This window comes from Anopheles nili, chromosome 2 (genome assembly GCF_943737925.1).
Source record: "Anopheles nili chromosome 2, idAnoNiliSN_F5_01, whole genome shotgun sequence".
NCBI lineage: Eukaryota > Metazoa > Arthropoda > Insecta > Diptera > Culicidae > Anopheles > Anopheles nili.
This window is the reverse complement of record NC_071291.1, coordinates 71389922-71450869: the sequence shown is the minus strand read 5'-3', so window position 1 is coordinate 71450869 and position 60948 is coordinate 71389922. Positions and strand designations below refer to the sequence as shown.

Genomic DNA, 60948 nt, shown 5'->3' with positions numbered 1-60948 from the left:
GGGAGAGCCAATGGCTTGAGCAAGTCGTCGGCGGGTGTAACAAAAAGAGGCGCTTTTTTATGGTGGAAAAGCGGGTCTATTCAAATTTGGGGTGCTCTAGCACTGACGGTCAAAGACGTCCGAACACCGAAGACACGATCCACGACGTTGTTATGCAAGTAGATCAACCCGCCCCCTTGTAAACTTAGAAGACGATGGAGAGATTACGCCAAACCTTCCGTAACATCACGGACATCATATCGCGATGGTCGAGGTGGGTTACGAGAAAGTTTTACAGGTCGTGGAAATTCGCTGTGATCGTTGCGTTGTGATCCGAAGCTCAAAAGGCGCCGATTGGAAGATCCAGGATGTCCACTAAAAGCACCACTTTTTGGCTAATTAATTTCCCTGAATTACGCCTTCACGTTCCGATTTGCACGCGTTCCGTGAGGACATCAACGAGAACGAGTGGGTGGACTCTTCGTCTTCTCCATTGACGCGCGCGCTGGAATTCGTAAACGACAATTACGGAATCACCCAACCGGCGAGTGTTCCATCGAAAGACCCACTAGAACCGGAGCCGGACGTCACAATCATTTTACGCTTCATTAGCGACGTGTGGCAATTTCGCGATTTTGCCAAAGCTGGAGAAAGGCACCAAAGAGCTCTCTACGGACGCGCCGGACCACGACGGCACGCATTCGTCCGTGAAGTCCTTTTACTTGGGGATCTCATTTGCGTGGAATCCACCCGCGCCCGGTTAAAATTGCCGGTAATTTCGGCGTGGCTCGCCAGGAATTGATTGGTTTTTGCGCGGAATTCGAACAGCTCGTGTAGCCTCTGGCTGGTTCTTCGGTGAGGGGATCAATTGGGCTTGGAAGAGCCATGGAGTTGGTTTCTAACAGACCGACGCCGGCTAATTGAAGACAGCAGAGGGATGCGAGAAGCTCACCCCTTAAAGCTAATTCCTCGCAGAACCAGTTCATGTCTCTCGTTCTCTCATTCTCTCGTTCTCTCTGTCGCTCGCCAACTGAATCAACATTAACAGCTAACCTTAACCGAACAGCGAGAGTGTTGGCGGCAACAGCACCAGCAGTAGGAGGGAGTTGCATGAAGTTCCAACGTCGATTCCAACCACCCCGGGGCCGGGTTTAACCGGTCGGTCGGTTCTCCTTTTACATAACAATCGTTTATGCCTTTTTTGAGAGCCGCTGACGAAGGCGACCACGTTTGGACGCGGATTCTAGTCACCATGCGGCGAGGTTAGGTGTGTACCGTGGGTTCATTCTATTCGCCTGGCCAACGCGAGGAATCGTAGGTTTTCGAAGGCTACCTACAGAGGTGATCGTTTGCAGCAGGGACAACGGTGGTGATGCAAGTCCTCGATCTGTGGGGAGCATCGTTTAGACGAGCCTTTTTTTTGGTGTTCGTACGTTACCACAAAACGTGTGGAACAAATCTTCACCTTCTCGAGAATATACTGCCTCACCGCGTTCGATCTCGGTGGTCATTCCCAAGAGAAGGAACACGAAAAAGCGAACAGAAACGGCATAAAAAGTTCCCAACGCGCCATACACGATTCTCGGTGCGTCCCGCCAGCCGAAGACATTAAGAGAAGTAACTAGGAAGAGCGCAAAAAAAAAACACCTTTCAAACGAATACACCCAATACTACTTCGTCGGAGTGCGGATTCGGTCGATTTTTTTTTCTGCACGCCAATTCGTTTCCATTCCGTGGGCTCGCCCGTCGTCCGGAGCATGACGTCGACGGTAGGATGGTCGTTGGTACTTAACATTCTGCGTGCGCATGATATAATTGATGGCGGTATATAACTGACACCGTTCGGGCGGAACCTCAGGAGGACGCCGATTCTCGAGGGGCCTAACTTATGTTTTTTTTTCTGCTCGCCATATTGGTTATCCCAAGTGGCGTCGTGATAAAACCACATTCATACATTATTATTTCGCTTTTGGGTGGTTTTATTGGCAAACTAACATTCTAGCAAAGTTGCGAGAAAAGCAGTCCTATAACAAAACCGAAGGCATCCAAGGGACGTTAATGGCTCACTTTATTGGCCTAATGGGGAAACGTCAGATTCGTTCCATCATTCCATGCCGAGCATTCTAAACCGCCGCAATATATTACACGCAAATTCTAATGCTGTCCACGCGCCCAAGTCACCGGTAGTTTTTTGCAGAAATATGACTCTTTTTAGACATGCTTGACAAATTAGAAGCGGCTCCACAAAAGCATTCAAAAACAACTTGGGAAGAATGTCGAATAAATGGCAATTTTCATTGAAAGCTTTTGCCTTAAAGCTCGCAGTCTGTGGACTCAACCCAACCCATCCCGGAACCGAAGAACCCGAGAACGAATTCCAACCAACTAGTCGTGTGCATTCGCCACGATTGATGGTAGAAAACCACGAGAAAAAACCTCGATGCTTACAGATGAAGCCAAAAATGCAGATCCATGGTGGCGTGCAGAGGATTTAACGACAACCATTTAGTCGCCCATAAACCGTGCAACACACTCATTTACATTAGCCGTATCAGTGTCAAATTACATCCCCGCGGCCCAAGTCGCCCCGAGTTTGGCGCGATCTGTGTTTTCTTACTTCTCCGCGCAACTGGTTTGGGTGCGCGTTTCTCCAAACCCCCCAACAAAAGGGTGGCGGCTTGGCTTTTGCAACATTTTACACGTATGGAATTTCAATCGATTCTGTTCATCATATTTGCGACCGTATAAATGGCTGCGAGATGAGTTACGATGGCTGTTTTCTTCTTTTTCTCGTACGCCATTTCTCGCAATGGCTTTATTACAGCGCTTTTTCCCTGTTGCAGCAAACACACGCTTCCTCGTCTTGAGCATTGAGCCCTCTACCATCATCAACGAACCGCCTAACGAATGCCGGGTTCTGTCATACTTATATGCATCATCAATCGATCGTCCTTACGGCGTTATGTCGGAGGCAGTTTGAGCGGAACGTTCTAGACGAGCTGAGAAGTCGACTGATGTTCGAAGCACTAGGGGGAATAATGAAACGAAGGCTACAACAACGAAAAAAGACCAACTTCATGCCAACGGTTGCCAATGGTGGTTGGTGGTTTGGAGCGTGGAATAGAAGCGTAGAAGCAGTTGTAGCTGATGGATATGCAAAATGGGGTAACTATCGGCGACGGGCAAAAGCGCACCACCCGAGCACGCGATCGATAAAGTACTATTTTGGGCTTTTTGCTTCTAGCAGCAAGTGAGAAAAATGGGAGATATATGTTTATCGCACAGAGCTTTGTGTACACGACTAATCACGCTTATCAATGACTTTTTTTCGATGACAGTGCCGCAAATTGTTCATTATTTGTTTATAGCTTCACTGATGGCATGAGAGAATGGTTGCTCCTTATGCTCACACCTCGACTTTATGAGTCATAAAATAGTATGAATTATTTTGCAGTATGCATCCATAACGAAAAATCAATGTTTTTTAAATTAAAATAGACAATTACGATTCTGTCTTTACTGCAGCGTTGTATAATTTCAATTTCTATACATACGTTAGCCCATCGGCGTTGTACATTTTAAAAAACAACTACGGGGGTTGCTTGTAATGCCTGGCGGTTCCATAAAACATGAGGCAGACATATAAACCAGCGACGAGGCCTCTCCTCCTACACGCTGCGCATTTGCAACGCATTAATGGCTGCCGTAGGGCAGACAAACGCCACAGCAAATGACGAAGGGTAGAGGTTTTCCGCTTCAAAAGGAAACGCTAAAACGAGCGTCCTGTCTGTCCTGCGAAAATGACCATCTTCCTGGAGGCTTTCTGCCGTTAAGGCATTGCGGTTTCCCCGTTAGGCTTTAATTCGTCAGGGCGTGTTTACGACAGAACTGATTTCTCGCGAAAGTCATTAATTTTTGTTTAAAAATTACAGAAAAATTATACTCAACTTGAACGAAAATTAAAGCCACATTATACGAGTCGTTTATGGTTAGTAAGCTTAACGTAGTATTTCACTTACTTGTTTCAAGATGATGAAATTCTCCCGGAGGATAAAATCCGCAAACTTTCACCAGCTGCTGCTGCCGCGAACTGCTTTCTATATTTCTTTTTAATTCAATCTCAAATCACTAATCACGCACAGCTTTAATTTTCGTTAATCTCTATTTTAACGCACTCTAAACGACTCGCACTGTAAAACAAGAATTAAAAAAACACTTTAGAATATCGAATGCAGCTCATCTACTTTCTTTTCAAAAATACATAGCTCTGCTTTTTAAAGTTTCACTGTTTTCACGATGTTTCGAGTCGATTTCGGGAAGTTACTTTCTCACTTTGCACCGCTCCTTGTTAACAAATTTGGCACGATAAAAATCATATCCACAAAGCTTTCCATCTGATGCAGGTCAAACCACGGATTTCAGAAAATAAGGTCACTCACTCACGGACACATTCTAAACTACACACACCCAAAAACCCATAAACTATGCTATCTGGCGAGCATCGACCGGACGTATACGGGTTTCCTTTTTTTTGCCCTACGAACACGCTCCTGTTTCCTACTTCAAGGCGTCACTGTTCCGGGAAGGAGCTCTCATCCCTGGTTTCCTGGCTATAGAGCGAGCGATTGCGAAGGAAGCGGAAACCTCACAGTAGGGATTGTTTGTACCATCATTGTGCAATGCTCCCGCTGGAGGTTCTCTTGTTTCCAGCGGTTCGTTCGCTCTCTCTCTCTCTCTCTCTCTCTTCTCGAAACGGTTCTCTCACAGGAAGCGCTTCCTCCTTGTATGTTGACCTCAGCAGAAAGGGGAGCAGCATCGTATCAAGCAGGCACTTCCTGGAACAGGACGCCGCCGACCGCGAGCACGACACTTAATATAAAAAAACACCCAAAAACAAAACGAAAGGGAGCACAAAAAACATCAACTCGATCCGACCGGATAGGAGCATTCATTTCGCTGAACCATCAAGCAGCAGCAAACCCCAAGTGGAAAGCAATTTTACGTAAAATAAAATTCACCCTGCAGGACACCGTAGTAGAAGAAGAAAAATATGGTTCTATTTCTACAAACAAATTGCGACCGAACACGCACCTCGAACTCGGCGTGCCTGCAAAAAGCATCATATGCATTCGCACACGCCGCAACACGCCCTACAAGGACGAAGGACATATAACCTTTCCGGTTAAGAGAGGGAGAGAGAGAGAGAGAGAGAGAGAGAGAGTGAACGAGAAAACCACCCCCGATCGAAAAGGCAACAACTTCGTACACAATCGAACCGCCCAAATGAGGCACACCGCGGTATCTTATCTCGTGCAAACGTTTCTCTATCGCAACGATACGCGACAAACAGATTGGTCTCACATGAAGGCCACAATTCGCGGAGAACACACACTTTACCACACTTTTTGCTGACCAACGAAGGGCGAGTGGGCAAAAATTGCGCCACGGAGCCACACGTCACACCGAAAGGAACTGCACTGGGAACGAGATCGAGACACCGTTCGAAACCGCCTACGCCGCTATCTATTCCCGCTCCAGTGCGCCACGTTTGCAACGGAAGGAAGTTTTCACAGAACTGAGCTGAAACTAAGAGCTCGGTCTCGCGAATGTTCCGTGTTCCAACCACCCAACCACCCCCAGGGCTTCTCTCTCTCTCTCTGTCCCTCGCTTGCTATTCGCTCTCACTTTCGGTTGGCTTGCTCGCACACTATGCAGATAAGAACGCATCGAAGAGTGCGAGCGAACGCACGCTCCCGTGCCTGTCAGGATATCCGGGTGAAAATTTCTCCCCTGCACTGTGTGCAGGAGTAAAACAACAACAAAAAAGCAAGCCATTTTGCGAGGGCAACGAGCGGCGAAATTTCGATCCCTTTTCGCTCGGCAAAAATCGACAGCAAAAGGTTCGCCCTCGGTAAACGTTGCGAGAGATGCACGGTGTCAGGATTGTGCGCATGCGCCAACATTTATCCTAGCAACGGACGGTCGTCGGTTTGCTCCGTCTTGCTCAGGTGTTTCGCAATTTCGACAACCCGCGACATCCCGGCTCGTTTCGCGGCCAACGACAGCGTGACGGGTTGCTTCCCTGTTCCGGTATCCTGGCATGAGCCGTTACTCCAACGCACTCGAGAATAATAGCAAACGCGACCGGCTCCGGATCGGTCGGTGCTAGAGCATGTAAATGTCACTTGCACGACACATGACACAAGCAAAAACACTATCACTCTCGGGGTCTAACACGCGTCATGCTAAAAAAAATGCCCGCAACGCTCGACAGAACTTAGAGATTAGAATATTCCATCGCAACAGCGCGCACACATACGCCTGTTCTGAAACGGGTTTCACAAGGCCACACCGTGTGCTATGACACCAGCACACTGGTACCGGTTGCATGGAGGCATTTCTCCTGTGCACTCGTGTGTCCGAGTGTCTGCTTCTTGAGGGGTGCATAGGAAATCATCCGATCCATTGCATTTTGCTGCACCAACCATGCGGTTTTTGAGAAAATAATAAACAACGGCGAGTCGATCGAACAAGTGTCAAAAACAGCTGACAATCCAACACAATCATGACGGTCGCCGTTTCGCCTGAACGCGGTAGTATCACGAGGTGCGGGATCACAGGGTCATTGGCCGTATTCCGTGACGTTTGCCCAATATTTCACCCCGTTGGGATGTGTAAAACGTAAGGCAGAAACCATCCGAATTCTCAGCGCACACAAAATCATTCAATCACACCACACACGTTCCTGATAAGCACCGTATTGGAAGCGGGCACCACACAACGAACGATAATCGTGAATTCGGAATTCGGTCTTGGCTGGGCAGGACCTAAAAGGTGACAAAAGCGCATCACTAACTAACCCGGGAGATTGTGGGAACAAACAGCAACGGCAACACGTAACAGACTCACAACGGGCCTGGGAAGGAAGCCAGCCGGATTCGGCGATGACAGCGAAACGGACGCTGCACCAAACACACAACTCACAACCAACGTACGCGCGGGCTCGAAGTGCTGAGAAGAACTGACGCACCCTAGCGAGAGCGAGATCCGCTGACGGTCTCGTGATACGATCGCGAGGCGAACGATCCTCACCTGAGCACACGCACACACTCGAGGGCGCACGCAATGCATTCAGACAGGGGCGCACAAAGAAGTGATCGCCGTTTGGCGGCTTTTGCCCGCCAACGGGTTACGCGAGAAAGAAAACAAATTCAACCGAAAAACCAGTCGCCGGCCGCGTGTTTCTAGCAAGGCAGTAGGGAGGTTTGCGAAAAGATCGTTTTACAGGGTTTTTACCTCCAAAAAGCAATCATGTTAGGATCAGAAAGACAACGTTCTAACGACAACGCATCTATGTGCCGAGATTAGCATCAACTAAGGAGGCAACTTATGGCAATTTTTAATGCACGTTTATGATCGACAATATGGAAGAAGCCCCCACCGAAGTCGACTGAAAACCCCTGCATCGTGAGCTAGGAGCTAGAGAGGGTCGCGCCCCAAGATCTCTCACTGAACAATGCTTCTCGCCCCACTGGACCCGAAGCGGTCGATTGCAGCCACGTACACTACCGTGGCCAAGCAAACAAACGTTAACGCCGCACTGTGGGTCGGTTTGTTAACATGCGGACATGCACCAAAAGCCGGGTGTTCCGCAGTGGGTTCCCCAAAAGGGTGGTTCTGTCATAGTTCTAATTATAATGGCATTACATTGAATTAAATCAGCATAACAGAAAAAGGGTATTTTCCTTATGCTAGGCCAACATGGCCACGTGTTGACAACATGAACAACGTCGCCTTGTAGCATATTTAAATTATAATAATTCAAAAGTACGCCAATATACTTTAACATGGATGTTATACATTTTTCCCTGTAATACACAACATCACTAATCAAACAAAACGAAAAAGCGATTCAAACTGGACAGATGACCTTCACCCCTAAATGGAAACGGATGAGCAATTTATCATATATTATTTAATTACAAACAAAAAACCACGTTGTGTGATTGTGATCATGCCAAATATAGGCAAATATGCAACATCAATGTCAATCAAAAAGAAATGGCTAAATGCACCTGAAAGTTTACCAGAAAAGTGTAAAAAAGCTAATAATTGTCTATCTGGATGTACATAATTTTATCGAGTTGAAAAAATGTGTGCTTAACAAGTTTTTGCTAGAAAAATGAAATAGTTCATCCCTAGAGCATCTAAAGATAAAGATATCATCTTACCTTTCACCTGCAAAGTCCCAGATACCTTAAAGTGATAATTACCGTGGACAGATGCCGAACCGGAGGATTGGCTGCATGCTAATTAAAGCGTTTTGCTTCTCGCTGAAGCCAAAATGATTGCTACTAAAAAAACTCCCTTTTCTACGTTCCAACATTTTTTTGTGAATAAAAAAAACTCCATCTCGTTCCTTGCTGTGAAGTGAAACGCAAGTAAGAGAGCACGTCTTGGGCGTTTCTTTTTCATTTCTTTAAGATATTGATCGTTTATGCACATTCGAAGCATAATTTGCAGTTGTATCCCAAATGACAGGGCACAGCTTCGTTATGTTTGAAGCGAGAAGCACATTTGAAAAAAAAATGGAACATTATTTCGAACAAGTTAGTAACATTGTATAGCTATAATCAACACATGCATTGAACCAAGCTTTCCAAACATGTTACGGCAAATTTGTGAACCGTTTCAAATCTGCTCGTGGAGTTCCGGCTCCCTGCTATCACTTCCCAGGGTTCGATGAGCTCGTTTCCCAAAGATCACACAGGTGAGCTTCGAAACTCGTTTTCGTCGAAAGATCCAGCCCTCATCATTCGAATAGCGCGGTGCTTTATCAAGATTTACAACAGGAATGTGAACGTTTAGCATACTACCTAAAAATCGGAGTGTATCTTCTTTCACCGCACCGTTTACATGTGTGAAAAAAACGGACAAAAATATTCAATATTACCAAATTCTTCAGTAAAAATATTTCCAACTATAGCTTGACAAATGCAAACCAAGTAATTATAGTCCCATTAGGATAGACAAAAGATAAAAGTGATAAATCTAAGGAAACAACTAACACGAAGTTCTCCCAAGATACCCGTTCTCAGATACTTTAGCGGAATAAATAATCTGAAAAAAATTCTCCGTAACCCTCTCCGAACTAAGGGAAGTTACTATTTGGCATCCGATGCCTGAACTTCCTACCGTTTATCCAAGCGAACGCCTGTTAGGTTAATTATTAGCTCTCCGAAGTGATAATTAATGGATTCGATCAGAGCGAAAGCAGTTAGCAAATAATTAGCGATGGTTGCATCCGTCGAAAACGTGAAATAAAAATGGTTCAAAGCTTGTTTTAATATGACTTTCAGGAAATATATATTGGAAAAGAAGTTAAAAGTACAATTTGATGTACGCTAACTTTAAAATACTGTTCAGCAAGAGAAATAGTTTGATGAAACAGAAGTTGTTGAAGCCCTATTAGTGATTCATGTTTATAACTCTCCTTGCATCAATAAAATGTAGCCAATAAACTTTGTGACTAGCCTAATTGAGCTCATGATTCAAAGCACAATATGCGCGTAGAGTAAATGATTCAAATAAATGATGAAATAATATGTGCCGCGATAAATTTCGCCTCAAATCCCGCTTCACAAGCATGGAAACCGAACAAACTAAACTACTCGACCACTGTACAAACGTCAATACATCCGGCCTTTATTACAACCGATACGGGAAGCGTACTATTAAGCGTAACCTTCAGTCTTTCATGGGGTGATTTTTATGATTTAGGATCGTAAAAAAATCTTGGCAACCGCATAGACGAAATGTTTATTGTTGAGTTGGACGCGCTTCCGCTAATTTTCTTTAGCATGGAACCTAATGTAATTTAATTTGCTAACTGTGTTTTCCTTTTGTGAAAATAAATTAAACACTTTTTCAAGTAAGCTTTTTCTTTGTTTTGTAGACAGATTATTCACTCCTGTGAACACCAGCATCTGCATAAAGTTCCGAATGGTATTTAATTAACAAATGCATCAATTTGTTAGGCTAATCCCACGAAGCCGATGCACTCAGAGGGTGACACCGAAAATTCCAGCAATATAGAAATACGTGAGGAAAATACTGATACCATGTGCGGAAGGTGTTCGCTTTTTCCCCTCACAAAACGATGACAAATGGACAATCGTAACTTCACATTAACCATTTTGTCCATTTCCAATCGCTGGTGGCTAGTGTTGCGACGAAAAGCTTTATGCAAACAAATTCTACATCGTTTCATGCTTCATTGCACGCATAATGTGTACACGCACGGAATGCACCGATGCTCATAGCAGTTTCCATCCTGGGTGTGTTGAATTATTTGTGAGGGGCACGTAAAGTTCGTTTCCTGGCTGCCAGCTGATCCAGCTAAGGCTTTACGTAGCTGCTCAAGCGTCAACTAGAAACGTTGGGCAGTGTGTAGAAAAAAATCGAACACAGCCCTCCCTTTTTTGTCCCTTTAATAGACCGCTAATGAACGCTCCCTCGGGAACGATCATGGCCCGGGGATGATGCCTGTTTGGTATTTTAATGATACGAGACCGCGCCGTGACTTGTGTGGTTTCAGGGCGGATCTTCAGGCGGAATGGTTTAAAGTGTCTTCATACAGACGCGTACATGATTGGACTGTAAATTTTCCTGCTCACTCCAGGAGCCTATCCTGTGCTGGTTCCTCGTAGCTGGTTAAGCACCACCAGCGGAACCAAACCAGACGAGCATTTCAAATGAGCCTCTTACTCTAACTGGCAGAGTTTCTCGGTATTATCAAGACATTTGTCTAATAAAAATAAAGTAAGCAAAGCTAGCAATAACCTACTCCTAACAGACTCCGATCGATCGACCTATATATTTCTATTAATTTCTTAGACATTCACATTCGTCCGTAGTTCCTATTAAAAAGAAATCAAAACTATAGCAACTAAGTTATGCAAATTAACAAACATTTTAGTTCTGCAAACGTTTGGAAGTTTTGATTACAGAAAGCAAATAAAAGCAATAGCATATTGTTTCTATCACAAAAGAAATTATATGTTCGTGTTTTGGCTATCAAACAAAAATGTCTCACAATGCTAAGACTAAACGAAGCTGAACCCATATAGGCATATCATTACCATCGTCTGTGCATTTCGCAGCATACGGGTTAAAACTTAGCATGAAATCCCTCGATGGCGCGTAAAACAACAGCAGAGGGAAAATAATGCACGCATATCGCGATGGAAGAAAGGAAAATAAAGTATAATAATACACTTTCATCGCACACACGATGTTTGGCGGGGTTTGCGTGGGGAGAGGGAAGCAACATTTGAGCAAATCTTGAGACAACCGCGAACGAGGCTAATGTTGTCGCAACAGGCGAAAGTGTGGCCGCGTTTGTTTTATTTGCCCCTCCTCGCAGGTCATCCGAAGACATGAAAAGGCCCAATGCACCAACATAAGCAAACCATCCTGCGAGAAACATAAATATGCTTCGCCCGATGCGGCACGGATGATGAATTGCATCAATTTTGGTGAGGGTGAGTAAAGAAAAAAAACAAACTAAATACATGATCTTCTCGTTCTTAACATGCCTCTTGAGATGAATGATAGAGAGGTTCCAGGATGCGGGATTGTAATCGAATCTAATAATGTAATTCGAGCCTCCTCCTAAAGGGTAGGTTGACGAAAACAAATTTGCTTCAAATCTAGACAATATAATTGTAGGAACAAGCAAAAATGTATGCAAAGAATTCATATGAAAAAAATTTGAAATTTGTGGAACATGTTGATAATCATGACATAAGCCCTACCTTTGAGAACGTGCTGGATTTTTCTGGAACCTTCTTTTAGGCTCCCGGTCCGATCATGTTCAAAAGGACGTTTCTGTGACAACAACAGGAAACGACGAACGCGCGTTTGTTTCGGCTGTTCCTTTCGATCAAACAGTCCCCACTCACACTATTGTATGAAAGCTTCACCAAAGGACCGAAAGCAGCTGTACGCGAGATGTGAAGATGAAAAAATATCCAGCAAACCAACTACAACAAAATTCCTTTTTTTTCCAAAACGTCCAAATAGGACATCTGTCGCTATACTAGCAAATGAATGTGAAGGATAATTACTTACTGAAAAACAGGTGCAATTAGCAAGCAGCGCGTCTGAAGACAGATTTTGCTAGTACGGCTGAGGATAAAACATAAGCGTAACCACAATTTTCACTCCCGAGAACAAGTTTGCCACCAGCTTAGCGTTTTAGCGATATTTCGCGCTTTTACTCGTTGAATCGACGCGCTTGACTGCTCGTTTATCCGTTCTGTAAGTACCGTTCTTTACCCCATCGAAATCGCGCCGAATATAACGTAAAGTTCCTCAATTAGAATTGAGTAAACGATTACACATTGTTAAATGGTATGCTTCACATAACCTCACCGTATGCTCCTTGATAGTTAATCCTTTTGTTCTTTAAACTCAGCACGTTGCTGATTTTGTGTGTCTCTAACTTTTGTTTATGCCGGCTGCCCGCAGTGACACTTACGCTAATGTGATATGTCGAAAGACACAAGAGCCGTCAAAATATCGCAGCAAAATTGCAGGTGGAACAAAAAGTTTTGCATTAAAATAATAATTATTTTCATCATCAAGCAAAGTCTTGTTTATAAATACTTAACTAAGATAAATATTCAGATATATTTTTCTTTTCATTTATTCAAATATCTAACAAACAAATAAGAGCAAGCAGATAATATTCAGCTAAATATTTAGGCATAACCAATGCAACCAGCCTACCCCTGGCATAAGTAAAAACTGACAGCTAGCCCAATTTTGTTTACCTCTGCTATAATCATTACACAACCGCAGACCTAGTGTTTCTTCTGAGCAAAAACCTGTGCTGGAAAAGCCGTAAATAGTCTATAAAGAAATCGCGTATCTGTAATAGAACGTCGAGATGACTGACACCACTTTGCCGATTGCCAATACGCTGCGCCTGCGACCATTGACCAAAGAAAACATCCTTTACTACTACTTTCCACTGAAAGGTATGCTCAGCTATGCAGCGCTGTCCGTCAACGTAATGAATCCGTCGATTGCGATCAAGTAAGTTTGTTACCATAAATAACCTCACTATTCCTGTCCAAGCCCCTATTCTCACTGTTTTACTTCCACTTGCCTCAAAACAGACTTTTGCCAAAGCGAGATGTAACCAACTTCCTGTTGCTTCATACGGTGCTCGGAACGACGCTGTTTATGTACAGCAGGCCGCATCTCAAAGCTGTGCCAACGAACAAGCGTGCCGCGTATAGCATCTGCGGATCCGTGCTGTTCAGTTTCGGATCGGTGTTGGTGTGGGCCGTCATCCGATCGGCCGTTCCCCGTAATCAGGGCCTTGCCACCGCACTGGGCTTGTCCTCGGGACTTCTAATGGCCAAGCTGGGCTATGACTACATGGAAAACAACGACAGTCAAGCGGTCGTAAAGAAGAACTAGGAGATTTGAGTTTTAGGAGTTATCTTTGCCCAACAATTCGTGTCGAGTGTTTTTCAAGCGGCCTGTATGGCACAACAAATTTGCTCGAACGAATGGACCACCTGCAATTGGCAAATTATGCTGCAAAAGTAATTAGTTTGAGCATACAAAATATACCAAGATTGTTGCTATTTCTATTATCTTAAAACAATGTGGCTTTTGTTTATTATTAAACTATGATATGGTTTTGCTCGATTCTAGATAGATTTGAAAATAAAGAAAATTAAAAAAATTAACCGTAATCAAAAATATGTTTCATGCAGAACGCAGCCAAATCCAAATTGAGCTACTTTTGGGTTGCTCAGAAACAGATGGTTGGTAAGCCACTGTTGACAATAGAAAAGGAAGAACATATTATAAACAAAACAGTCGCAGTTATATTTTTGTCCAATAACTTCACCACAATCGCATCAAAATGGGTAAAAAACAACATCAGAAGGATAAAATGTAAAATAAATAGTTTAACCGATCCTTGGTAGCAAGTTATACAATGTACTATTCATTCGTTCTAGGTACCTCACGTACACCGAGTGGTCTGAATTCTACGGAGGTCACAAACCGGACTCGGTGGAAAATGAACAGATAAAGTTCAAAAGATTGCCATTCGATCACTGTTGCCTATCGATGGTTCCTTTCGAACATCCGTACTGCGATAAGGATGGCAATGTGTTTGAATTGTCTGCAATCGTGGAGTTTTTGAAGAAATTCAAGGTGAACCCGGTAACGGGCGCCCCGCTGGATGGCAAGTCGTTACTCAAGCTGAACTTTACCAAAAACCACGAAGGCTTATACCACTGTCCCACGTTGTTTAAACCCTTCACGAAAAACTCCCACATTGTGGCCAACGGAAAGACGGGCAACGTGTTCTCGTGGGAAGCCATCGAGCAGCTTAACGTAAAGGCTAAAAACTGGAAGGATCTGCTGGACGATACACCTTTCCTGAGGAAAGATCTCATCACCATCCAGGATCCGGGAAGTTTGGATAAATTTAACATTTCCAGCTTCCATCACATTAAACAGAGGCTTCGTGTACCGACAGAGGAAGAGCTTGCAGAACGGAAAGACCCACAGGGACGCCTCAAAACGATTTCGGTCGAGACGAAGGAAATTTTGACCCAACTCGAAAAGGACTACAAGGCACCAGAGGAGCAAAAAGAGGAGCGCCAAGTGGCGGATAAGTTCAATGCGGCCCATTACTCAACTGGCGCGGTGGCCGCGTCGTTTACCTCCACCGCGATGGTGCCGGTTTCGAACCACGAGGCGGCCATCATCGACGACGACATCGTGCGGTATGAGCGGGTGAAAAAGAAGGGCTACGTGCGACTGCTGACAAACTACGGAGCGCTCAACCTGGAACTGTACTGCGAGCAGGTTCCGAAGACGTGCGAAAATTTCCTCAAGCACTGCCATAGTGGATACTACAATGGATGTCTATTTCATCGGTCGATCCGCAACTTCATGATCCAGGGTGGCGATCCAACCGGTGTCGGTAACGGCGGAACGTCGGCTTGGGGCAAAAAGTTTGCCGACGAAATCAAGCCCAATCTTTCACATTCTGGCCGAGGCATCCTGTCGATGGCCAACTCGGGTCCAAACACAAATGGATCGCAATTGTAAGTGCTAGTCCCATTGGCGTAATAATCCGCAATCCCAAGCTATACGAGACTTCCAAGCCGTTTGATTTTACGGGAACCTTGGAGCCGTTCTCTTATACATTTCTAGTAAGCCCTTACGTTTATGATACCCTTTGTGTCCTTCCAAAATAGCTTCATCACGTATCGTTCCTGCAAGCATCTGGACGGAAAGCACACTATCTTTGGAAAGCTGGTCGGAGGGCTCGAAATCCTTACGGAGATGGAACGCGTGGAAGTGGACAATCGTGATCGTCCGATCGAGAACATTTTCATCCAGCGAGCGCAAGTATTCGTCGATCCATTCCAGGAAGTGGACGAGCAGCTCGCCAAAGAGCGGGCCGAAGAACTGGAACGTATCCAGCGTGAAGCGGAAGAGAAGCGCAACAAAAATGTTGGTAAAAAATCCACCCAACCGCTGAAGGTTTTTCGCGCGGGCGTGGGAAAGTATCTAGATACAAACGTGACCAAGATCCTGCCGGATGTTAATGAAAAACCGGGCCCTAGCAATGCGGCAGAACCCTCGAAAGCGAAAAAACGTAAAACGGTCGTCGGAAGCGACGGTTTCGGTAATTTTAGCTCATGGTAAAAGTAGTAATAACTAGAATTAGGTACTATAAATCAAATAAACTAATTTAATATACACTACGTCAATGTGTGTTTAGCTAGCATTGTCAGACTCGTTCCCTCCAAATTCCCGCTCTTTCCAGGCTTTTTTCTTTGCCTGCAACTTCTGTTTCCGCCGAGCCGTTTCTGACTGTTTTTTGGCATCGATTCGCTGCTGTTGGGCGTCCACCGATTGGTCACCATTGTACAGCTGGTCCAGCTTGCTGACAAGAAGCTTTCTGGCCTCCCGCCTGTTCTCGAATAACGACCGAGAGGTGTGACACTGAACTACAATACCTGTTGGTTTGTGCGTCAGCACGACCTTGTTGTTGGTTTTGGCCACCGATTGTCCTCCCGGGCCGCTTCCCCGGACGAATGATTCCTCCAGATCAGCCTCCTGCAACACCGGTACCCGGCTGTCGTCGATCATTTTCGAGAGGGCACGCCAACCGGAATAGGGCATGTCTCGAAGGACATAGCGTCGCAACAGGGAAGCCATTTTGACGGCAAATCTACACCACGCGGGCGCGATTCAGTAACGCTAGTCCTCTCTAGAAGAATATCAATAAATTAAGCGTGGACAGTATTTAACTAAATCTTAAGGTTGGCCACATACCTTGAAACAAATGTCTATTTCTTTCGGATCGGTCAGGGACGCCCCCTGACGAAATTCGCGCCTAATTCGACTTAGGAAATATTCTTGATCCGTATATTGCAGCTGCGTCCCGTAGCGCAGCAAATCACGATACAAAGAAAGTACTAACCGTTTCGAGGCGGCCGGAGCACACATTTTACTATGCTAGTGCTGCGGTAGTCCCTGAACACGCACAACAAAACGATTACGCCGCTAAGCAAATGCAGTTGCGGCGTAACACTAGTGACGTTTCGTCACATGTGCTGAACATGTCAAAATTTATGGCTGCGTACTTGCTACGGCAGAAGAGTAGCTCATTTTCGTATTCTAACGCCTGCATTGCAAGCTCATGAGGGGCAATCAAGAAGAGAAAGAGAGAGGACAAAACCGACGCCAACTATGACTAACATGAAATTTCATGAATTGGCGCGCGATTAGCAGCATTATGATGACGCATCAGCAATTCTTTTTGTAATAACAATGAGTGGTCCTGAAAAGGACCGTTTGTTTTTTGAAGAATCGCACTCGATACGTAGTCAAGTCGGGCGGGAGAATCTTAGGCACGCTCTCCTCGGATGCGGCGGGCCAGCTGAATATCCTTGGGCATGATGGTGACGCGCTTGGCGTGGATGGCGCACAAGTTCGTGTCCTCGAACAAGCCTACCAAGTACGCCTCGCTAGCTTCCTGCAGGGCTGCCACTGCGGCACTTTGGAAGCGCAGATCAGTCTTGAAATCCTGCGCAATCTCACGCACCAACCGCTGGAAGGGCAGCTTGCGGATCAGCAACTCCGTCGACTTTTGGTAACGACGGATTTCTCGCAGGGCCACCGTTCCTGGACGGTAACGGTGAGGCTTCTTCACGCCTCCGGTGGATGGTGCACTCTTACGAGCAGCCTTCGTGGCCAGCTGCTTGCGAGGGGCCTTTCCTCCGGTCGACTTACGGGCAGTTTGCTTGGTACGGGCCATTTCTTAGATGGTTGTATAACGATAACTTCACTGAGAGCAACGCGAGCGATGTGATCACTTCGAGGTTCACTGAGCAATTAAAAAAAAATGAGCCAAAACGCCTGTTTTTATAGATTTACGTCGGACATGCTTGTGTCAGAGTGTTAGTGTAAGTAAGAAATTTATTTTTTGATGCATGCGTAGGAAAAGTCATGTACTCGTCCAGTGTGTCATTTGTATCTTTATTCAAGGATACAGAATATTTTGCGAGTTTTCTTATAGACACTTGTTTACCATTAAATGACGTTTTGGTAGATCATTTAATCACCAATTTAAACAGTGAAGCAGTGTTCAAAGGGGTTTTATGGATTATTAAACATTTAGTACGTTAAAAAAAAATATAAAATCAAGCTAAAGGTTGCTTTCCCCTGATTCTGCAAATGGTTCAAACATGCGTTGGTATTTGTTTTATGGCGATCATATTTGTTAAGGATAACAAAATCTAATTATCCTGCTCAACAAAACATTATTATTATATTCTATTTTATTTTATTTTATTTTATTTAACGCCTTCCTGATATCAACGAAATTGATGCTTTCTGACTTACAACTGCAATGAATTTCAGAACGATGCAGTGAGAAAATGATTCACTGTTCACTTCAATTGTTTCGTTTTTTTTCAAGGATCGTAATTTATTAAATGACTGTCACCTACTAAAATTTATCTAAAAACAAACCCTTATACAATTCTATTAGTCTGAAATGACTATCGAATAACTGCATCCAAAGAAAATCTTATAGATCTATCCTAGTCTAGCAAGAAAATCCCACAAGCTCCTTGTTTATACTCCGCTGACGGAATTGGCGCGGGTTTTTCAGGCTTGTGGCGTCCTTTTTTTCAAAACTCGTCGAAACTTCATCAAACAGACGCGAATACAAACAAATCGACCGAATAATCAGGTTTGTTCAAATGAATTAAATCGCCACTACCTCCCACTCCCTTTTGAATGAAGAATTACAAAAACTCAAAACGCATAAATAATTCATTTTAAGAACATTTATTTGTAGTCCTGAAAAGGACCGTTTGTTTTTCGTTTCGTAATGCGTGGGATGTTTTCGACTCGAGCTCGGTTTTTTTTTTTGTTGGAGCTTAGGCACGCTCTCCTCGGATGCGGCGGGCCAGCTGAATGTCCTTGGGCATGATGGTGACGCGCTTGGCATGGATGGCGCACAAGTTCGTATCCTCGAACAAGCCTACCAAGTACGCCTCGCTAGCTTCCTGCAGGGCTGCCACTGCGGCACTTTGGAAGCGCAGATCAGTCTTGAAATCCTGCGCAATCTCACGCACCAACCGCTGGAAGGGCAGCTTGCGGATCAGCAACTCCGTCGACTTTTGGTAACGACGGATTTCTCGCAGGGCCACCGTTCCTGGACGGTAACGGTGAGGCTTCTTCACGCCTCCGGTCGAGGGTGCACTCTTACGTGCAGCCTTCGTGGCCAGCTGCTTTCGTGGAGCCTTTCCTCCGGTCGACTTACGGGCGGTTTGCTTAGTACGGGCCATCCTTACTGCTTGATCTTACCGGAATCAATCAAAAACTTCACAATTCCGTAGACAAAATCAAACTGATAGCTGGTCTAACCCTGATAGATGGTTTTATGCTGTGGGAATGAAGGGTCGTCCTTGAGCAGGATACGGGCAACAGATTACAGGCTCTAGGGTACAGATGCGCCAATCGAGAAAGGACATTCGCATCCCACGTCCTTTCTCGCTTTAGTGGCCTGCTTCGGTTGCCAAGGCAACAGCTGTCCCTTCCTCGCAAATGTTGCCAGAAGTTTCTGGATCACTGACGCCCTACCCTCTCTTGATGAAGCAAAAGAACCACCCTAAAACTAAGCGCTACGTGCAGTTGGTCATGCAAGGGCTAAACCCTTACCCGTAAGGGCCAGAAAGAGATGTGAAACGAGAAGTTGGGCTATAACCATCTACGAATGATCTCGAACAGGCCTACAAGGAACTAATACAACATTTCAAGGTATAATCTTATCGTTCTTTCTAGAACCAAAATGCATACTATATGCAGTTTTGTTTTGTTAAATCATGTAGGCAAAAAAATAGTGCAATATTTACAACGAATGTGCAGGTTTTAGGTCTCTTTTGAAGGGCTACCTATCTAATCGAACTCCCATCAAAGGGGTAGGGGGTTCAAACGGGTAAATTTATTTTCCCCTAACTTAAACAATGTTAAGTGGTCAGGGAGGCGTCGTACCCCATCCCATCTTTAAACCGAACATTCAAGGACAGCGTGTTGAAATAAAGTACAGTTCCGTAAAAAGGATCATGACTTATGCATTGCATTTTTCACAACGGTATTGTAATAGCGTTGACGTCTTTCAAAAGTGAATGTGCTAATTGTCTATGCAGCATAGCAAATGCATTCTTAAAAGTTATTTTTTTTTGCAAATTTGCTTGATGTTCCCATAATAAATTAGATGGGTGAGAGAATGATTCACTGCAATATTTTTATTTTACATTTATTAGAAGCTTTGACATGTTGACCACGTGTCCATTGGGCATGGCTTGCTTGGCATTCAGTTAAGGCAGAAATTGTGGTTGGAAAATTGGAGCTTAGGATACCAGACGTTAAGGAACGTTTTATTGATTGATTTGATATACCAATCTTAGGTTAAATATCTATCTTTACGGACAAACTAACCCGAATTTCTGTGATTGCTTTCTAACACCATAACGAATCGTGTTTTAGATGCATTTAAAAAAAGGATCGTTTTGGCTGCCATTGCACCCACGTGCACGTGCGCTATAGTATTTTTTTGTCAATGCGGTTTTTAGGTAAAAAAGTAATAAACACCATTGTGTTACATGTCCTTAATTATTAAAAAAATCAAACATTTTCATACGTCTGTCCGTTACACATTACACTGTTATTTCTGCAGCATGTTTTGACATTTCCAAAACAGCACGAGTAACCCACTCCTGCACCCGACATTGTAAACACGATGATGCATTCTGTTTGTGTCTCATCGCTTGCCAATCATCTGTTCGTCATCTCTTTGGATTGTCTCGTTCGCTTTCTAGTCATCCCTTTCGTTTCTGTCCCATTTTTGTCTAATGAACATGCTAATATTAAAAATATATTCATACATGACGAATCCATAGCTGTATATAGTTGATTATATCACAAATTATCCCCTCGCCCCCCTTAAAACCCTAAGAGAAAAGTAATGCGTAACAACATAGCGAATGCGTAATTCTTTTAAAGAAATCATTCCGTCGCCCTGACAAGGGCGTTTGTTTTTTTCGTAATCCGGTGTCGAAGGTCTGGGCATGTTCCAACGTTTGCATAAACGAGACGCCGTCCACGGGCTCACAACATCTACGCTTTCTCTTTGCTTAAGCCTTCTTTTCCGTCTTTTTCGGCAGCAGCACGGCCTGGATGTTGGGCAAGACACCACCTTGGGCGATGGTCACACCCGAGAGCAGCTTGTTCAACTCCTCGTCGTTACGGATGGCCAGCTGCAGATGGCGAGGGATGATACGCGTCTTCTTGTTATCGCGAGCGGCATTTCCGGCCAACTCTAGCACTTCAGCGGCCAGGTACTCCATGACGGCGGCCAGATACACCGGTGCTCCGGCACCGACGCGCTCGGCATAGTTACCCTTGCGAAGCAGACGATGGATACGGCCAACCGGAAACTGCAATCCGGCGCGGTTCGAACGGGACTTTGCCTTTCCCTTAACTTTTCCTCCCTTGCCACGTCCGGACATGATGATATTCGCGGTTTTGGTGAAAATTAAACGTTATTCACGAATGTTAATCGACACACGGTACGTGCTTCTCGTGCAATGGCTAAGAACGTTTTGACATATGAAAAATTTCCGATTTTTCGTTTTATGACGCGGCGTGTGTCGTTTCGCACTCAGTGGGCGTGGCTTCTGTTGGCAGTTGTTTTGTGTGCGATTGAGGCCTCGGATCCATATATAAGCAAAAAATCGAAATTTTGACTCATTCGAAAAAGTTACCTCAAAGCAGTAAGACTGTGCGTAGTGAAGTGAAAACCAAGTTGTACTAGTTACTCTGCTTAATCGTATCAAGTGAAAAGATGGCACCGAAAATGAGTGGAAAAGCGGCCAAGAAGTCGGGAAAAGCCCAGAAAAACATCTCCAAGTCCGACAAGAAGAAGAAGAAGAAGACCCGCAAGGAGAGCTACGCCATTTACATTTACAAAGTGCTCAAGCAGGTCCATCCGGACACCGGCATCTCATCGAAGGCGATGAGTATTATGAACAGCTTTGTGAACGACATCTTTGAGCGGATTGCGGCCGAAGCATCCCGGTTGGCCCATTACAACAAGCGGTCCACCATCACGTCCCGCGAGATCCAGACCGCGGTGCGATTGCTGCTGCCGGGCGAGTTGGCCAAGCACGCCGTCTCGGAAGGCACCAAGGCCGTGACGAAGTACACTAGCTCCAAGTAAACAACACAACTCCCCCCACCACAAATCCGCTGCGGAGAGGATGCTGGCAGAGGGATGCAGCACTACAACAGTATCACCCGTGAACTCACGAAATTTCGTCGCTCGGCTTTTGAGACACTTCCGTCAGCTGATGTTGTGCGCGGATTGTTCCGGTACAGGCAGCTGTTGTTGCGGATTCAGGACAAACAAGGATCGAGCGATGGATGGTATACCGGAAGGTGCAAGGAAGTCACCCGAGCACTACGAACTAAAAACACTATTAGTTAATAAGATATAGAAAATAAGCTATTTTCTCGAACTCATTTTATGCGCCAGATAACCTTATATTATATTGGAACAATTGCTAAAATGCTGGAATAAATCAAAGTGATGTATATATAAAACATAAACAATCTTATCATTTTTGCTCTACGGGGAAAGGAAATGGGATAATTCGATCTCAACGGCAGTAGAATAATGGGTAAAAGTAAGCAATCCAGTTGGAATCTTGTTAGATTATTTTCAAAATTTATTGACCGGGAATAAAGTAACCCAGCTTAGTAACCAATTTCTTTCAATAACACAAAACCACACACCTTTGCTAAACGGATGCCATTTTCTTTATCAAAAAAATACAAAAATATTTTTTCGTTTTATTTCGTGTACTCCTGCCCAGCCTGCCGCAGCTTCCTAATGCATGGGCGAAAGGACATTATGATTTGTGATCTTTCATTCACACTGTACACGGTAGGACCTCTTCGTGTTATATGCTATTCTTACGCATTATTAAATCCCTTATTCTGCCTAACACTTCCCTGTTATAACATACAAAACTCCCCGCCGAGAACGGACTCTTTTTTCTAAATTACCGTAAATGAAGCATCACTTGCGCAAAATACGCAAAAACAGCGCTCTCTAGGAGCAAGGATCGTTGTGGGATAAAAATGAGCGTGGGATGAGTCGCCTATCGCATAGCTGAGGTGGGTGAAAAAGCACGGCCTAACTAAACAGCTAGCTTACACAAGATTTCCTTATCCTAGGTTTTTGTTTGCTTCCCTTTGGGGAGTCTTTTGTCCGCCGGGTGTCAGGACACCAGCGCGCACTGTGTTTTGGTATAGCCGTAAGGATGAAACAAAACAATAACGACGCCCCGTTCCGTTAGAAGCCAACTTTCTTAAGGACATAATGGAGTCGCCGCTTGATCGTGAGGCCTTTCGATTTGCGCACCCAGTTAAGCAGCGCAAGCAGGACGAAAAGGCCCAACGCCAGGACGCCCTTAGAATCGAGAAGTCTTTGTAGGGTACCGCTGGCCACCGGACTCGTTCCGTGCGCATGGCCATCCCCTCGCCCGACCGTGTAGTAATCGGGTTCCTCGCTTGCGCCCACCAACGGGATGATTTTAACGCCAACTGCCATCGGAGTGCCAGCCGTCGGTGGTGCTCCCGAGGGTCCATTGAACCCGTTCGGTGGTGCGTTGGGTGGGATTTTGTCCGTTTTTTTGTTGCGCCACCCAGGCACGTCTAGTTCGTCGTTGGCACCAAGCGGAGCGTTACCACCTGCGGAAAATCAGTTTAATTAATCGACCATTCAAAGTGAAACGCGTCCAGAAGAGCTATACCTTTTTGACTTTCCAACCTACGTCCTCGGCTGCTGTAGACAAGATCGTTACCGATCAGGGGCAACATCGGTTGGGGAGGTCCTTGCTTCAGTTGGCGTTGCTGAACCACTGGAAGTTGCTGTTGTTGCTGCTGTTGGATGAGCAACCGTTCGTTCGGATCGATTCCGGTTCCCAACGTGGACATATTAAGCGTGATCGGATGCTCCCAGTGTAACCGTTGGCACACCGGTAGTGGCCGCTTCTCACCCGTCGTCGTGTGTGGGACGAGTACCTTCGAGTAAAGGTGCAGATTATTGTTCGGCATTCGCTGGGGCATCTTCACGAGATCTACGGAGAGAAGCAACGACATTGAGCGTAAGCAGTGACAAGATGGCAAAAAGATCCGCTTACCTTCAATTTGATCCGTTTTCCGGCTAACATTAAGCTCACGCAGCAAACTCGTGACATGCGCCGTCATCGTGTACTCGAGCAGTGAATCCAACAACCAAAAGCACGGTTTCTCCAAATGCGTCGAATCCAGGCAATTCGAATCACCGTACAGCGCGATCCTTCCACTGGGTGGTTCCTTCGAACGGGCGGTAGTGGTGTGATTTTGCACTCGACCACCTTTCGTCCTTTCCCGAAGCAGCTGCCCTAAATCATCCGCTTCCCGATCGTCTTCCGGCAATGCGTCCTCTCCAGCATCTACCCGATTTCCGGCCGGATCTACGTCACGATTAAACTCACCACCCTCGTTCGGAACTTCGTCGTCTTCGTCAACGTTTCCACCCGCACTGAGCAGGATGCGCTTGTTAAGGATCGCATCCCGATTGATCCGCCCGTCAACGGTGTCCTCTTCTTCTTCTCTCTCCTCGGCCGCCTCGTTGGGTGGTTCGTCTAGGGATGCCATCACAAGACCACCAGCGGCACCATCCGGGTTTGGTGTGGCCGGTTGTAACTTCGCGTACATCCGCCGATCCGTTTGCAGCATCCCGAGAATGGCGGTTCGTGTACGGACCTTCGATCGCGGCTCATCCGGTTGCGTGATGGCCAGTCCCTCATCCAACAGATCCCGCTCGACCAGAATCGTACCTTCTCCCGTTGGCCACCGCACAATGTTAGCCCCGGAAGCGTAATACATCCGGTGGTCCCGCATATCGAAGTACCCATCCGCGACACGATCTCCCAGTCCGATGCCGAAGCCACGCAACAGCTCATTGAGAGCCGGCACATTAGCACCTCCCGTGTCCGGCATCCACCATTGGCGGGTGTTTTCGTCGTAAAACTTAATCCTCCTCATGACGGACGTGTTGTACCAGTCAGCGAACACGATCACACCTAGCGATCGCTCAAGCACGTCATCCCTCAGTTTGGTGATTTCCGCCGGGAAGAATTCCTCCTCCGGATCGACGATAAGTAGTGTGCCGTAGTGAGACGCGTTGAAGCACGTGTACGGCGCACCGAGCACTTCCACGTAGTAACCCGCGTTCCGCAGGTGCGTGTACATGTCGCGGAAGTTCGTGTGCACGTGATCCGCCCGCCAATCAAGCGGGTCAGACTTGATCTTAAGATTATCCCTCGGAAGATATCCCGGCGGATACCTCAGACTGTGATACTGATCCCACAGGATACGTTTTTGACGTGGTGGCTGCGGGATGATGCGCACCTTGATAGCGAAGCTGACCGTTCCGTTGCGAGGTTCACGCTCGTTTCCACCACCACCGGCTGGGCTTTGTACCGTGAGGGTAATGTGACCCTGTGCGATACCTTCAAACGCGCGACCTGCCTCGTTCACGCTGATGTGAATCGCCATCCAACCGGACCAGGGCCACAACTGTTCCGAGTAGCTGATGGATACGTTCAGCAGTTCACCGTGTTCGTTGCTGTACGGATGCCAGGTTGGTCGGTTGATGACTCGCCCAATCACACCCATCCCGTTCAGGATGGTAACGTTCGCTATGACCGGCATAGCGCTGTAGTACAGACTTTGCGTCGTGTACGGCCACATGTAATCCTCGGTGAAGTCGAGATACGCCGGTGAAAGCGTCACACGTGGTCGGTACGCTGCCAGCGCCTTCATGCTACGCAGGATGTTCAGCTTTCCGTGGCCTTGCTCAAACATGTTGTTGTCCGGAAGCCGCTGTGCGCCTTCGATCAGGGCTTGCTTCATCGAAGCCGGGTTCAAATCGATGTCCGGTCGGTCGAGTATTCCACTCGCAATCAGCGTAACCGCTCCGGCCACCATCGGTGAGGCAACAGAGGTCCCCGAGAGTGACTTACAACCCCCGTTCAAGTTGCTTCCCTTCACCTGGCTGCCGTATGTGACGACGTCGGGTTTGAGACGGCCATACCCGCCCGGCAGCTCCCACGTGGTCATACCACGTGAGCTAAACTTGGCAATGTTATCCGCGTAATCCATGCCACCAACACCGATTACGTCCATCTGGTCACCCGGGTTGTTGAGCGTACCGTACAACGGTCCATCGTTCCCGATCGCCGATACCATGATGACGCGGTTCGCCGACAACTCCAGCACCTTGTCCACGAACGGCTGATCAAGGAAGTCCGGCCCACCGATGCTTAGGTTCAGCACGTTGATTTTCTTCAAAATCGCGTAGTTAAACGCGTCCAGGAACCAGGACGTGTAAGACACCTGGTTATTGGTGAACACGCGGAAGATGTGCAGCTCGGCGTCCGGTGCGAATCCGAGGCACTCCTTCGACGACGCAATGATCCCGGCCACGAATGTCCCGTGACTGACTCCGTCATCGAGCGTCTTTTCGTTCGTCCAATTAGTGCGCTCTTTGATGCGCTTAAAGTGAGGGTGTGATTTGGCCAGTCCGGTGTCGAACACGGCCACTTTTACGCCGCTTCCCGTGATGCCCATGCCCCACAGGACATCCGCTTTAAGGAGGGCAGTAATCTGTCGCGGAATCGCGCGAAGCAATCTCCGGTTGGAGTGCCGATTAGGAGATTGCGGATGTGGTGGTGGCGGTGGCGGAGAAGGCGCTGAATCGCCTGATGATGCCGGGAAACCCTCTTCCGTGGTTAAACGGCGCCGTTGGATAAACTCAACGAAATCGTTTGTTTCGGGATCGTCCCAATCGAGCTCGGATTCAGCCTCCGGCTGTTCTTCTTCCATCATCTCCTCATCGGTATCTTTATCAACGGGCAGGTCATCGTTGGTATCGTTTTGCCGCACTGGGACGTACTTTAGCGTCCGGTGAACAATCCGCTGTGGAGATATGCTTTTGATGGATGGATGCGAGCGCAGCAGCGATAGGCCATCGTCCGCGAATTCGATCGCTTCTTCGAGTGTCAGGACGTCGAAATCGCTCGGAAAATCCTGGGCCGGATTGTTCCGTGGCAATATGCGCCATTTTTGTACCTACGAAAAAAATAAAAGCAAACGATAATGTGAATTCCGTTGCAAGGGACATGAGACGGTTGCTTTTATCTAAAAGTTAACGGTCGTTATCTAACAATGCACTTTGATAAGCATACTCTAAGTATGCTTCTCGCTGTCTGCTCCGTTTTCTCACCTTCGAACCGTTCAAGGCGGATTGTATGAAGGCTTCCCGCTCTCTCGGTTTATAGTAGCCATTGAACAGTACTATGTACTCATTTTGGACGATGTTGGTGGAAAAATCGACCACCACCCGGTACCCTCGGCTCGTCGTCGATGGTCCGTGGTCGGTGCTATTACTATCACAGCATGGTTTGGCCGTGGATGCCCGCGAAGATCCGTTCGCGCGTTCCAAAGACCCATTATATCTTAACGCATCACCCGCGACATCTTCGATTGGGTTCGAAGGGCTATTTACGCCCGGTTGATTCTGGTGGGAGGTGGAGCTATTATTAGTACCAGGCGACACATTGGCACTGACGGTCAGCAGCAGAAACAGCAAGGACAATGCGAACGAGGGTGCTGGGGTTCGCTTGTCGAGGCGTATTCTCATCTTCTCGCGAAACCGCCCTGTTTGGCGGTTCGGAGTCGAATTCGGCCAGCTAGTAAACAACAACAGTCGATTTTTTGCTACTACTCGCGGCCACCATTTAACAGTGCGTGTGGGATACGTGTTTGCCACGAACGGGAATTCATTGGGGGAAATTTCGCTTCCGGAGCGGCTGGACGGTGAAACCGTGTTGGTTTACGTGCTTCTTCTCGTTTTACTATGGCCGAGAGTGACCGAGCAAATACACCAATTTGTAGATTTCCGATGAGACGGCGTTCCAGCTTATGGGACTACATTTTCCACCAACCGGAACTTTCACTTCACTCCCGGATGTATTGCGATTGCAGGTGGGTGTTATGTATCGTTGTAAAAACTCTGTTCCAACGGAATGTCTGTCTACGATCTACGGCGATAAGAATCGCGTACGTCACGGGTCCCCTAGATTTCTGAGCCGATAGGAATGGCTGTTATGTATGGTTCGCGATATGTTCGCTACGCATCAGATACAGTTTCCGCGTTCATCGTCATCGCAATCTTGCACCGTAATCTGCACCAATCACTAGGAAATAGTACGCGTCTTACTAGCACTGTCTTTTCTAGCAATTCTCTTTCACGCACATGCACTAGAGGTTAGGAAGTTTTTCCTGTATTTGGTAGTAATAACTTTATGCATTTTCTTTCTTCGCTGCGTACCACCAAAGTGCAGGTTCGATCTTTTTGCGAATATGCTGCTTTTTGTTTGTTTTTTCACGAAAACAAGTTCCCGACGACTAGGCTGTGCGAGCGAACGAGAGAAGAAACTGACAGTAGATGTCATTTCTATCACGGGACGGGAATCGGCCTAATTTGAAATCACTTTTAAAGCCCAAAGATTTATTAATGAACTGAAGAAGTAGCTCCTTAATAAAAAAATAGTTTATCTTAAATCAAGTAAGTGAGTAAATTAATTTCCGCTTTTCTTCTTTTTAAGACTCTAGTACAATTTATTTCAAACCGCTAACGTGAACAATGCTGCCAACATAACGAGCAATCAAGGTTATGTTGTCAAATGAAGCTTGTGTATTTATTGTACGTCAAAAAGTATAAAAAGTACCGCGATCAACACGTGCAGGCATCGTTCTCGCCACATTTACCGGTCGAAATCCGTTTTTTAGTGTAAATCACAGTGCGCATTACCTACCATGGGTAAAATTAAGGCTGAAAAGGATCAACCCAGTGAAGATGCCGATGTTTCCGTCGCCGTCAAAGAAGAGGACACATACGATGATAAGTTGAAAAACGCTAGTGCTATCGCCCAGCCAATGGCATCGAAGAAATTGACCAAAAAGATTCATAAACTCATCGAAAAAGGTTAGTAAATGAACTAATATGCTGGGTTTTTGTTGCATTGCGATGGTAATTGGTTTTGGTAATATTCTAGCATCTAAGCAGAAAACTTTCCTCCGCAACGGTCTGAAGGACGTTCAGATACGCCTACGTAAAGGAGAAACGGGGTAAGCATTCTTCGGTGGAACCGTTCGCAATGCTGGCTTTTTCCAATAACCGCTACTTGTGTACTTCCCTTAGACTTGTTGTCTTCGCGGGCGATGTGACGCCGATTGAAATCATGTGCCACCTGCCGGCAGTGTGTGAGGAGAAAAATATTCCCTACTGCTACGCACCCAGCCGCAAGGATCTCGGGGCAGCGATGGGGGTGAAGCGAGGCACGGTAGCGATGTTGATCCGCGAGCACCCAGACTATAAGGAATTGTACGATAAACTAAAGGAAGAGTTTTCCACCCTTCCCGTACCTTCGTAGTCAATTTTAGGCCCGTGTCGGTTGTGCACGTTAAGATACCATTGAATTGATTGCAGGAGAATTGTTCTGTGAATTTTTTGCGAATTATATTTTTTGAATTCAGTGGATGAATTTGATGAACTATGATACTTTCTTTCGGTTTTATACATCGAAAGCAGCGGAAGCGTCAATGTCGAGTTCAAAGACAGCCAGGTTTATTAAGTTAGCTACTACCGATTAGTACACATAAATTTGCCTATCGAAAAAAAAAACAACAATAAACCTTCCATGTAAAAACTTCTCCGTAGTATTTTATGCTTCAAATTTAAATGGAACATATTTCAAGGACGAATAAGTTAATATTTTTTTAGCTGCCAACGAGAAAATTGAAAAAAAAATCTTGCTTCTAAATCCATCATGAAGGTGATTAAACTTCTGAACATCTAAATGTATGTTGAATCATGGTTTGTAAAAGTGGAATTCAGTACAGTTTGGGATTAGTCTAAACATTGAAATATCGTTATACAGTGTGGCACATGTATAGTGTGTGAGAGTGTGGCCAAGGCAATTCCATCGGAAATGTCTCCTACCTCGCTAGCTTTGTGTGTAAAGATTATAATATATTAGCTAAACATGGTTACGATTTGCATTGACTACGTGATAAGAGATTGTTGGTTTGAAATATCCCCCGTTTGGTTGTATAAAATTCGTAATATCGTCTCAGAATTTGGTATGAATTATGACCCTTTGGTACTTGCCTACAACTATAGTACACCCGATGAATGCTACTCTAGCCGTAATGTGGTTGAATGGGAAACACGTTCCTGATTAGTTGTTCATGCTACGGTTGTTGCCGTTAATTAGGTGGATTCTCGTCAATAGATGAGTCCTGCTCGCGAATATAATTCATCAGCGGCACCATGCGGTCCTGCATCGTGGCCGTCGACTGACGCAAGATGGCACTCGGAGGATTTTGTTGCGTCCAGATGCCGTACAAACCAGACGGGTTTCCGGAAGCGTTGTGTGGCTCCGGTTGCTGTTGAAATTCAAATGAGAAACAAATGAGCATAAAAATAGCTCAGAAGCCATTGGGGCACTAAAACCTCACCATTCCGGAGGGTTCCTCCACAAACGGCGGCCCGATATTTGGTGGTGCCATCATCATCATCGGTTGCATCCGATGTATTGGTCGACAGGAGAGTAGCTGAATGGCTTCTACAAGCCCGTCCTGGCTCGTAATCGACGAGTGCCAGGTCGAGTCGGGCGTCGTGCTTTGGCTGCGATCGCCAAGCGATGATTTCGGAGTCGGACCCGGACCTGAAGCGGGCACGGCCAGCTTTGAAATCGGCATCAAGCGTGTCTGGTTCCAGTGCACCGTCGATTTGTCTGCTTTAGCCTCCCAGGGCATCGACCAGCGGCGCATCTGACTTTCGGGATCGAGGGCAGCTTCCGAATTTACTTCACCCGCAGCGGCTTCGGACCAGCGCCGTTGCCCGTTTAGTGTGAAGAGTGGAAAATTTAGTGGTGAACGCGAGCCCCTGTAGAAGGGTGCTTTCATGCCGGACAGATGACCGGGGTTGGGGAGTGGTCCACGGATGTTGTCCAAGTAGCCCTGAATAGGGCTCGGTCCACGGATGTCGTGCGGGGAAGGACCTCGCGTTTGCTCGTACGCAGTCGTACCATGGTCAGACGAGGATCCTTGCGTCGAAATCGACCCGGTGCGATCGTAGAGCCGTGCGTTTTCTTGCATTTTCATGCCGAAGTGCGGAGACGGTGTCTGTGATCGTTGGTCGGCACCGGTGCGAGCGATAGTGGCCGCGGCAGACATCGGGTGTTGCACCATCGGACAGTCGGGATCGTGCGGAAAGCCAACCTGCGTTTGGCACTGATAGCAACACATTAATTGTGCGAACGCGTCACAAGAAGCCACACAGAACTGGTGCTGCAGGTTGATCATAGTTTGCGCGTTGTCCTGCAGAATCAGCTGGTTGTACTCTTTGATATGTAGAAGTTCGCTCTCCTGCTCTACGGTGGCCAACGGTTGCGTCTTGAAATCCTGCAGCACGCTTACGATGTGCGACTTAACCGTGCTCGTCGCCATGACGGACGCACGCGCCAGTTCGTCCCAGGCCGTTATGAACTGAAAGGCCATATGCGATGGGATCTGCGAGGTGGCGAAGGGTAGCTGCGGTATTTGTGGCCCCTGCGAATGCTGTTGTTGGGGCGAAGGACCTGAGGAAAGATTGCTTCCCGATGCCGACGGATTACTGCCACCGGTCGCCGGTTGGTCGAAGTAAGCCCAAGGTTCGAGTGCTGCAATGGTTTGCGCCAGCCGGTACCCGGCGGCACAGAGATTGTTCATTATCTGCAGATAGTTAAGCCACGCTCCAAGGCACTCGCTAACGGCGGATTTGGCGGATCCCGAGCTGCTCGAACTCGTCGATGGTGATATGGAGGAATTGCTGTACGAGAGGGCACCCGAACCAAGGGAACTGCGTGGTGTGGTTTGATTTGGCGGTTGTTGTTGCTGCTGCTGCTGCAGTTGGGGCTGCTGCCCAGTAAGTGGATCGTCTAAATCACTCATGTTTAAGGAACGGAAATAAAGAATATCACGAACTGGAACCAAAATCCGCTCACACCCTGACGAAACCGTACGTTGAACATAGAGTTAAACCCTACAAAGTGGTGCTAGGCCTGACCAATAGGCCATTATTGTTCCGTTGCGCCCCGAAATGTAATCCCAAAAAAGATCTGCAACAGAGGCACAACAAAATGTAAACTAAAATCTTCGTTGAAGAGCAAGTGCAAGAGGAGGAAGAAAATTCCGACACAGTTGACATTTCAACGGTCCAGCAATGCTGAATGAAGTTGAAAGAAAAAACACATTGCCACTAAATTGTGATTTGAACTTATTTTTCAGGTAATATCGATCGTAATCTTTATTTTTGCGAAAAAAACAGATGTATAACAACAATTTGTGAAAACTTTTTTGCGTAATTTTGCGATTATTTAGCGGAGCCCTACAAATGTCTCGCTTGCTGAAAATAGCACCGAATTTGCTGTCAATGAGATCAAAACATAAACATTACAAACATAGCTCTGGTTTCTGCAGTGTAACAGTAGAAAATGTTTTCATAATTTTGAACGTGTAATTCGGAAATAAGAGCAACATGGATAAGTTAACTACAATCAGCGCCGGGCTATTCATGGCAGCTGATGTTTGTGCGATTGTGAGTTTAGCAATGCCAGACTGGATTGTTACCAGCGTTGGAGGTACGATTTTTTTACGGCAATACATCTTTCAAGTGCGAGCTTCCCATAAGAGTAATTATGTTATTTGCAGGTGAAACGAGACTGGGATTGATGTGGACCTGCATGACACTTTACAACCGGCCACAGGTATGCTTCACACCTGAACTGCAACCAGAATGGTTGATGGCGTTGGTATGCATCTTTGTGGGTTGCATTTGCATCACTACGACGATCATTCTACTAGCATCCAGTAACTGGGATCGTAACGTTATACCCTACGCGCGGTGGGTTGGTTTTACAGCAAGTAAGTACCCTGCAAAAACCATGATACAACCAGCTATTTTTATCAAAAACAATAACACTCTCATGATGCACCTTTCAGTGGTATTATTCTGCCTGGCGGCGGTGATATTTCCGCTCGGATTCCATGTCGATGAGATCGGCGGACAACCGTACCACTTGCCACATTCCCACCAGGTCGGAATATCGTATATCATGTTCGTCCTGGCCCTGTGGATCACCGTCATATCGGAGTTGTTTGCTGAGAAAGTTTGCTTGCCACAGTTTTAATATAAGCAGCATCAGTACATACTTTGCCGATAGGGTAACCATTCAATTATGGATCTGTCTTACATGATAATGTATTTATCATTTATATGTATAACTAATCAGTGTATCAGTTGTACCAAAAGCTAGTAGATTACCGAAATTACTTCGTACATGAGCTGAATGTAGAAGTTACGATGGGAATTTGGTCAGGTACCAATCAGATATCTTCTCACAAGTAACTCAGTACTTTGAAGAATTGCTAAAGTAAGCAAACAGTGTACTGTTTCTCAATCAATTGAAAATACTTCTTCATTTCCTAGTAATGGAATTGATCCTTAGGCATTAAAAGAAAAACTGGCATCCATAAAAGATGCTGTTAGTCGTTAAGCGTATGTGTAGATAATTTATGATTTTTAAACATAATAAAAAATGAATCTGCTGTGTATTATTTGATATGTAGCACACTGCATCTTTGTAGAATTTTGCAAAAACATAAACAAACAGCATCGTCCTGTAGCAGAAGAAAATTACGCAGCCAGAAGAAAACATTTTTTGACATTTGCCGCATCTGTTGGGGGATGGTGTTGTTGAAGTTCGTTTTTGTATGCTGCTCAGCAGTTTGTGTGCGTGGCCGCCGCACGGAAAACGCATCTTATTTGATTGCAGTAGAACGGAAGAAGCTGATATGAGTCAAGAAAGTAGTCAGTGATTGCGTCGTATAGAGGCTCGTGTTGCCTGTTAAATGTTATTGCTTTTCACCCCAATGTGTTCGTTCTCACGGTACGGTGGGTCGGTTCTTCCGGTTCCCGGGCGTATTGTTGTTGCGTTGTTTGCAGCAATGTTGCTCTCGTTGGCACCCGTCGAATGCGATCATGCAGAGCTGACGGAGCAGCTTCCGACCGTGATGGTGGCTGTGCTAGTGCGAAATAAAGAACACACGCTGCCATACTTCCTGTCGTACTTAGAAGATTTGAACTACCCCAAGGATCGTGTTTCACTGTGGTAAGCAGAAGCACTGTGGGTAAAAGCAATTGCAATAAGAGTTTTAATGAACCAATTTCTCCCCTGCGCAGGATACGATCTGATCACAACGACGATCGCAGCATCGACGTTACCAAGGCATGGCTCAAAAGAACCACGTCGCAGTACCACAGTGTAGATTTCAAGTACCGTAGCGAGCCAGGCAAACGGGAAAGTGAGAAGACGAGCACACATTGGAATGAACAACGGTTCGCTGATGTGATCCGCCTGAAGCAGGAAGCTCTCCAGGCTGCCAGGAATATGTGGGCTGACTTTATATTGGTATGTGACCATATCGTTGTATGACTGACGTAGCAGAACTTCCATTTGAAGCTTCTTTCTTACGATTTCTCACAGTTTCTTGATGCTGACGCATTTTTGACGAACACAAACACCCTTCGGAAGCTGATCGATTTGAAGCTTCCGATCGTGGCACCTATGCTTGTGTCGGATGGCTTGTATTCCAACTTTTGGTGTGGCATGACGGCAGATTACTACTATCAGCGGACAGACGATTACAAAAAAATTCTCGAATACGAGCAGATCGGTCAGTGGCCAGTTCCGATGGTGCACAGTGCTGTGCTGATTAATTTAAACATTGCCAACACGCGTCATCTTACGTTCGAAAGTAAGAATTTGCCCGCTGGACGGTACGACGGGCCGGTGGATGATATTATCATTTTCGCCATGTCAGCGAACTACTCCGGCATTCCAATGTACATCTGTAATGCCCTTCTATACGGGTACATTATGGTTCCGCTGGAAGCGGGAGAAACCGTACCGGGAAAAGATCTCGAACAGCTGACCAACGTGCTTAGTTACGTCGTTAATGAGTATGGAGACTTGAACTTGAAACCAGATGTGCTCAAATTCATTCCAAATGTTCCAAAGTAATTGAAAATTACAGTGTTCTCTAGCGAATTTTAAAATATTTCAAATTTTTTAATATTTTTAGAGATAAGCTGTCATTATCGCACATCTATATGATTAACCTGGAAAGGCGTTCGGAAAGAAGGGTCAAAATGTTGAAACATTTCGATCTGCTCGGTCTGGACGTGGAGCATTTTCCGGCCGTTGATGGGAAGCAACTGAGTGATAAGAAAGTGCATGATATGGGTATTCGTTTTTTGCCCGGCTATGCTGATCCATTTCACAAACGGTTAGTGGATTGAGCCCCCGTTAATACAACTGATCCAGCCGAAGCTTAATTTTTACTTTCTTTTCCAGTCCTATGACGATGGGAGAAATTGGTTGCTTTCTGAGCCACTACTACATCTGGGAGCGTATGGTTAGTTTGAATCTGGAGGAGGTACTGGTGTTGGAGGATGACATCCGCTTCGAACCGTTCTTCCGTCGTCGGGTTTATGGGGTACTTGCCGACGCTCGTCGAATAGGCGGATGGGATTTGATTTATTTCGGTCGTAAACGTCTGCAAGAAGAGGATGAAAAGTGGATAGAAGGATCAGAGTATCTGGTAAAGGCAGGTTACTCCTATTGGACCCTCGGATACGTCATAACTTTGGAGGGAGCGAAAAAACTACTGCAAGAGGAACCACTTGGCAAGTTACTACCAGTGGATGAGTACCTGCCGATAATGTTCGACAATCATCCCAACGATAGCTGGACGGGTTATTTTAAAAACCGAACGCTACGCACGTGGAGTGCCGCTCCGTTGCTGCTATATCCCACGCACTACACCGGAGACGATGGGTACATCTCGGATACGGAAGATTCTGCGCGGATCGATGGAACGTTGCCCACGATTGGTATCAGCAAAAGCAGCCAAAGTATAGTTAACAACGATACGCGCGATGCTGCACAAACGAGCGAACCCAAGAAAGGCGATAAGGAGCAGCTGCCTAATGCACCGGCTTTACTGGCAGACTCCGGAATCGGACAAGGCGAGCATGATTTGGAATCGAAAAACAGGCGCAGTGAGCTATAGCACACGAGCAAAGCCTTTTGCAAAAAGCATGAGCCATGATAAAGCATTACACCAAAATATTAGAACCATTTGAACAAACGTAGGTAATGAATTGCGATAATATTAACGTGCCTTATAACGATTTTTAGGAACTTTAGATATAGTAATCTCACCAAACTTGCCATAGATTGTAGCGTTGATACAGTTTCCTAAAAATGGAATTGTTCTTAATAAAATAATTTGTTAATTATAACAATCAGCAACCCAATTAGATTTCGTAATTCATAAAATATGTTGATTTAACGAAGCTTAATAATGTTTTTTGATTGAATATTCAACATAGTAACCCCTGTCTAGTCTAGCACACACAGGGTTAAAATAGTGAGATCTTTTGAGATCAGTCTGTTAGCTGGGTTAGCAGCCTGCCCTCGAGCTATTCCGAACTGTGTACGGGGCACCGAAATTTCCTGTCAAAAAAGACAACTGTCAAAATTTGTTATGGTTCGCTCATGGCAGTGGGTTCGGTACGTTCTGTTTTTTTTTGCGATGAAGTGGAAATTCGATTCGTGCAAATTTCGATCCCTACAGCCACTGGTATTAGTTTAAAAACAAGTGAAACACACAGCCAAGTGGAACACGTTTGGTTCCTTCCGCGGTGCAAGACGTGAAAAACAACATCCCCAAAACGCGCGGGTAGCAATTTGCTACAGCTATTGTTCAGTGCGTGCTAGGAGTGAGGAAAAAAAGCTGAAACCCATAGCGTAAATGTGCTTTCGCCAGTGATTAGGCGCTGTGCGGGTTCGTGTTTTTGGTGCATTCTTGACGCCCGCGTATCGTGGTGTGAGCAATAAGTGCGCGATAATGGCGCCAATGTCCATCCGGTGGTAATGTTTTACAATTGATTACACGCTCGGTCGTGCAGTGGGAAAAAAGTAATCATCCAAAGAAGGGAGGCTTACTGGTGCAAGCGAGTGAGGTTGTTTCCATGGCAATAATCCCGTACCGCGCGTAGTGGCACGCACACGCACATACACACACGCACAGGTCATACGGTAACGTTTCCGGTTTTTTTGTTGCGAAAGGGCTCTTTTGGTATTTTTTCGGGAGGTGATAAGATTCGGGTGTGCAAGTAAACAGGATGTGGCGAAGGGCGCCATAGTATTGCAGTGTGCCGCAGAACGAGCCCCCGAGTGGAAAGCGCTACAAGAAAAAGGTAAGTGTTAATTAAACATCCCTTTTCTACCGCCGATAAGCGTCGCATTAGATAGAATTGACATACTGCATCTATCACGTCGATGGTACATTATCCCGTTAATATCTCGTCGAAAGTGAATGCTCTCTCCAGTAGCAGCACCAGCATTTAATAGTAAACTACCACTATGACGCTCAATTGCCACACCATGTTGTTTTGTGGGTGGACGCATAGTTGTAACGTGCGTTCCTTTCCCGTCCATTAGTCGCCTGGTCCGAGGAGCATTTTAGGCCGTTCTATTTTTAACTTCCACTCTGTTCCACCCCCACCCCCCATCCGGCCCTTGGCCGCTTGACGAAAAGAGTAGCCCGGCTTGTAAACAAACCATGTGCCCCGTGTCCGTTTTGCCGCGCTCCATCGGCCCATGTTACCCTGGAACAGGAGGGAGGCGAACGGTGCGATAAGCGATAAGCAATAATTCGATAATGATGTAAACAAAGCCCCACACCCCCAGAAGCCACAACTCCCCCCACGAAAGGATGCAGCTGTGGTTCGGCTCATGTGCGTCTGAATGGATTGATTAGATAATGGCGGCACGAGGCCCTGAACCGTCGGCGTGCTCCCCAGAGAGGTCCAGTATTAACCGGTTGCGGCGATTTATGCGTTCTTTTCGTGCTTCTTTTCTAATCATATTTAGCTTCCCCAGCTGTGGGGTGGGGTTTGGCGCAATCATGCTGCATTTCGAAGCAGATAGCTCAAGAAGGTGGCACATTAACAACTCGCTCCATCACGCGCTAATGGTGGGGTGAGCATTGCTGCATTTGCGGATTTGCATCCGTTTGTCAGTGTGTGCGGCTGTTGAAGGAAGTGCGGAATTTGGAGTCGAATCGGCAACCCCCGCTCCGTATGTGGTCGCGGTGTTTTACGCGCCGGCGCAAATTCTGGCCACCGGATTCGCTTTCCCACGGGAAACGGTCGACCGAAGAAGTACGAGAGCGAAAGGGAAGGAACGAATGAGAAAGGGAGGGAGAGAACCCACTCTATAATCGCGAGTATAGCGACACGGGAAAGCGAGACAGAGACGGCGACCTCTGGGTGTGATGCACTTTCCGATTTTCTATTTTCATCCCGGAAAGGCAATGAACTTGAATCCTGTCCGATTCCTCCGGCCCCGTGCATCGATTGGTGTCGCTGCACGCGACCTCGGCGTGACACACGGAACCACTACAGCCACAGTTCCTGGTTTGCCCGGGGCCGACGATATTGGGAAGGATGGGTGGGTGGCATGGATTGCAGGTGCATTCCTGCACGTTGCCATTCGAAGCAGGAACCGGAACTCGAACGATTCATCAATCTAAGTCGAACGAGTGTTTCGCTATCGTAGGCAGCAGTTATGAAACACGCTAGCTCTCTCGTCTCTGTATGGGTGACAGAGGGCTGCATTAACGGGCATCCGCGCAGTTGCATTTGCAGCGTGGGAATGTGGAAAAAAAATCACTTTCCATTTCCTGTTTTTGAAAGGAAGCTCGATAGGGATGGTGAATAATATCCTTTTCACTTGGAAAAGGAAACAAACCTCCGCAAACGTTTGCTTTACTCTTTTGCCGTGTTATAGTTACGGCTTTTTCCACCTCACTTGAGATTGGTTATTATATATCGACAATTCCATCGACATCCTTTTCTCAGGAAAAACTCATTTATGTCTCATCGAATATGGATAGTCGGAACGTCTGGATGCTAAGAATACTTTCCAGGATCCGTCTGTTATACGGTTTCCATGGCGAGGCGCCCGAAGTTCGTTGCTTCCCGTGTCCACCAGTACATAGATGAAAAACCCCGGTCCGGGTGTACGCTTACCGGCGTGTCACATGGTTGCATCACCACGCCCTGGAACCTGGTGGAACCCGATCGATCGATGACATTTGCCTGCCCCGGACCTGACCTAGGGCAATGCCTCGTGAAGTTCATTTTTGCAAACGAGATCATTGAACACACAAACGCGCCACACCTGAAGTGGGTTTGTGCTAGCAGCTGTGTGACATTTTCTGCAGCAAAAGTCCTGGTACTGCTGCATGAGAGTCCATTCGCTTTGGTTGTCATTTTCTATTTTTGGGTTAAATGTCTATTAAACATATATTTATTTCGTGCTTAATTCGGTTTCAAAGGCATCGACGGAAGATCCTTCGATGTCGTTTCTTGTCATATTTTGGGAAATTATTCACACCCAGCATGGCGATGGCACCGAATTTCCACCGACCCATTCCTCGGGAGCCTTGCACTTTTAGTCGGAAAAATGTCGAAAACAGCGGTAAGCTTTAGTCACGTTTTCACCAAACTTGCCTGAACTTTGCCCTTCCCATTCGCCATCTCTTTTCGTCACCCGTGAGTGTTCTCTCTTTCTCGTGCTTTCCGTGCCCGCCGGGTAGGTCCGGTGGAATGTCCTTGCGAATTCCATTGCACCAAGGTGTCGGTGTTAGTGTGAGAGAGTTAAAGGACTCCCCATTCTCCGCTGCTCCTTTCTCTGGCCCGAATCGCAAGGTCGTCCTCCAGGGGGTGTTTTCTTTTTTTTCACTTGTGCAGCCCTGCACCACGGCCAGCGTTACGATGGGCAGCGACCCGAATGTTGACCCTATTAGCTTAGGTGCATTGCTGTGGAGCCACGACATCGTGCGATAGGTGTTCCTTTTCTTTTCCTTCAATTTCATATCGCTAGTACGGTGCGAAGTAGAGGAATATCGCCCCAATCACCGTTGACGCTACTCGTCCACGTTGAAGCCAACCTGAGCTGTTCGTTTGTTCGTTTTGATGGCAAAAATCGCGTAATACATAAACCAGAACCTACGACAACTATGGCTTGTGAAGCGAGCGCTTGTTATGTGGTGAATGTTACCAGTTATGTTTGGGAAAGTGCTTCGAAATCGTTCGGATGACGAAAGCGATTGATAATCCACTGCTTCTTCCTAGAAATGTTGAAATTCATTTGTTCTATTCAGTAGGATAACGCCTTTGAGCTGGATAATATTTGTCCCTTCTATGTCAGAATCGAATGGAGTTGCTTAGCGAAGAGTTAACATATCTTTATTTCTCCCTGTAATCAAATAAAAAGTTCGTTTATTCAGGCAAATTTGATTTTGTTTGATTCTTCCGTTTACGTACCGTTACGTTGCAGTTGCTCACAAGCTGTACATGGGCTCAGCTATATAGTCCTTGCATATTTTCGGGGTCATGTGTGTCAACGCCTAACACCGTACGGTTAGTGTGCGTGAGAGAACCCCAACACGGGTACATATCCTGGGGCAATGGACGTTCGGATGCAATTTGTTTCTCTTCCAAACGGGCTGCATCTGCAACACAAGGGTGAAAAGCTGCAAAGGATAGTACGAGCATCGTTCCATAGTCAGTGTGCGGTCAATGTGCCGAGGGGCAAGATTGTTTTGTATACTTTTGTGTGTGAGAATTTTTACACTGTATCAAGAAGCATTTATTTTAGGTACTTGAAGGTAAACAATATTTTTTTAAATTTTAACTTTTTATCAAATCTTGGTGTTTTTCACGAAAAGGACCTAATTTAATTTGATTTGATAGTCAATTTATCGTGATTCCTAACAGCTTTGAAGGATTGATTATTTAGCAGAAAATAAACCGATCGTTTAATATAATCGACCTGTAATGATATTACATTCTCCTTAACTGCTCCACATCTGGCAGCTCTTCGTTTGAATTTCGATTCTGTTAATCATCTCCCCGCAGTCGATCAATCCGGTTTTCTTCGGCTTGAACCAGATTAGAGCAAGCGAACTGACCGACTACCGGGTGAAGTGCAATAGATCAGATCGGTCAAGTGGAAACCGGGCGCCGTTTCTCGCCGATCGCTATGGAAGTGCCGTTTCGCGGCTCAAAAAGAAGTGGAAACAGATTACCGCGTGTGTGTGTTTGGTTGAGCTTTGGAAACGGCAGACAGAGGGATTTGAGCGGAGTGGAATGTACAGAGGAATGCAAGCGCGTTAAATAATAATAATCCACAATACCCGAAGCCCCTAGCTTGCGCGGTAAACTAAGGCAAAGAAGAACGAAAGAACGAGCGCATGGAACGAAGGAACGATAAACAATATAAATGCTAAAATTGCTCGAAATGAATGTTGCCGTAGGTCGGGGCCCACATCGGGAGCATGTGCCCTCACGGTTTACCTCTTCTTCTGCCTGTTTCAGTGGTCTTCCTTGCGATGCTTTTCCATGCTTTTCCTTCACGCATCCTTCACGTTTGAGGCAAGCTGGTATGCTGCAAGCTGTTCGATCGATCAGGCTGGGCACAGTGCTCGGTTAGTGTGTTTGTTAGCGATGAAACCTTGCGGTGTGTATCTGTGGGTTTATTGGGCTATGAAAATAAATGATGATCGGCCCGACGGATGTGATCCCCCGAGTGCGAGCTCATTAATATCGCATTGGAGAATTTTAATGGTCATTGAATCCAACATCCTGAACCCTTTTTGCGACGAGAGGCAGGTACGTGAACCTTCAAGGGATCGTGTTGGGTAGCTATTAGCCCTATCTCAAGAAGTCGTGCGCTCTTGTTTTCTTTATCGCGTAAGAGAATGGAAAGGTTCGTAAAGACTGTTGCTAATCAGTTAAAATATGAACCTGTCCTTTACGAGTACGTTGAATAAATCAGTTTTAGCCGTAAATTTTGAACAATTATTGCAGTGACAGCCAAGGTAGAAGGAACAAACGGGTTTTTGATATTAAATATTTAGGCAGACAAAACTGTACCAAAAATCTATTTTTGTTACTTCTCGTTCGCTTGATCCTTGGGCTGTTCGTTTCATTATGCAATGTTTTCATAACAGAATTGATCATTCGTTTATTTACCAAGTGATGATGGTGTAATAAGAATGTGGTGGTATGATAAATGGTTCCTGTGTCACTGCATTCGATAGCGAATGTCCGCTGCGAGAGCGAGAGTTATTTCGCAAGGACGAAAAGCATCGCATGTCATCACTCATTGCCACCAGAGATGATGCTTTGTGCAAGATCTCAAGGATTCTTCCGTTGGAGTTGAATAATCGTGAGCCAGGGAAAATGGTATCGGATGTAAAGTGCCTGATGGAAAACTTTCTTTGATTTTTTAAGATTAAAAATTGTTAGCCAAATGGATTCAAATCAAATTTGTCGTAATTAGGACATGTTATGGTTCCAGTTTAGGTATATCCTGTAGGAAATTTGTTTTGCTTACATCCTATCCGCCATGTGCGAAAACTGTGACGTAGGAATTGGAGGCAAAGCTTTAGCCCGCCCGGTTGGTTAGTACGGTGGAACTCATTTCGTCTGCGTCGTCTGTTATTCAAACGTCCTTGACCCCTTGCATTACGTCAGATGAACCGTACAGAAAACGGATGCTTTTCGCGGCACGGATGCGAACCACGTTGGTCGTGAGCGCGCGTCAAGTCCGCGGAAAACCAAAGAGAACATAATAATCATCTCACTCTTGGACACTGCGTGGAAAATGGCAGTACGTGGCTGGGGTTTCCAAAAATTTGAGCCATACGTTGGCGCCCCAGCATCGGTTCCAGCTTCTTCATGCTCCTGCCAAGCCACGATTCGGAATCTCTCGGAGTCCTTTTGCTGCCCGTCACAACAAGCCATTGGAATTGCAGGATTGCGCTCCCAGACGGAACTCATGCTCCAGCGCAACGAGCACTCTCTTTCGTCCTTGGGTTTAGTGCCAAACCCTCCTCAGGTTCTCATCGGTGCGCCTGGGAAGGATGCTTGGTGCATGTTTTTGCCCAGGTGAAGTGATCCTTCCAAATATTCTAGATGAAAAAAAACGCCTAAGAACTCATCCCCCATCGAGCTTTCGATGGAGCTTTCGCGCTCCAGAGATGGCGAGGGAAAGTGATGATTTTTGGAACACGACATCCCTTTTTGTATCGGGTTTTACAGGGCCAACTTCTTCCGCTCTCGCGGAGAAAGAGCTTTTTCCTGCATCCGAGCTTTTCCTTTCAAAACATTTCCTTTCGTTTGCGGCACGCTGGAAGTGGTGTGAGGAAGCGACAAGGAAGGAAGTACGACGGTGCTGTTGCTGTCGTTATTGCTGTTTAAGGACTGGCTTTGTCTGGCTGTTCCTGACAAGACGTCCTTGACTAGAGGTCGCAGGTTCATTGGACCAATTCGGCCAGACGGGTGGGCAATATTTTATGCCTCTCTCCCTTTCGCGACCTCCAGATGCTCTGTTTGGTCTCTCACGCTTTCGCCGTTTCCCAAGGCGTGTGTTGATTTCCGCAAAATCTTCTTCCTGATACCGTCTGGAGGTGGAGTATTTTTCGTGGTAGCGCTCTGTTCGATTCCGGTGGCTGGATATTTTTATTACTACCGCGTGCAGTACTCCGTATAGTAGGTGGTGGGCTTTTTTCTGATTTAAGGTACACTACTGGCACGGATGCCGTGGATTAGTGAAACCCCGGGTGGGTTTGTAATTATATTTTTATGACAGTTTTAATTACACTGTGTGACGTACGATTAATAATACCAAGTAGAGATTACCATTCGTGGGATTTGTCTTTGGAAAATTATTCCAATAGCGTTATTGTAAACTAAATTAATATTGAACGGGGAATGCTAATGCATCGAAAACTTTAATTCATAAATTTACAAAAAGGCCTGAAGAATGCCATGATTAATTTATGCGTAAAATCAACACCTGTCGGAAGCATTTCCCAAAGTTTACCTCCTTCATCAATGTTTGGAATCCTTTCAACGTTCCGTTTTGTCTGATACTCTCTTTCCTGCCATCTTCTATCGTTCCTTCTCTGCCGGTCCTTCACAACACGAGAATTTGTTTTCACGGCTCAAGAGGGCAACGGCCGTCCGTCTGCCGATGTCGTCATCCGCAGTGAAAAAGGATAACCGTCGAGCGCGAGGGGAGAGAATGCGTGAGATGCGTCCGCGGTGGAGAGCCATAAGCCTGTCTGGAATTTGATTGGGCTTTCGGGGAAGGCAGGATGTGCCTCTCGGGGCCAGCGAAGTACGGGGCGAGGTTGAACCGTGCCACGGCTCTCGAGAGATTCTCGTCTTTGTGTCGCTGTCTGGCTGCGTTTGGAGTGTGGAGGATAATTTTCGTTGATTCGAGCTGCTTGATTTCGGTGTACGCTCATTAATGCGGTGACTGACTGATAAAGGTTTTGGGTTATGTGAGCAATGTGTGTTTTATTTACGAAGAATGCTCGAGGTTACAAGTGAGAATAACACAAATTGTGTTGGTTTTAGTTAATTTGATCCAAGATATTGAATTAGTTGATTAGGCATCAACAAAGAGGACATTCAAAGTTCTATGTGAAATATTTAAATATCGTTATCTTTGTACCTCTCAAATCATCCTATTGCCTCTCATTTAAATGTTATTTATATGCAGTTCAAATCCATTCTCACACACGTTTTTAAACGAAACTTTGAATGGAATCGAACTTGAAATGTGGTTTCATTGCTAATTTTGTCCTTCAAAACTTATGAACACGCGGATCATCGAAGGACATATTAGTAAGGAAGGGAAGCGGTGGCGTACTAACACCCATCGTATCCTTGTTGTCGATTCGATTTATGGCGCGCGGATCAGACGTACACACCATTATCACTTGCTGCAGCTACTTAGCGAAACGTTGTGCTACATTTCCCCGTTTCGCGATCCAGTCCGCGTGCTCCACATTTGTGCAGGAGCTGCAACTGATCCCGATGGTAATCAGTGCACAATAAATGTGCAGAACCCCGCACAAAGGATGTTCCCGGCTGTTTACTCCGGCTCAAAGAGGGAAAAGTGCATCCGACCGCGGAAAATGGAACCGACAGTGAGCGGGAGTTGGTTTCAACTTTGATGATATTTTATGGACTTAGCGCCACGAATCGGACTGTACTTTGCGAGCGTGTCCTTTGGTGGAGAAGGAGTGTAGGTGTGGGCGGAAAATGTTAACGACTAGTTAGCTAACAGGAACAAGGCTAATGGGTCGGTTGGGTTTGGGTGCTAGAATGGGGAAAGTTTGCGTCAAAGTGTCGAGAGGATTGGCTACTTTTTGCGCGTCGGTTTGGTTTGTCGTGCGGGTTGCAGCACGCCAGGGGACACTCGTCGATGTCATCAGCAAGGACACGCGGCTATAGACTGTTATAGACGTTTCGATAAGGATGGGGAAATGGGGATGCTCTAAATGCATATCGATGTAATTTTAACTTGCCCATTTGAGATCGACATCGGGTTGGGTTTAGTTTGATGTTCGCTTACTGATATCAGCCTCGCCATCTTTTTCCCTGGAGAGAGTCGAAGCAGGAAGGCAGCTTTATAATGTTTATTAGGAAAATAGCCCACAGTAGGTGCAGCTGGCGATGGTAATTATGTCAAAACTATTGCTCCAGTCAATCGGAGCACTTTTTACTAAGACGTACTCCTGATTGCTGCCTGAAAAGTATGTATTTAATTATGTTTTGCTGATGGAACTGGTTCGTTTGCTTATCATTGTGTAGTGGACCATTTCTATCGCAGGCACGTACCAAAAGTTTACCTTAAAGCGGTTGTAAAGTGCTTTGAAAGCATTCCCAGAAGCAGCACAAAGGCACCGTCCAGCGAGCCAGTTGCCCTTGAGTCCGGCTATTCGTAGCCGTTCGATGCATTTTTCGTGATCATGCCACCAGCAGTGCTTGTTTTGTGTGTTTTTAGAGCCATTCCCCACCCCACCCGGCTAACGTTTAAAGGCTCTCCCACGGTGCATCGATGCTATTTAACATGATAAAGCGAGTAAAAAGCGGCCACCGCTGGTGGGCACCGTCGCGAGACCATTGTTACAATGGGGATACAGGGCGGCGAAGGCGTTAGTGTGCACTGGCATCCTTAGCCTTGGCCACAGGACGTGGCGCGTTCCGTCGCAATCTAGGGCAAGTCCAGCCCAACAGGGGGCGCGCCAATGTGACCTATTTGTCATGCGGTTTTGCGCAACCGTGTAAGGATGTGTTTTTAGAAGGGTTGGTAGTTGTGTTGGAATTGTGCATCCTACACATTGAGTCGCTAGTCAATGCTACAAAGTGCATTTGGGGGAAAGGACGAAAATGACGCGATTGGTGCTCTTTGTATAAGCAAGGACGAATTTTGATGTTTCATGCAAAACGAAAGCATAATTCAACAAGTGCTGCCGAGTGCGGTTTGATTTTTTGGAGGGTTTTTCTATCCTACTTTAAATACACTAAAACACTGGTTACTTTTCTTATACCTTTTGTAAACAGTCGCCCATTCAAATTTATTCCCACAACGAAACCGTAACCTTTTCATACATTTTTGATAAGTGTAATTAAACAGAACGAGAGTTTTGCATAATCATTTCCCTAACCGTGTTCTTTGCGCTTTGCTTCCAAACTTTGTATAACATACAACATTAAAAGTTTCCGCTTCATTTACTACCTCCTTGCTCCCTAGTAGGACATGCCACCGGTGGTTGCAGCTAACTGACGTGCGCCCCTGTTGCATGTAGCGTCGTGTGCATTCAAGTCGTTTGCTAGTAATAATAATAAAAACGAACAAAAAAAAGGACGTCTGTACCAAAACCCAACTAATGAACCCCAACACGACCACCCACCCTGGGGGTGGTGCTAAAACTTCGAAGTGTTAAATCTCATCCTTGAAAGCTGACAGGAGTCCGGGAACGCGGGTGCATTAATGCACCAAACAAGTGCACCGAGCGGTGCTCGTGCACAACAAAAAGGGCAAACGGAAGCGAAAGCTTTCCATCTTTCTTCCACCGCTCCACCGCTTGTAAAATTGCACATAAAGCTCTTAATTTATTGTACTTCTCTGGGCCCTTTTTCCATCCGCTCTGTGGTTCGGTTTCGAGTCCGGTTTGGAATGCGTGTGTTTGTGTGCGTACGGCTCAGCTGAGGGCAACAAAAAAATGGTTTCTGTTTCAAGGCTCCGGTGATCGTGTGTTATGGTAGGGTGTTTAAATGTTTCACCGTGGTCAGAAGACTGCTCAGAAGGACTGCTGCAACGTGAAGAAGGAGGTTTACGTTTTTCCCACTCGTAATTTATTGATTTAGTAATTCTTTGTTGATCGACTTTCTAATGCTTCTAGTGCCTTTAGTGCTGAATTCGGATAACGGAACGGCTAAAAGGTCGCACGACTCCGAAGGTTACAGATTATCACGTCGTTTTTGGGTAGCAGAATTCACCGATAATGATATTGCAGCTATGTGATGGGTGTTTGTTTCGGGGAGTGCCAGCGGCAATTGCATTCGTAGCCATTATAGATTTCACGTGACCGAGTTTTATTGCTAACACGAGCGGCTATCAATTTTGTTTGAGAAGTAAACACCGGTTATGTGTGTTAAATTTGATGCTTTGTAATTTAGCGTAACTTGTTAATAACATACTTCATGTCATTACATCCAAACTTTTGATTAAAGGTAATTATTTTATTTTACTAATTTTCATTAAATATGATTGTTTCCCCGAAACACAACGATTTTGCTGGATGGATATTTCAATGCTCACACGAGCACCTATCGTAAACCACACCATGCAGCGCGATCTCATCCGCTGGAACCCTCCTTCTACCGGGTATTGGTGTTCGTGGCGAGGTGATGAAGTTTTACGACTTAATCATAAAATTCAAAATCGAATTCTCGGGACGCACGTCCCGCTGTTGTAGCCGCTAGCCGCTCTCCCCGGGACGATTGTGTCGATCGATCAACGTTGAGCCCGTGACTGTTTGAGGGAGAGCGAGAAAAAAAAACTTGGTTACAGAATTTATGTTACTTCATCACCGCCCACCACCCCCTCTACGTTAGTCAACGGACGCGGGTGCATGCGGGTTTCCCGAGGGCCGAAGTTCTTTACGGTTCTTTGGTTGCAGCTCCGGGGCGAGTTTTTGCTGTGGAGAAGTGTCTTCTCGTTGTTTCCTGCACCGTTTGACTGGGTGCAAGGTTAGAACTGTGCTTGTGAGGGAATAAGTGGTGCCAGGGTGTTATGGAGCCCGGTAAAATACTTGCAAATGTACATGCACTCTTCAAGTGCTGTCGAAGCTCACAGAATCACCTGAAGTCGCAGTTTGGTTGTTAATTTTGGTGTGCATTAAATGGTTTTAGGTAGTGAATATATTCGTTTGAAAGTCATTACTGTGATTCATCGGTATAATAATGATATAATTACACACAAGTAAATGTTACGAAAAAGCATCAAACCATGCCTACCAACTAACATACCTGATGTAAGAAAATTACTAAAAAATTATGCTTAAAATATGCGAAATAGTTAGGTTGCCGTGTCTTCTTCTGCCAAAGCAACCCGGCAGCAAACGGTTATCCTTTCTTCTGAGCAACGCGTGCAGCGTTCAGGGTCAACCCGCATTGGTTCCGTTAATGCCGTCGGGTTAGGTAAGAAATTCCAATTTCAAGAAAAAGACCACTGATCTCCTTTATCTGGAGCGCATCCGACGCTCTGGAAGTGCCCGTTGGTACTTCGCTCGACTTCTTTCTCCTCTACAGTTGCAGTAGTACTCCGAAAGTAAGCGTTTTAATTAAAAGTTTTTCAAACACTTCACGGGTGTTATTAACGTTGGATGACATCGAGCAGGCGTTAAATAGTTTCGTTAGTTTGCTGAAGGAAGCTGCCATTATGAGAAGTAATTTCAAAAGTGTAATTTTTTTTTGTTCTTTGAATCCATGACTAGTTGCGTTCAAATACTGTTTGTGGGAAGAAATCAATAACTTGTCCAGCTGCTGGTTCTTGGCAGCGACATTTCCGATCACTTCCCAAAAGGTGCTATCATCATCGGGAAATCATCTAATTTATGGAATTCTGATGCACGACAAGAAGAGGTGCCTTTCATTTTGGAAGATCACAAACACAACTACTCTGGTTTGCGTCGCCTGCAGTATCGATGTCGTGTAGCGAATGCGCATAAAAATAAATTTACATCATGCCTTTTTCTGCCGCTGCTATTTTGCCGTGTTAGCGAAACGAGAAAAAATGCACCGTACGATTGGTTTTATGCCCCTTAGCCGTGGTGTCGTCTCCGTGCTCGTCGTTTGTGGACAAGATAGCAAGATGTAGGTATGGTGTAATAAATTCACTTCCCTATGCTCGAACCAGGACCGTATAAGTTTCGTTTCCAATTTGCGACGGTTCTCTCCGACGATGCCGTTCCTCCTACGACTTCGAACAGATCGGTTCGGTTTTTAGTGGCTGGTTTTAGAGGAACTCGACCTAAACGGATGCGCCGCAGGGATTGGATGCTGGCGATGGGAGCCAATAATGCCAATGAATCATACCGTTCGAGGAAAAGGTCGAAGATCATTCGGAATCGCGCTAGAAACCAGTTAGAGTACGACGAAGTGAAGACACTCTTGGAGCCCTGTACCACCGTGGAGAGAGAAGGCTTAGATGTGTCACGATCGATGCTAAAGTATCGCTATCCAATGTTTGGAGCGTTGGTCGAGGGGTGTAATGTTACCCGCGATCATATGTGAACCGCGAAGGTGTGGCTTTTTGCCCTTTTCTGGTCAAGGATTCACCTCGGCGATGTTTTATTGTAGCCGTAACCCGCGATCTCTCGGCCTCGAAGCTCGGAGCTTCACAATGTGGAATGCGCAGAAAACATAGGAGAATGGGAAATCCGATTTTGAGAGTCAGATACAGAGGTGTTGGACAAACTTATCTGTGCGATCGATCGCGATTTCGGGATAGTGTTGCCGTGGGTTTATTTGCAAACAATAACACAACTCATACAAAAGATTAAACCTCTTGAACAAATAGCTCAGGTCTCCCGAAAGCATGCAAGTCATTGGATAGCTTCGTGGGGTTTTGTTTCTATCCGTTATAATTGTCCGTATTGTGCAATTATTTATGGTGTCTCCTATGGTCCTTCCTCCTTGTGGTGTCTATGTTTTCTACTATCATTAAGGTAATAATATCCCATTGGCGATGGCGCGCATGGCTGAATCCCCTTTGAACATTCCTTTGTGATGGAAAAAAGGTTTTGTTTGTGAGATTTTGGCTCCTTTCCGAATGTCACACACTGCCCATCGTTTGTTGTTTCACGCGATATCGTAACCGGCACTCGATCGTGTTGACTGGGCGAGGAAGAGTCGACGGAAAAAGGAAACACAGAGGGATCGAGCAAGAGAGAGAGAGAGAGAGTGTGTGTGTGAGAGAGAGAGAGATAGAGAGATAGGGAGAACGAGGAAGATGTCGACCAAAATCGCAAGCTCATCTTGACCAAGAGACGACGATCGCGAGTGAACCGGTTCTGGTGTTTTCTTCCAAGCATCTCGCGTTGCTTTCCACGCCGGTAGAAGCAAAGTTCTGTTCGGGGTTTTTTGTTTCTTTCTTGCGGACTCTTTGATCTGGAAGCTGTTCGAGTGCGCCCGGGAGTAGTTCGTCTTCGTAGCTAGTTAGAAATGTTAGCGGTAAAGCGCAGTGATCTGTCATAGTTGGTCAGATTAGATTTCTTTGGTGGAACATATATGATTTTTGTCATTTCAATCCATCATTTACTGGCATTATACATGTTTCATGTGGAATTGTTACATATTATGAGCAACTTTTCATAGTGCAGAATTACATTTTCCAAAAAAACTTTATCAACTAAACAAATTTTGATAAATTTTTAACACGTCTAAGATTATTTTCATATTTTTTAAAATTTTTGTGTAGCTTGATGTAAGACTTTTTATTTAATAAATGCATAAAACATGTTTAGTGTGAGACGAATTAATTCTACCAGCTGACCTGCTGCAGCGCGAGTACGCTCCATCTCTCACTCAGCTGAGTGCTTGCATCTTTCCCTCGTAGCAACTCGAAAAATATGCGCCTGGGGTAGCCAAGAGAATGAGATCGTTGTGGCTTTCTCCGTCATACGCTCCCACGCGGTGCAGCGAGTGCAACACCGCGTAAGCTCCAGCCGCCTGCATCGAAAGAGTGCGAACGCATCCGCGGACTCAGCTCTACGGGATGTGAGCGCGAATCGGCACTCATTCCGCGGTTCGAGGCAGATTTGCCCCACTCGAGAGCCGTCGAGTCAGCCAAGCTCTTGATGCGAGTGTCGTTCTCTCTTCTTTTTTCTCGCTTTCTCGGGCTCGCTCATTCACTCTCGGTAAGCTCCACCGGGCTCCGTGGCCGCGTCCGGAAACCGCGACCAAATGCGCTAGGGAGTTTGCCTTCTAAACCGGCCTCTGCCACCAGCCCAGCACGTTTTCCCCATCAACCAGCACTCTCAGTCCCGGCACTCACCAGCAACCGTGGCGCTTGGGGCCACCGTCGATACTCCGTGGGCCGTTAGTTTCTCACCATTCACGGATGCGTTCGGTATTCGGCTTCGAAAGCGCCGCGCAACCAAAGCAAAAGTGCGGCTTCAAGGTGCGCATTTGATTGCGTTTCGCCGGAAACAATCCTCTCGGTGTTTTTGTGATGTACGTGTGAGTGTTTGTTGGTGTGCAAGGGCTTTTAATTTGTTGTTTGTATCGAGATCAATCCGCGGAGGATGTGAAAGCAACTAACTTTCCGATCACCGACCCGTTGGCCGACCTCTTCAACGTTTCCTGTATCATTTCGTCCTCGCGAGGGCATCTGTTTTTGTGACACATCTCGTGAGCGGGCGCTGTAGCAAATCTCAGTCCTCTCTATTGCTTCGCGCTGATAAGAACCAAAAGGGGCCGAGTGCATCGCGCGCGCGATGCACCGTTTTCCCCCAATGGGGTGTGCGCGCAAGTGTATTTGTAAAGCCGCCCGTCGTGGCTAGTTTTTCAACCGAACCCGGGTGATGTTGCATCTGCTCTCTTTCTCGACCGTGGATGTATGCGTACGTGCGTGGTGCGCTCGCTCACCCATCGCTGTGCCTGTCGGGCTGTCTGTGTGGGTATGCATTGCGCTGGTGGGTGTGGGAAAATCTACATCCATTTCCCGGCACCTTCAACTCGCGCCGTAGAGTGTGACGTTTTACGAGTTTGTTTGTGTTTTTTTTTTGCTCTCTTCCCACTCTATTATTGTACACCTTCATCCCACCCAACCCCTGTTGGAAAGCTCTAAATTCCGGGAGTACACGGTGCTCTCGAACGTGTGCAGCGTGTGTGTTTGTGGTTGTTGTGATTAGGTCAACATTTTGGTGTGCGTGCGTGTCGTTTGTTGTTTAGATCGCGGTGGAATCGGTTCGGTGGCGTTGCTTTTTCCTTACAAATGAATAGGGGTTGCTGTGAGTTAAAGCTCTACGCATATTATTTGTCTTTTCTAAACAAGAATGTTTAAAATCAATTTAAGAAAAAAGTGCATTTTTTCGTCTATTCCTGGTGTGAATGTTGTGTTGGTCGAATTGAAGAAGTGATTGATGGAATTTTAGAAAACAAGTACGCCTAAAATAAACTTTAAAACAGAAGGTTTACCCTCGAGAGTGAGTTCCCGTTGAAACGGCATCGATTTAAAATCAACTTCCTTTCCGATCAACGTCGAACGTCGTTGCTTTTGCGCTCCAACCACGGCTTCAGCATCCACCGGCTCCTATAGGAAGTGCCTCCCATCGCCGGTGTGCGTGTACGTGCGTGTGTGTGTGGAGGTTGCTTCCGGTTGTCTGAGCTGATTTCCAATTAGGCCGCATCCACCGGAGGCCTTGCCACTAGCAAGCGCTGACATGCTTCCAAGGTAGGTGTTGAAAAGGGGCAAAACGTAATGGCGAATTAAGTAAAACATGCTCGTTGCTAGTGTTTGATTTCGGTTAACGCAAAACGAAACTTGTAGCGTCATAAAAATTCCTTCGAAACCTCGGAACCATCCGGGATTGATTGGTCGCGCGCGGGGAAAATGTGGGAAAACGTATGATCGATTAACGGTATTGTTTACGGGCATTCCCGCGTGTGTTTTTCTCTCTCGAGTAGCCGCGTTTGCCAGTCCCGGGGAGAGAGATATGGGGCCTTTGCGGCAAAGGGAAACAGAAGATGGAGACGGTGGAAATGGATGAAAAACTAAGCGCGCTTCTTTCCGGGCCAAACTCCCCGGGAAGTGGGCTTCTTGCTATTAAATGGATCACGGGGCGGGATTTTCTTTTTCTTCTCCATAGTCGCCACACTGTTGTTGTCGCTCTTGTATTTCCTGTGCTTCGAAAAGAATCGACTTGTTGTTTTTCCCGTTCTTGCTAGCAACAAATAAGTCTTTTCCCATTCACTCTTACTTGGTCCGTGCGTTCAAACGGCGCAATTTTCCAATTCAGACAGTACGATAAACGTCTCAATATTTAAATCATGTCCCCGTTGTTACCATATGGCATTTAGAATCGTGCTAAAAAGCACACAAACAAGGTTTATGATTAATTTATAAAAAAGAAAACCCCGAACCCCACGAAACGAAAATGATTAGCTTAACTCAGAACTATTTAGCACAATATCTAACATGAAACTCGGGCCCAATCGCTTGAGGTTGGCGTTTCGTTCGGTTGCCTATTCAAATGAGACGCGCTCTACCTTGGCCCTGTTTCCCGTGCAAGCGTTTCATTTCCTCTAAACCGCTTCGTCGCCCACCGGAAGCTCGCCCGCGACCCGCGTTTTGTCATACGCCGTTGGCTTTTAGTTTTCTCGTACACCCCGTGTTCTCGCTTTTCCAACTGCAACGCATTCTAAGTCGATTTAGACGCACACGCGTGCACCGAACCCCGATCGTCGGTGTGCGTTAGTTGCTCTGTCACTTTGTGTTCCCCCATCGTTACTTTGCGCCTCGGTCCGGTGGGTTTTCCCCCGCCCGGTGCACCTTGTAACGGCGACGAGGAGGAAAACAATGTATGTCGGTATGTCCGCTCTTGGTCCGAGTCTGCGGGTGGCGTGGGCAATGGGTATGCAACGATCGTCACAACAACCGAGCGGTGTGACACACAAACAGACGCACGGGGAAAAAAGGCCATTAAATGCCCCCAGAGTTGATTAGGCGCTTTAGAAGGTGAAGTTATTTAGAGTTGGTGTGTCTACTATTGCGTCTACGGTGATTGCGTTTAGTTGGTCACTTTTATTCTCGGGCAGAAAAGAAGGTTCGAGTTGATGAAAAACCGCGCAGTTTGGCACGAAAGACTTAGCTAATTGCTAGAATTTAATCGTTCAAAGTTGCATCATACCGTTCGGTTAGTGATGTTGAATAAGCTTAACTGTTCGTGATTAATTGGTTTTGGAAATGTCATCAACTTGCCGTACATAATTTCCATCATTTTTTCCAAAATGCCTGCCCATCGATTTACACCTTAGAAATGTTTTATTGAAAAGAAAAATTGCTCTTAATTGAACACCCTGGGCACGATTTATAAGACGATAAATTGTTTCACTTCCCCGCTCGTTAGCGTCCGTTTAGGTCGCACAATTTATCACCTCAGCTCCGGCTTCGGCTGGTAAGCGCGAGATAACGTATGCCCTTATATTTACTTGCCCTGTCTCCGTGCCTTCTTCCGCGGTTTCCCGTGAATCTCCGCAAACTCCCCCTTTTGCACTGGACCGGGCGATTGGCGAAGTATTTGCATAAAGTAAATTCCCCAACACACTGATGAAGATGTTTTATTAATGTGCCGCTGGGGACTGCTGAGGAGTCGGCTTCGGCTCTCAAGCCTCACCAGCGGAGGAACGATCGAGCAAGAAAGCCGTTCCCGTGCCGGCTTTCCTCCTTCCGCGGGCATCGGTCAATAATTTTTCATTCATTACGAATGCAACCGGCTGCGTTTGCATGCATGCTCCCGTGCATGGCACGGTGCAACGTCTTAACCGGGGCAGCAAATCGATCGGGGCAGCGAAGCGGTTGAAATAGCGCGAAGAAAGAAAATACCATCGCAATGGCGGTGGCGGCGACAGCAGGACCTTCCCGATTGTGTTTGCTGGCGCAAGGATTGCGAACGTCGCCGTCGACCGTTGCGGCCGGCTCTCCCATCGGTCCGCTCCCGGTGGGCCAATGTTTGCCGTCCGTCTGAGGGACGAAGCCCATCATCGGCTGTCCGGTTGTGGCCTCTTTGGAGGAGCGTGCTTTGAAGGTTGCGGATTCGCTGGGAAAGGCGAGGGCATTAGCCCAGGCGGACGCGCCGAGGCTCGCCTATTCGTGCCGACTGCAACTTAAGAAGCTTTCCGGAGGTTGGCTATTTTTCATTTCTCAACACGCGCCCGTACCGCGATAGGAAACCGCACGGTTCGCGCTGTAGGTTGACGTTCGAAGCAGGGTTTGTGGCCGTGCCGTGCCTCGTTTCGTTCTCCTTAAGACGACGTAGGGGCCACCCTGACGTAGGTGGTGCGTTGTGGATTGTATGCAGATTGTGCGCTATACATATTTCGTGCTTTTTTTGCTATGTTTTACAACCCCGATCGGTGTGGCTGATGTAAGGGAGCTAATTGTGAGGCACCTAATGAAGGTGGGACGGATTCTCTGCCCTTGATTTATCGCCAGTTGGAGACTTTGTAATTATTACTTTTAGCTACTTGAAAAAGAAAAGTGTACAAATTTGTTCCATAATACCCCTTCGCGGCTTTGAATGATCCTGATCGAGGGAGGGAGTAAATGTCGCGTCGTCCTGATCGACCTATGCCCTTTAGATCACACATACTCCCGTGAAAGGGAAGCCGAAGGCAGTGAGAAATCGATGGATCAACCGAAAGCGGGAGGTTATTCATGAACATACACTCCTCGGAAGAGGTCGCTGGAACGTCCTGGAATAATGCTGGGTGGAGCAGGACGGCAGGCAATATGCAAATCCAGCGCCTTGTCCTTGAATGTCGGTGCTCTTTGCGCGTTTTCCGCTTTGTTCCTTGTTTTGTTGGCTTCCGATTTGAATTTTCCGTTACTCCATCCGGTGTTGGGCTCTGGGTTTCGCTTTGCCAGCTTGTGCTCAATGCGACGTTGCACTGACCGCCGGGCGAACCTGGAAAGTAACTGATCCGCCTTTTGATGTGTGCGTTTTTCATGCAGAAGTTTTGTGAAAACCCGCGCAAAGACACAACCGCGATGCTTTTCCGGTGACGCGGGTATTTTGTGAATATTAAAGATGCATAATATCGGCGAGATCGAGATGGGATCTTTCCCTCGCATCGAGTGCATCGGGGTGGCCTTCTCGCGGTACTCGCGTCAGTGGCATCCCAAAGTACCATTATTGAATGATTGATTGAATTTCCGATATTCGAGGGGGCAGGATTGGAGATATATGTCTACCCCACAACGTTGAAGACGCTGCCAGGGATGGAAGGAAAGCGAAGATGTAACTTCAGCTTTGACGGGTTTCATTTAAAAGAAAAAGCTAGTGCAATGCAATCGAATCGAGATGCATTACACATACGCAATAGCATTTCCTGCTTTTACAAGCTTTGCTGAGCTTGTTGACCTTTTGCATTGACGGCGGGAAGCTGGTTGCTATTGGGGTAAGGAGTTTTTATGAATTTTGTATGAAACGTCGTTAAAGGGTTGTCGGTAGTCTCTGACTCTGATTTTGGTTGCAGGTTTTTGATAACTCCATAAATGTATGTTAACATGCTTGTTATGTAGCGATGTCTCCTTGAGTCGATCAGATATACGGGTATTTATTACCACAAATTAATCAAATGCAATATATGTCACAGTTGCCATGTTGGCTCGTAAATTTGTTTTGGATTGAAATACAGTATTTGAGTAAGTTGGCACTGGCAGCTGTGTCATATTTACTCATGGTTATGCGCATGGCAAATCACCGCCACTAAACTGCACAGTTTAACCATTTAGCTCGACACGCTTGTTCCGAAACGTTTCGCTTAATCTGCATTAACCGACCCGGTTGGCTTTTGCGGCGAGGTTGCATTGAACTGCGCCGTAAAAAAAGGAAAAATAAAATGCAGCAAAAAAAAAACCTCCATTCGCCTTGTGTGCCATTCCGTGGGCTGATTGGTGCGTCGCTTTCGACTGGTGGTCGGCATTTTCGGGAGGGTGGGTTTCATTTCGCGCTTCGCAGCAGTTGACCACGTGATGCGAACAATTAAAAGCGTGTCGATTGCCCAAAGGCTAGAGAAAATCGCGAAACCACCGCGTGGCCGCGCAACCGCGAAGAGAGGGTACCATTTTTCACGACCCACGCCTCGTTTTTGTGCCTCTTTTAGGGGTGTGCGTGTTTTTTTTTCTTCTTCAACTAAGCACAAAGCCCTCTAGAGTGCGAAATTCACACTGAGCTGGTTGTGAGCTGTGATTAGCCCATCGTCCAGCGGGGCCAGAGGGTTGACCAATGGGTACCCTCACCGATATGCTGCGCACCGTGGCGCTGTTCACTTTAGTGTCGTGCCCTTGCACTTAGTGGGGTCTTGCCAACAGGGGTCTTATTTCACGCACCGATTTAAGCGTGGCCGTGGGCTTCTTGCAATGGGGCGTCATTTTGAAGCACTCCCAGAATTGCCCCTAAACAGAACGTTTTAGTGCGATTGAACAAATGCAAATGGGTAGCATGGAAAAGCTGATGGTTCTGTTTTTTTTCCGTTATGCCACCACTCACTTGTTTAGTGACAGTAAACGATCAATTTACGGTCAACACATATTACTATTGGTTTAAAAAAAATATCGAAAGATGTCTTAATTTGATTATTCATACACCTGCACAAACCTAGTGCTTGTTCTAGGAGATAATGTGTTGCAATTTAATCAATTCAAAGCGCATTTTAATTCAATAATTTCCAAGCAATGAGGAGTTAACGAGCATAGCGGCTATATCTCTCCATTAATAGAAGCACTAATCGCACAACGCGCAATTTTTATTTGTACAACCCGGAGCTGGTGTTAAGCAACCAAACCCCCCCATCGGGGATCATGCGTCATCCACCGGAAGGCGTGAAACAAAGGCGTGCATGAAAGCGACTCTTACTCGCTTGCAAACACCATCACATTCGAGTCACCCCCGGCCTGAAGCCAGCGGTCGATAACCTGCAGCAGCAGAAAATAGCTCGTGACAGTTTTTCCTTCCATGGCCAGCATTTTCCCCCACCATGCGCCCACCCAACCCCATTTCCCCATCGCGTACACACGCGGGTATCGGGTTGGCTTCCCACGGAAACCGACTTTCTCTCGTGCACATCATCAGCTCTCTCTTTCTCACTCTCTCTCTCTCTCTCGCTCGATCGGCTTGTGTGTGCATCGGGCACAGCTAACCTTGACCCAAAATGCGCTCACACCACACTGACAGGTGCGCGCGCGCGCGCAATTTCTCTGGGTGGTGCATTTTCGTGCCGATCGCCCGGCCTGGGGCGTGCATTTCCACGCACGAAGCCGCCAATTTTCACGCCACCGCCATCGGTTCTTTGTCCATTTGGGGTGGCCGTACGCACGAACACCACCCCATGGAAGGGGGTTTGGTTGGTTGGTGCAAGAAATCGAAACCGACCACCGCGCGAGTCCTGCTTGCGTATGCAAGACGCGCATCGAACCGGCCGATGGACGTTTCGTGTGCATACCCTGCCTGTGGTGTGGTGTGTGCGTTCGTTTGTGTAATCGCGAGGGCTATTAGGAAGGGGTGCTGGTGTAAAAAAGAAGAAGAAGGAAAAAAAGCATCTAGAAACAGCCACACAGGGATGATACATTCGACAGCGAAACGGCGGCGAAGGTTTTTCGTTCAACCGAATGGTTCAACGAACCGGCCTGGCAGAGACGGAAGGAGGAAAGTGGACCCGCTGGTGGTGGATGATAGTGAAACTGGCAAATGGCGGTGTGGTGGATTTACTTTGGCCGCCGCTCTTTTGGCGTGTTTGAAGCATGAATGTCAGCGCATGCTAATTAAACTCATTCGTATGCGTATTACGGGCTGCCATGAGGGTATACCTGTGCTTTTTCGTATTTTTTTTCTCACTCTCTTGCTCTCTCTCTCTCTCTCTCTCTCTCTCGCTCGCTCATATTCTAATGCCAATAGATACCTTGAAGCGGAAAGGTGTGCCTATAGGACAGTACACGATGAAGCTTGATGTCGTAAGGCATAGTGGGAGGTAGAAAATAGTTTTCAACTTGGTTAGAATAAAAAATGATGGTAAAGTTTGGGTAGCGGAGCTGTTGTACATGACTTAGAAAATAATAACAGCTATTAATCTAGTGAAAAAAGCTATCTGAATGAGAGAGAGAAAAAAAAACATCTTCCTTTGGAAATATCCTTTTAAAACGTTTACTAGCTAGCAAATTCATTCGAGCATACTATTTATGGCATTCAAGTTCATTGCTCAGCACTTTGGTTAATTTTCAATCCGCTGGCGTATCCACGCTCTTTGGCATTTCATTCACCGCGCATTCATTCGCTTCTCATACGTGCCACCATCTGCGTCAGAGACCAGTCAGGCTGTACGTTTGTTCTCACGCGCCGTGCGAAATGGGGCGAAACCGATGGAATGCCGAAAATGGATTGATGCCCACTAAGAACCCTCCCTCCCGAAGCGGTTGCTTGGGCGTTTGATTTAAGCTTCCACCTGAAAATAAATAACACCAAGCCAAACAATCACGCCCCGGATGGCATTTATGCTAATTGTGGTCTTAAACGACTCACAAAACGGTCAACCTCTGCCTTGGACGCATTCGTGTTTCGTTTGTTGCTGGATTATTGGATCATCTATATGGATAAAGGGGTACGACATCTCGCCCAAACCGCCCTTCTTGTGTATGTATGTGTGTGTGTGTGTGTGTCGTAGCCCTTTCGATTAGCGTCCCGGCGATGGTGTCAAGAAATACGAGACAGAATTGATTGCATGTCTTTGCCGTTGGGCTGCGATAAGAAAACACATCCATATGTCTCCAGGAAATGGATGAGCTGGAAAGAAAGAGAAGCCCCGAGGCGTCGATTGCCGGCAAGCAAATGAACGCATACATTGTGTCGTGTATCCTTGTCATTCGATTTATTGCCTCAAATTTATTGTGACGTAATAAGGACTACAGATTTCCTTCGGATGGGCTCGGATTGCAGGAGAAGACTGAAGAAAAAAACAAGCTTCTCCAAATTGCATCAAATCAACGTTGGGGCTTTACGTTGAGGCTTCTTTCTCTTCGCTGGTCCTTTATCGTTGGTATAAAAATAAAACCAAGCATCCACAGGCTTCTACATCGCTTTACTTAACAGTCAAAGGCGTATTCTTCCGCGTTCCGTTTCATTCCGCCGATTGCGAAATGCTGGCGCACAAAATGGTATTGCTTCGAATTTATTGGCACAAAACATTATGTGGTCGGCTGTCGTTTCGGACGTCGGTGTGTGCCATCGACGCCGCGAATTGTCCATGTATTTTTTTTTGCGGGGACGATCAAGTGAGTGTGTGTATTGCTGCAACTCAGTCCAAAAAGCAGTCCCATATCGCAAGAAGAAGTGGGTGGTGAAATCGAGAAATAAGTAAATAAAAAAAACAGCAAATAAATAAAATATCGCCACGCCGACCGCGGGGCGACCGTTTGTCGATAAGTTTCGTTTTCGTTCACCTTAAAACCATGCCAGCGGGTCCCCCACGCGGAAGGGCGGCTCGGATGGGCAAGGAAAAACTCCTTCGTCTGCGAACCCGGCGCACAAATGCTCGCGTGGTGTAACAAGATCGCAAGGTGCAGCTCTCCACACACTTGCGCTGGTGTGGTGCCAGTCGGCTGGAGAGAAGGCGAAATGGAATAAAATAAAATGAAAGCAACAAAATATACACCGAACCGATTGGCAACATTCCGCGCCGTCGAAGACGAAACATGACGCGCTGGGCGCGCGCAACAAAATAAAACTAACGAAAAAAACGCACACTCGAGACGAAATGAAACGAGACGGCTTGCAAAAGCACCAACGGGCACCGAAGAAGACAAAACGGTACGGCTGCATGCGGCCTGTTATGCCAAAAAGCTTACTCCTAAAATGGACCCAGTGGGGGAAGGAAAACCAAAAAGAAGAACTCCCAGACGACGCAGA

At 46.3% G+C, this 60948-nt stretch overlaps 13 protein-coding genes across 14 annotated transcripts; 6 read left to right on the top strand and 7 right to left on the bottom strand.

The window, feature by feature from the left end:
* The first annotated feature begins 12833 nt into the window (after window positions 1-12833).
* On the top strand, window positions 12834-13721 carry LOC128731420 (uncharacterized). Its single transcript, XM_053824540.1, has 2 exons — window positions 12834-13080; window positions 13164-13721. Exons 1-2 carry the CDS (start codon window positions 12932-12934, stop codon window positions 13468-13470), a joined length of 456 nt encoding a protein of 151 aa, XP_053680515.1. The 5' UTR covers window positions 12834-12931; the 3' UTR covers window positions 13471-13721.
* A 203-nt stretch (window positions 13722-13924) lies between these two features.
* LOC128731704 (RING-type E3 ubiquitin-protein ligase PPIL2) lies at window positions 13925-15729 on the top strand. The gene is made up of 3 exons (XM_053824836.1): window positions 13925-13956; window positions 14022-15122; window positions 15276-15729. The coding sequence occupies exons 1-3, from the start codon at window positions 13925-13927 to the stop codon at window positions 15727-15729; spliced, it is 1587 nt and encodes a 528-aa protein (XP_053680811.1).
* A 72-nt stretch (window positions 15730-15801) lies between these two features.
* LOC128729945 (mitochondrial translation release factor in rescue) lies at window positions 15802-16482 on the bottom strand. The gene is made up of 2 exons (XM_053823104.1): window positions 16363-16482; window positions 15802-16297 (listed from the first exon to the last, which is right to left on the bottom strand). The coding sequence occupies exon 2, from the start codon at window positions 16243-16245 to the stop codon at window positions 15802-15804; it is 444 nt and encodes a 147-aa protein (XP_053679079.1). The 5' UTR covers window positions 16246-16297; window positions 16363-16482.
* On the bottom strand, window positions 16214-16536 carry LOC128731797 (MIEF1 upstream open reading frame protein). Its single transcript, XM_053824938.1, has 2 exons — window positions 16363-16536; window positions 16214-16297 (listed from the first exon to the last, which is right to left on the bottom strand). Exons 1-2 carry the CDS (start codon window positions 16534-16536, stop codon window positions 16259-16261), a joined length of 213 nt encoding a protein of 70 aa, XP_053680913.1. The 3' UTR covers window positions 16214-16258.
* Window positions 16537-16936: 400 nt separating this feature from the next.
* On the bottom strand, window positions 16937-17347 carry LOC128729929 (histone H3.3A-like). The gene has a single exon (XM_053823102.1). It carries the CDS (start codon window positions 17345-17347, stop codon window positions 16937-16939), a length of 411 nt encoding a protein of 136 aa, XP_053679077.1.
* Window positions 17348-18476: 1129 nt separating this feature from the next.
* On the bottom strand, window positions 18477-28376 carry LOC128731573 (histone H3.3A-like). Of its 2 annotated transcripts, XM_053824704.1 has the most exons (2): window positions 28360-28376; window positions 18477-18888 (listed from the first exon to the last, which is right to left on the bottom strand). In XM_053824704.1, the coding sequence occupies exons 1-2, from the start codon at window positions 28371-28373 to the stop codon at window positions 18477-18479; spliced, it is 426 nt and encodes a 141-aa protein (XP_053680679.1). In that variant the 5' UTR covers window positions 28374-28376. The 2 variants fall into 2 exon arrangements, with proteins under 2 accessions (XP_053680679.1, XP_053680678.1); XM_053824703.1 differs by lacking the exon at window positions 28360-28376 and having other exon boundaries at window positions 18477-18939.
* On the bottom strand, window positions 20736-21110 carry LOC128731575 (histone H2A). The gene has a single exon (XM_053824706.1). The coding sequence runs from the start codon at window positions 21108-21110 to the stop codon at window positions 20736-20738; it is 375 nt and encodes a 124-aa protein (XP_053680681.1).
* LOC128731574 (histone H2B-like) lies at window positions 21371-22197 on the top strand. The gene has a single exon (XM_053824705.1). It carries the CDS (start codon window positions 21446-21448, stop codon window positions 21818-21820), a length of 375 nt encoding a protein of 124 aa, XP_053680680.1. The 5' UTR covers window positions 21371-21445; the 3' UTR covers window positions 21821-22197.
* LOC128720921 (membrane-bound transcription factor site-1 protease) lies at window positions 22411-27355 on the bottom strand. The gene is made up of 4 exons (XM_053814622.1): window positions 26939-27355; window positions 23808-26784; window positions 23418-23744; window positions 22411-23355 (listed from the first exon to the last, which is right to left on the bottom strand). Exons 1-4 carry the CDS (start codon window positions 27353-27355, stop codon window positions 22958-22960), a joined length of 4119 nt encoding a protein of 1372 aa, XP_053670597.1. The 3' UTR covers window positions 22411-22957.
* Window positions 28377-28460: 84 nt separating the features above from the next.
* On the top strand, window positions 28461-29410 carry LOC128731546 (H/ACA ribonucleoprotein complex subunit 2-like protein). The gene is made up of 3 exons (XM_053824671.1): window positions 28461-28702; window positions 28773-28845; window positions 28919-29410. Exons 1-3 carry the CDS (start codon window positions 28534-28536, stop codon window positions 29148-29150), a joined length of 474 nt encoding a protein of 157 aa, XP_053680646.1. The 5' UTR covers window positions 28461-28533; the 3' UTR covers window positions 29151-29410.
* A 575-nt stretch (window positions 29411-29985) lies between these two features.
* Window positions 29986-31713, bottom strand: LOC128720756 (uncharacterized). Its single transcript, XM_053814451.1, has 2 exons — window positions 30238-31713; window positions 29986-30165 (listed from the first exon to the last, which is right to left on the bottom strand). Exons 1-2 carry the CDS (start codon window positions 31711-31713, stop codon window positions 29986-29988), a joined length of 1656 nt encoding a protein of 551 aa, XP_053670426.1.
* A 572-nt stretch (window positions 31714-32285) lies between these two features.
* Window positions 32286-33375, top strand: LOC128731870 (uncharacterized protein C16orf52 homolog A). Its single transcript, XM_053825022.1, has 3 exons — window positions 32286-32402; window positions 32473-32685; window positions 32764-33375. The coding sequence occupies exons 1-3, from the start codon at window positions 32300-32302 to the stop codon at window positions 32949-32951; spliced, it is 504 nt and encodes a 167-aa protein (XP_053680997.1). The 5' UTR covers window positions 32286-32299; the 3' UTR covers window positions 32952-33375.
* A 393-nt stretch (window positions 33376-33768) lies between these two features.
* LOC128729913 (glycosyltransferase 25 family member) lies at window positions 33769-36107 on the top strand. Its single transcript, XM_053823101.1, has 5 exons — window positions 33769-33932; window positions 34004-34232; window positions 34308-34840; window positions 34906-35109; window positions 35178-36107. The coding sequence occupies exons 1-5, from the start codon at window positions 33769-33771 to the stop codon at window positions 35893-35895; spliced, it is 1848 nt and encodes a 615-aa protein (XP_053679076.1). The 3' UTR covers window positions 35896-36107.
* Window positions 36108-60948: the final 24841 nt, after the last annotated feature.

What these genes read in the sequence shown, in the direction of transcription:
- LOC128729945 (XM_053823104.1), bottom strand. Translation starts at nt 16,245, where the DNA reads ATGGCTTCCCTGTTGCGACGCTATGTCCTTCGAGACATGCCCTATTCC.
- LOC128720756 (XM_053814451.1), bottom strand. Translation starts at nt 31,713, where the DNA reads ATGAGTGATTTAGACGATCCACTTACTGGGCAGCAGCCCCAACTGCAG. An exon ending in TGGAGGAACCCTCCGGAATG is followed by an intron (nt 30,166 to 30,237) that starts GTGAGGTTTTAG and finishes GAATTTCAACAG; the next exon opens with CAACCGGAGCCACACAACGC.
- LOC128731574 (XM_053824705.1), top strand. Translation starts at nt 21,446, where the DNA reads ATGGCACCGAAAATGAGTGGAAAAGCGGCCAAGAAGTCGGGAAAAGCC.
- LOC128731797 (XM_053824938.1), bottom strand. Translation starts at nt 16,536, where the DNA reads ATGTGTGCTCCGGCCGCCTCGAAACGGTTAGTACTTTCTTTGTATCGT. An exon ending in AAATAGACATTTGTTTCAAG is followed by an intron (nt 16,298 to 16,362) that starts GTATGTGGCCAA and finishes ATATTCTTCTAG; the next exon opens with AGAGGACTAGCGTTACTGAA.
- LOC128729929 (XM_053823102.1), bottom strand. Translation starts at nt 17,347, where the DNA reads ATGGCCCGTACCAAGCAAACTGCCCGTAAGTCGACCGGAGGAAAGGCC.
- LOC128720921 (XM_053814622.1), bottom strand. Translation starts at nt 27,355, where the DNA reads ATGAGAATACGCCTCGACAAGCGAACCCCAGCACCCTCGTTCGCATTG. An exon ending in GAAAACGGATCAAATTGAAG is followed by an intron (nt 23,745 to 23,807) that starts GTAAGCGGATCT and finishes TTCTCTCCGTAG; the next exon opens with ATCTCGTGAAGATGCCCCAG. An exon ending in TAGGTTGGAAAGTCAAAAAG is followed by an intron (nt 23,356 to 23,417) that starts GTATAGCTCTTC and finishes GATTTTCCGCAG; the next exon opens with GTGGTAACGCTCCGCTTGGT.
- LOC128731704 (XM_053824836.1), top strand. Translation starts at nt 13,925, where the DNA reads ATGGGTAAAAAACAACATCAGAAGGATAAAAT. An exon ending in CAACATCAGAAGGATAAAAT is followed by an intron (nt 13,957 to 14,021) that starts GTAAAATAAATA and finishes CATTCGTTCTAG; the next exon opens with GTACCTCACGTACACCGAGT. An exon ending in AACACAAATGGATCGCAATT is followed by an intron (nt 15,123 to 15,275) that starts GTAAGTGCTAGT and finishes CTTCCAAAATAG; the next exon opens with CTTCATCACGTATCGTTCCT.
- LOC128731546 (XM_053824671.1), top strand. Translation starts at nt 28,534, where the DNA reads ATGGGTAAAATTAAGGCTGAAAAGGATCAACCCAGTGAAGATGCCGAT. An exon ending in TCATAAACTCATCGAAAAAG is followed by an intron (nt 28,703 to 28,772) that starts GTTAGTAAATGA and finishes GTAATATTCTAG; the next exon opens with CATCTAAGCAGAAAACTTTC. An exon ending in CTACGTAAAGGAGAAACGGG is followed by an intron (nt 28,846 to 28,918) that starts GTAAGCATTCTT and finishes TACTTCCCTTAG; the next exon opens with ACTTGTTGTCTTCGCGGGCG.
- LOC128731870 (XM_053825022.1), top strand. Translation starts at nt 32,300, where the DNA reads ATGGATAAGTTAACTACAATCAGCGCCGGGCTATTCATGGCAGCTGAT. An exon ending in GATTGTTACCAGCGTTGGAG is followed by an intron (nt 32,403 to 32,472) that starts GTACGATTTTTT and finishes TGTTATTTGCAG; the next exon opens with GTGAAACGAGACTGGGATTG. An exon ending in GTGGGTTGGTTTTACAGCAA is followed by an intron (nt 32,686 to 32,763) that starts GTAAGTACCCTG and finishes TGCACCTTTCAG; the next exon opens with TGGTATTATTCTGCCTGGCG.
- LOC128731575 (XM_053824706.1), bottom strand. Translation starts at nt 21,110, where the DNA reads ATGTCCGGACGTGGCAAGGGAGGAAAAGTTAAGGGAAAGGCAAAGTCC.
- LOC128731420 (XM_053824540.1), top strand. Translation starts at nt 12,932, where the DNA reads ATGACTGACACCACTTTGCCGATTGCCAATACGCTGCGCCTGCGACCA. An exon ending in AATCCGTCGATTGCGATCAA is followed by an intron (nt 13,081 to 13,163) that starts GTAAGTTTGTTA and finishes GCCTCAAAACAG; the next exon opens with ACTTTTGCCAAAGCGAGATG.
- LOC128729913 (XM_053823101.1), top strand. Translation starts at nt 33,769, where the DNA reads ATGTTGCTCTCGTTGGCACCCGTCGAATGCGATCATGCAGAGCTGACG. An exon ending in AAGGATCGTGTTTCACTGTG is followed by an intron (nt 33,933 to 34,003) that starts GTAAGCAGAAGC and finishes TCCCCTGCGCAG; the next exon opens with GATACGATCTGATCACAACG. An exon ending in GCTGATCCATTTCACAAACG is followed by an intron (nt 35,110 to 35,177) that starts GTTAGTGGATTG and finishes TTTCTTTTCCAG; the next exon opens with TCCTATGACGATGGGAGAAA.